This window comes from Tenrec ecaudatus, chromosome 11 (genome assembly GCF_050624435.1).
Source record: "Tenrec ecaudatus isolate mTenEca1 chromosome 11, mTenEca1.hap1, whole genome shotgun sequence".
Taxonomy (NCBI): Eukaryota; Metazoa; Chordata; class Mammalia; order Afrosoricida; family Tenrecidae; genus Tenrec; species Tenrec ecaudatus.
In genome coordinates, this window is record NC_134540.1 from 136,940,465 (window position 1) to 137,012,553 (window position 72,089).

The window sequence follows — 72,089 nt, forward strand, 5'->3', positions numbered from 1 at the left end:
CTGATCAACTGATCCCACCCGGGATGATAATGATCCCGATGACAGGCGAGCAGGGCAACATTTTCTGGTGTGCATCAAAAATGGATTAAAGTCAGAGCGGCCAAAGGCCATCAACTCCCCTAAAGTGACAGCCACTAACCAGGGGCCTAATGAAAGTCCCGTATATTTCTTAGAGCAGCGGAGCAAAGCCCTGGGGATCACACCACCGTAGACTTAGACTCACATGAAGGTCAAGTCCTACCCAGAGACACATTTCTCTCACTGGCGGCATCAGGCACCCAGAAAAAAGTAATAAATGCATGGGAATAAAAATGTATTATGTCCTCAAAGCTATAACAAGTTTCATGAACCATATAAATAAATATTCCAAGCATCATTCCCTCTACATTGTTATACCTATGGACAGAATGAACATTATTGTGGGTGCTTACAATATGCTGTTGGACAGATAAATGTTTAAAAAGAGTAAGGAAAGTAAATTTGTGATTTCCACATTGGGAGGCTGTCAAGCCCACCTTAGAAACTTAATTACAAGTGCTGGTTCTCTGAACTCAACAACAACAAGAAAATTGTTATCGGTTCTGCCAAACCAGTATGAACCGGCTGAATCCTATTACTGACTACATAGCTGAGGTAGGTCAGAATAGACTGGTTGCCACGTAGCAACAGACCGTCAATAGGTTATGGAAAGAGTTGCAATATGTGTGCATGAGTTTCTTTTTATGGCTTTATGCTGAATGTGGAAGCAGTGTAAATACAGAGGGTTACTATTAATTAAAATCAGAAAATGCTGCTTGCTCTAAACCATGCAACACCACGATGCCCCTTTGACATTATTAATACTTCCTGAAAATCCCAATAAGGTTCTAATTAAGTTTAATTGATTCAATTTTGGTATTTAACACTGTAATACAGAATTGGTGTCAAAGTGTTTGTCTTGAAAACTCATAGATTTTTATGCCTCAAATAATTCCAGATATTTTAAGGGTTGCTTTTGCCTTTTATATTGCACGAATTGGAAGCATCAGGCAATGATATATACTTTCTCTTATGCTTCCTTCGTCACACTGGTTATTTTACCAATTTTACTTTTTTTTTTTTGGTCTTTTGCACCAAAAATTACACCCCTTACCATTGATTGATTCCAGTCCATTGCAACCTAATATTAAGAATGTGATAAATTCATTGGCTTGCACTTTTAAAAAACAGTTTTATTGGCATATTTTTCACAAAGCACACAGTTCAATCATTTAATCACATTAGGAAGAGCTGGACAATCACACCCACAACCAAACCCTTTCTTCTTTCTTGTACTCATTGTTGTCAGCTGCTCATTTCCTTTCAACCTGCCACGCCCCCACATTGCATTTTAAACTCCCTCTTCAGGGGTTTGACAAGACTGTTTCTGTTAAAAGTGAAAATAATTGAATATAGTTTATTACAACATGCTTTTCCCCACTCATTATACCGATAGTTTTTTTTAAATAGACCCCACTCATAAGTCATAGGATAAAAGCACTTATGTTGTGATAACTTTTATAGAAATATTAAAAACATGAAAGAAATAAACATGCCATTCAATCATGTGCCAAAAATCCCTGCAATTTTCTTACAGAGAAACACTGCAGCCTTCTACTCACAGCTTATGCATGTAAAATGAGACATAATTTTGACAATTTTTCTTAGCTGTTCTCAAGTTTGCACTACAGTTAAAGTAGTAAATTAGAAGTCTGTGTGACTATGCGGCATGTGGGGGGCTGCACATATGTCAGAGGTGAGACGATATATTAAAGCATTTTTAAGGAAATTGTCATGAATACATACAGCTAGTGCAAAGGTACCAGAGTGTGAATGTAGCTCACGTGCTTTCGGAGAGTGTCGAGTGAGTGAGGTATGTGAGTCTGAGTCATGCCAGTTTGTGTGGGTGATTGGAAGAATCAATAAATTGAGTGCCATGGGAAGGTGTGGAGCTCAGCAGTGACATAATCGAACGTAAGCTTTAAAAGGATCCTTTTGGTTTCTGTAACAACAGACTGCAGAGGACATCGAAACAATTTGAGGGACAAGTTTACGCAAATTAAAGATAGTTGGAAGATAGCAGAATGATGTGGACCCGAGTGGTTATACCAAAGATTCCATAAAGAGCTGCCAGTGAACATTTTGTAAGTTAGAGCTGACTGATACGTCTCATAAAAGCCCTGAATCATTAAGGGAAAGTTAATTATGTTTAGTGTGTGCTGTTTAAAAGGCAAGGTAACATATAGGTCATTTTGGAAATCGTTCCATTAAAATGGTAAAAACAAGGTCAAGTTAGACATTCAATTGTACATAGTTGTCTTCTCTTCTGGGGAGAAATTACTGATATGGATCAGCACATTGTACAATAATTTTGGGAACAAGAGTATTAGGCAAATAATGGAACAATATGCTTAACCATGAGATCCTAGAACCCAGGCAATTCCCTTGCATTAAAGTCATGCTTCTTATTCTACAAATGCTTCAGTACCTCTGACAGCAGGATGCCTGGAAACTGCACTTCTGTGAACGAACCACAGGAAGAATGTCTCGGGGTAGGAATTTTTAAATGTATCCTGAAGCAGGGATAGAATTTATAGAGCAGAGAAGGAATGAATGTTGACTACAGTGTGAATAAAGAAAAATAGAATTAGACTAATTAAGGGGAGACCTAGATGGCAGCTAATATAATAACCAATGCAGATAATCATGAAGGCACACATGGACGCATTATTTCGAAGATTGATAATAACCAAATATTATTTGACTATATGGTCTTCTATGTTCTCCAGATAACTGGTTGGATGAAGTTTATTTTATCCACTGCTCCTTCTTCTAGGTCATAATTTGTGCCTCAGTTTGGTGCTTATTGAGATTAGAGTGTGTGAGAGTTCCGAGATTGAGACCCATGACTCCGGTTAGAATGATCATTCCGGTCTGACCACTGACTCGATCCTACTTCTGTTTATTTCCCTTGCAACTGTCATATCCTTAGGCAGATCCTCAAAGTACATAATGAAACAAAATAAAGAGCATTTTTCTTAGTTGTTAAAGTATAGAGAAAGAATGTTCTTAAGAGAGGGACTTGGAATAAGCCACTCATAGGAAATTTCCTTGGCATCCCTCAGGAAATGTTCTACATGATTTTCACACCAAAAGAAGCAGGCCGTGATGGCTACAGAGAAGCTAGGGTGAGAAGAGAGGGAAAGGAAGGGAGCAGGGCAGAAAACAAATATTTTTTGTTATTAAAATTTATTATTATTAAAATATTATTTAAAAGCTACATGGATAGGAATTGCTGATAGATACATAGCACCAAATGTAGATATACCATAGACAAACAAACAATAAGATTGATAGCAAAAATGTATACACATGCAAATGCAAATTGGTATACTGGCAGAGACATTTGGGAAATACACAACTGGATATTAGGGTTGTGGTATAGTAGTGTCAGAAACATAAATTTGGCTAGATCTAAATTTACTGATATATACTCACTGATAAATACCTACTACATAGTGTTATTTAATGTGATATTTTAGCTCCAGGGGCTAGAACAGAAGCATATACTAGGAGGGGCCGGAGGGCTAGTCCCAATACCAGCTACATGGACAACTGCCTCTCCCCTCAGAAGAATTTACTTGAGAGGACACCACTGAAGCTGCAGCGAGGGGGCATGTCTGATCTGAGTACATGGGAGCAAATGAAGGGGGAGGAAGAGAGTGTGGAGCACATCTTGGCCCATCAGAACTGGAGGAAGATATCCCTGCTCTGAACAGCCAATGGACAGAGTGGACCATATGGCTGATCCCACAATGAGACACGACGTCCCTTGCTGAGCATGGCAGGGACAATACTGGTGACTTGGTGTTGGAATGGCCTGGACTGCCCCCATGACACCGAGGCAAGACACTAAAGGTGAGGGCAGAGCTACGGGGGGAGCAGAGCAGGGAGCTCCCAAGGGAGTACAAGGGACAGACTCTGGGGTCAGAGCATGGCACCCCATTGGACTTGACTAGAGGACACGCCTTGAGGTCAAAACCAGACCTTGATCTATTTACATGCTTTTCTTTCTTTTAAAATATTTTAAATTTTTTCTTTTTCTTTTTTAAAAAATTTAATGTATTTTTCTTTGGGTCACTGGTTTTCTTTTTTGCTGCCATCGTTGTGTTCTCTTTTGTTGCTTTGTCTTGCTATGTTTTTTGGTACATATTTTTATCTCTGTAGGTCTATCTAGATAAGATAGGCTGGATGAAGAGTCAGTAGGAGAAAACAACGGGACCCATGGTTCCAGGGGGACATGGGAGAAGGGGAGGTGGGAGAAAGGAGGTGGTGTTGACCAACCCAGGGAAAAGGGAGCAACAAGTGATCCAAAATTAGTGGCAAGGAGGGTGTGAGAGGTCTGGTAGGGATTGAGCAAGAGCAATGTAACTGAGAGAAATTACTGAAACCCAAATGAAGGCTGAGCATGATAGTGGGACAAGAGGAAAATAAAAGGAAATAGAGGAAAAGAATTAGGAGGCAAAGGGTATTTATAGAGGTCTAAATACAGGCATGTACATATGTAAATATATTTATATAGGATGGTGGGGAAATAGATTTATGTGCATATGTTTATAGGTTTAGTATTAAGGCAGCAGATGGACATTGGGCCTCCACTGAAGTACTTCCTGAATGCAAGAACACTGTGTTCTATTAAATTGGCATTCCATGATGCACACCTTCCTGACAGGATTGCTGAAGACAAATGTGTGCATAAGCAAATGTGGTGAAGAAAGCTGATGATGCCCAGCTATTAAAAGATAGAGCATCTGGGGTCTTAAAGGCTTGCAGGTAAACAAGCAGCCATGGAGCTAAAAAGCAATAAAGCCCACATGGAAGAAGCACATCAGCCTGTGTGACCACGAGGTGTAGAAAGGACCAGATATCAGGCATCAAAGAAAAAAATATCATATCAGTATAAATGAGAGTGAGTGCAGAGTATAGACCCAAAGCCCATCTGTAGGCAACTGGATGCCCCCTTACAGAAGGGTTGTGGGGAGGAGATGAGCCAGTCAGGGTGCAGGGTAGAAACGATAAAACACATTCCAATTCTACCTTAAAAATCTGTCTAGACCAGAGGATGTACATTGATACAGATAGAAACTGGAAACACTGGGAATCTAGAACAGATGATCCCTTCAAGATCAGTGGTGAGAGAATGGCAATACCTGGAGGGTAGAGGGAAGGTGGGGTAGAAAGGGGCAACTGATTACAAGGATCTACATATAACCCCTTCCCTGGGGGATGGACAACCAAAAAGTGGGGAAGGTGAGATATCGGACAGTGTAAGATATGACAAAATAATAATGTCTAAATTATCAAGGGTTCATGAGGGAGGGGGCACGGGAATGGAGGGGGAAAATAAGCAGCTGATATAGGGCCTCAATTAGAAAGCAAATATTTTGAGAATGATGATGGCAAGAAATGTACAAATGTGCTTGACACAATGTATGTATGTATGGATTGTGATAAGAATTGTATGAGCCCCCAATAAAATTATTTTTAAAATAAATAAATAAACTGAGAGAGAGAGAGAAAAAGAAGTAGTCTACATTAAGTGAAGAGGAAACACCAAAACCGCCTTGATATACTATAAAAAAGATATAAAAATCATAGGAAAACTAGAATATTAGAGGTTTAACCCATGGACCCATATGGAGTGCCCAGACGACAGACTGTAACTAATGCATATTTGAAATGGAAACCCACCACAGTGGTAACTGGCCTCACTAAATTGGGACATCCAACTAAAAAGAGGATTATTGGATCCCAGGGTGATAAGGGCTACATCGGGCAATTGGCTACTAAAAACCAGGGTGCCTGTGGCTACCCTACTGGGCCACAAAGTCTAATCCATCATCAAAATAGTCTGATGGATTTTAAGAGCCGCCTACTTAGTTAGGTTGTATGTGACTCATCCAAGCCGTAGCCTAGAGTTGTAGTCCGCTTATCCTCGTTACTGTATAGTTCACTCACGCACTGAATTGAATATGCTACGATTTATCCATTCCAATAATCAATAATATTTGCATATTTCTTTTAGTTCTCTAAAAGTGCTGGAAAAATCTTTGGTGAATATTGTTGTATTTTTCTTGTGAATATACAAAAGAACAGAACAGATATGAATAGAGTTTATTGAATTTTAGTTGATTTGGTCAAAGGGTTCAACAAAGTGCATATTTTGAATTATTCTCGCTCAGTGAGTATTTATGAGTTTGTGCTATTACACAGTCATATCACTACCCTCTTTGTTGGTGAACATCATTTGTTGGGAGAACATAGTTGTCAATTTACTTTTATTTGATAAATAATACATTTGAACATCTTATCGATTGTACCTTGGCCTTTTAAATGTTCAATGTTACAAACTTCTTTTTCCAGTCATTTCCCCCACAGTGTTCCTTATTGATTTTTAAAAAACATTTTATTAGGGGCTCATACAACTCTTTTCACAATCCATACATATACATACATCAATTGTATAAAGCATATCTGTTCATGTCCTTATTGATTTTGAAGGGTTTTCTCAGATAATCCAAATGTAAATTTTTTGTCAGGTGTATGCTGCAGTTGTCTTTACCCGTGTGGTGATTTCTTTTCCGTGTTCTTAAAGTTGGAAGCAAAAGTATTCTTTACGATTAGTGGAAGTTTTTTTACTGACTGGTTTGCATTACTTTCAAAATTTTTACCTATTTTAAGAGCATAAAGATACATACCTCTGCTTTTTTCCAGAAGATTTTTTCCTAAAAGTTTTATTGTTATAATTTTCTGATGTATAGCTACAAGCTACTTGTAATTGATTTTTATGCCTGGAATGACTTAGAGAGCTGGATCCAAGCTTTAAAATATAAACAGGCAAATGAACAAAAATAAAACAAAACTGAGATCTCATTAACACAGTGGCATTGAATTAAAAAATGACTTTGCACAGTCGTATTCAGTTTTTCACAAATTATTTTATGACAAATATGTAGATAAATTTTGGAAATCTGTCTATAATTCCACTGGGGTTAAAGAATTCAAACCAAGCAGAAATTGGTAATTATGTTTAATATATTATGAGGTTCTAGGTAATTAGCTAGAATATAAGGGTTTCTTTTTCTTTAATGGTAAATAGGGTGCACCAAGTGAAGATTGAAGGAGCAAAAATTGATATACATTCAACAATTTAAAGAGGCAGTTTATGATCAAAAGCCAATGATCTGCAAGGAAGAATTCCAAGCAATTACAAAGACATTTTTTTTATAATATGAAACTAGATCTAATGTCCCCAATGTACAACTTTTCCACAATTCTATTCCATTTCATGATCATCTCTGTCAACCCCTACTCCTCATCAAATCCAACAATTCTGCAATTTGATACAACATCTCCCCGGACTCCTGGGTCATTAAGTAGAGGCTTAATGTGGCTGTGGGTACTGGTCAGAAGACCTGGTGGTCAGACAGAGGCGAGCGGGCTGTGCGACCCAGAGACAGAAACTAAAATTCCTGAAAGTGAAAGCAGGTTTCCGTGCTCTGGGCATGCTCAGTTGGAAAGAGAAGGTCACAAACAGGACTTTGATGGAGGTGTGCTTTTGAAGTTCTGCAAGCAATATCCCAGTGGAAACAGAGGGTGGTGGCTTCGGTCACTTTCTCTAGGTAAGTGAGGACTCAAAATACTGCCCACCTTTACTTAGTCTATTAACATAACAGAGAACTCTTTCCCAAATGGGATTACCTTATAACCACAGGTAAAGAGGCTAGAATTGCCAGTACATCACCAAAGGGGTTGTGGCTAAAGAGTCATATTATCTTTGACCTAATAGATATTTACAGAGCTTTTCATCCAAATACAAAAAATTTCACATTCTTTTCAAGTCCCCATGGCACATATTCGAAGATAGACCACATGCTGGGGCATAAGGCAAATCTACATAAATTTAAGCACATTGAAATAATACAGACCTCTCTCTCTGACCACTGTGCCATAAGACTGGAAATCAACAAAGGAAGACAAAGAAAATAAGAGCAAATAATTGGAGAATGAATAACTCTCTACTGCAAAAGGAGTGCATACTGGTGCAGATCCAAGACGAAATCAGGAAATTTCTCGAAACCAACGAAAATGAGCACACGACATACCAAAACTTATGGGACACAGCAAAGGCAGTCATCAGAGGAAGGTTCATAGCAATACAAGCACACCTGAGAAAGGAAGAGAGACTCATGATGGATACGCTGACACAAAATTTACAAAAACTAGAGCTGAGTCAGCAGGACAACCCTACAAATAGCAAAAGAAAAGAAATTATAAAAATCAGGGCTGAGATTCAGGAGAGGGAAAATAAAAAAACTATGGAAAAAATTAATATCGCTAAAAGTTGGTTCTTTGAAAAGATAAACAGGATCGATAGACCATTGGCAAACCTAACCAAAGAAAGGAGGGAACAAATCTCAATAGCAAGAATAAGGGATGAAAGAGGGGTCATTACAACAGACCCTAATGAAATCAAAAGGATAGTTACACAATACTATGAAGGATTGTACTCCAATGAATTCAACAATTTGGAAGACATGGACAAATTCCTGGAAAAACAATCCCTCCCTAGACTATCCTCGGTGGACATCAAGAATCTCAACAGACCCATCGCAATAGAAGAAATAGAAAAGGTTATCAAGGGATTAACAACAAAAAAATCCCCTGGACCAGATGGATACACTGGAGAATTCTACCAAGCATTCAGGGAAGAACTAATACCAATCCTACACAAACTTTTCCAGAACATAGAAAAAGATGGCAAACTCCCAAACTCCTTCTATGAAGCTAGTATAACTCTGATACCCAAACCGGGCAAGGATCCCACAAGAATCGAGAACTACAGACCGATATCCCTAATGAACATTGATGCAAAAATCCTTAACAAAATACTAGCCAACAGAATACAAAAGTATATAAAACAAATAATTCACCATGACCAAGTGGGATTCATACCAGGGATGCAGGGATGGTTCAACATACGAAAGACCATTAGTATTATTCGTCACATTGACATGAAAAAGTATAAGAATCACATGATAATATCAATAGACGCAGAAAAAGCATTCGACAACATCCAACACCAATTCTTGTTTAAGACACTAGCGAAGATAGGAATGGAAGGAAAGTTCCTCAAGACAATACAAGCTATATATGAAAAACCAACAGCCAAAGTGGTAGTCAATGGAGAAATGACTAACACAATCCCACTGAAAAAGGGGACCAGACAAGGATGCCCCTTGTCCCCACTCCTATTTAATATCGTGCTGGAGGTTTTAGCTAACAGCATAAGGCAAAGAAGTGACATCAAAGGTATTCGTCTGGGGAAGGAAGAGGTGAAACTATCGTTATTTGCAGATGATATGATTTTATATATGGAAAATCCCAAAAGTTCCACAAGGGGAGTACTGGAAGCAATAGAAGAGTTTGGCAGAATGGCAGGATACAAGATCAACAAACAGAAGTCCATTGGACTGTTATACACATCAGATAAGACCACAGAAGAAGAGATCAAAAAGGTGGTACCCTTCACAATAGCCAAACACAAACTGAAATATCTAGGGATACACTTGACTGAAAAAACAAAAGATCTATATAGGGAAAACTATAGAACACTATTACAAGAAACCAAGAGCGACCTCAACAAATGGAAGAATATTCCATGCTCTTGGATTGGGAGACTTAATATAGTTAAGATGTCAGTTCTGCCAAAGGCACTATATAAGTTTAATGCTATCCCGATACAATTACCATCATCTTTCTTCAAAGAAATGGAAAAACTGATTACCAACTTCATATGGAGAGGGAAGAAACCCAGAATTAGCAGAGAACTCCTCAAGAAGAAGGACACTGTGGGAGGGCTTGCTTTACCTGACTTTGGCACATACTATGCAGCCACAGTTCTCAAAACTGCATGGTATTGGTACAATGACAGATACTTAGACCAATGGAAAAGAACTGAAAACCCAGAAATAAAAGCATCAGCATACACACAGCTGATCTTTGACAAGGGCCCCCAAAAGATCAAATGGGAAGCAGATGCCCTCTTTAACAAGTGGTGCTGGAAAAAATGGATATCAACATGCAGAAAAATGAAGCAAGACCCTTATCTCACTCCATGCACAAGAATAAACTCAAGGTGGATCACAGACCTTGAAGTTAAACCCTAAACTATTAGGGCCATCAATGAGGGAATTGGGACCAACTTGAGAACTTTGACGCAGGGAATACACAGGCTATCAGAAATAGGGAAGGACACAAACACAGAAGAGGCACAAATCGACAAACGGGATATACTGAAGATAAAACACTTGTGTCCATCTAAAGAATTCACCAAGAGAGTAATAAGAGAGTCCACAGACTGGGAAAACATCTTTAGCAATGACACATCAGACAAAGGCCTTATTACTAAAATCTACAGTACTCTGCTAGCTTCCAAAAAGAAAAAAACCAATAGCCCACTTGAAAGGTGGGCAAAGGACTTGAACAGAAGTTTCACAGGGGCAGAAATACGAATGGCCAACAAACATATGAGAAAATGTTCCCGATCTTTAGCCATAAGAGAAATGCAAATTAAAACAACAATGAGGTACCACCTGACACCCTCAAAGGTAGCCCAATTCAAAAAATCAGAAAGCAACAAGTGTTGGAGGGGCTGTGGGGAGACAGGAACTCTCATCCACTGCTGGTGGGACTGTAAGTACGTACAACCACTATGGAAATCAATCTGGCGATACCTAAAACAGATGGAAATAGAGTTACCATATGACCCAGCAATCCCCCTACTGGGCATATACCCAGAAGAGGCAAGAAACAAACCAAGACCAGACATCTGTGCTCCAATGTTCATTGCGGCACAGTTCACAATTGCAAGGAGTTGGAAGCAACCCAAATTTCCATCAACTGACGATTGGATTAAAAAACTGTGGTATATACATACAATGGAATACTACGCATCACTAAAAAGCAGTGATGAACGTATGAGGCACATAGCGGCATGGGAAGAACTGGAGGAAATCATGCTAAGCGAAGTAAGTCAGGCACAAAAGGACAAGTACAACATGAGTCCGCTGAGGTAAGAATTAAAAAAAAAATTTTTTTTTAAATCAAAAGTGGCATAGGGAAAAAAGCTACTGTATACAAACATTTTAGGGGTGAAGACGGTGTAGTATGGAAGAGACCAGACCAAAACCAGGGATGTACATGGTAGACAATGGTGGAGGAGGTAGGGAAAGGAAAACAAAAGGATGAATACAAGGAAGAAAAGGGTAGTGGGGTCATGGGGCATTAATCCACTCAAGGGGAGGGTATTGTTTATATCTCCACAGGGAAAGTGGGACCAGACTTCAACCCAGTGTCGCAAGGTGTGAATGCAATATCCCGGCGTGGAGGAGGGAACCGGTGGAGAGGTCTGGGAGGCTGGCCCCAGCACCATAAATTAAGTGGATTCCTGCCCCTCCCCCGAAAAGAATTTGTTCCAAAGGACGACATTGACTCTGCAGCTATGAGAGATGGACATATTTGATCAGAGCACACGGGAGCAGCTGAAGGGGCAGGAGGAGAGAGTGGAGCACAGCCTGGCCCACCGAGCCGTGATGATGATGTTCCTGAGTAGAGCAGCTAGTCCACAGAGAGAACAACATGGCTGGCCCTACTATGAGACATGATGCCCCTCAGTGACTAAGGGCGATACAGGGGACAGCCCCGGAGACACAGTGTGGGAATTGCACCTGACCTGATCCCACCACACCGAGGCAAATCACTGGGGGAGTGCAGCGGAACAGCAAGGGAATGGAGTGGCAAGGTCCCCAGGGAATGCTGAAAGTGGACTGTGGGGCCAGGGCGTGGTGCCCCAACAGACTGGACTGGAAAACGCTCCTAAGGGCCAGCAAATGATCCCTGAACTAACTACAAGCTTTTCTCTTGTGAACTGTTTTGTTCTGTTCTTTGTCAGTGGTTTGTTTTGGTTGTTTTGTTGTCTGGTTGTATACTGTTGCTTTGTTTTCCTCTGTCTAGTTTTCGTGCATGTTAGTGACTCCACAGGTCTGTCTGAATAGGACAGGCTGGATGAACTATCTTGATGAAAAACAACGGGACCGACAGTTCCGGGGGGACTTGGGGTGGGGGGGTAGGGAGGGTAAGGAAGTGGTGTTAACAAACCCAGGGACAAGGGAAAAACATGGGACCCCAAATGGTAGAGAAGTGGGAGTGGCAGGCCTGGTGGGAAATGATCAAGGGTAAGGTTGCTTAGAGAAGAGGTATACTCTAGCCCAGGTGGCGATGAACCATGGTGGTAGGGCAGGAGGAAGGTCAAGGGAGATGGAGGAAAGAGCTAGGAGTCAAAGGGCATTCATGGAGGTCTAGACAAAGACATGTACATGCAAATATATATAGGAGGATGGGGAAATAGATCTATGTGTCTATATTTATAGGTCAAGTATTAAGGTGGCGGAAGGACCTTGGGCCTCTACTCAAACACTCCCTCAATGCATGAATACCTTCTTTTATTAAATTGGAACTCTATGATGCTCACTCTCCCGACACAACGGCTGGAGCCAAAGTGGGTGAACAAGTAAATGTGGTGAAGAAAGCTGATGGTGCCCGGCTATCAAAAGAGATAGTGACTGGGGTCTTAAAGGCTTGAAGATAAACAAGCAGCGGCCATCTAGCTCAGAAGCAACAAAGTCCACATGGAAGAACACACCAGCCTGTGTGATCGAGTGGTCCCAAAGGGATCAGTTACCAGGCATCAAAGAACAAAAAATCTTATCATTGACTGCACACCTCCATGATAGGATCGCTGAAGACAAATGGGTGCATAAGCAAATGTGGTGAAGAAAGCTGATGGTGCCCGGCTATCAAAAGAGATAGTGTCTGGGGTCTTAAAGGCTTGAAGGTGAACAAGCGGCCATCTAGCTCAGAAGCAAATAAGCCCACATGGAAGAAGCACACCGGACAGTGCGATCATGAGGTGCCCAAGGGACCAGGTATAAAGCATCATGCAAAAAAAAAAGGATATGTGTGTGTATGTATGTGTATATATGTATATATATATCATATTAAATGAAGGGGGAAGTGCAGAGTGGAGACCCAAGGCCCAAGTGTCGGCCAATGGAGATCCCCTCATAGAGGGGTTTAGGAGAGGAGATGGGTTAATTAGGGTGCGAGGTAGTATCGATGAAGAACACAGCTTTCCCCCAGATCCTGGATGCTTCCTCCTCCCAACTACCATGATCCAAATTCTACCTTGCAGGGCTGGATAGGACAGAGGCTGTACACTGGCACATATGAGGGTTGGAGGTACAGGGAATCCAGGGTGGATGATACCTTCAGGACCAAGGGTGTGAGGGACGATGCTGGGAGAGTGGGGGGTGAGTGGGTTGGAAAGGGGGAACTTATTACAAGGATCCACATGTGACCTCTTCCCTGGGAGAGGGACAGCAGAGAAGGGGGGAAGGGAGACTCCAGATAGGGCAAGATATGACAAAATAACGAGGTATAAATTACCAAGGGCATATGAGGGAGGGGGGAAAGGGGAGGGAGGGGAAAAAAGAAAGAGGACCTGATGCAAGGGGCTTAAGTGGAGAGCAAATGCCTTGAGAATGATTGGGGCAGGGAATATATGGATGTGCTTTATACAATTGATGTATGTATATGTATGGATTGTGGTAAGAGTTGTTTGAGTCCCTAATAAAATGTAAAAGAAGAAAAAAAAAGAGTCATATTATCTCAACAAGTACATCTCAGCTGGGCTGAAGCTATTAGTGAAAAGTAAGACATGCAAGAAATGATGAAATATCAAAATGCTTCCAAGAACAGATGGCGTACTGGAAGCACTTACGAATCTATGTCAAGAAATTTGAAAGACAACTATCTGGCCAATCAACCAGAAGATCATCATATTTGTGCCTATCCTGAACCATAATGACCCAACACAGTGGTGGAATTATAAAATAATATCTATCATTAATATTGCATACAAGTAAAATTTTGCTGAAGATACTGGCACATTGGGTGCCATCGTGTCCTGGCAGTAGAGCTGCCAGAGAGTCTCCCGGGGTTTTCAGAAAAGGGTGTGGAGTCCATGTAATCCTTGCTCCTGTCGGACAAATCTTGGCTGAACAGAGAGAATACCAGCAAGATACTTGTTTGGTATTCTCTACCAAGTCCAACACTTTTAGGGACTAGACAAAGACACTTAGCTGTGGACATCATAACACAAAATGACATTAAGCAGAGTGGAGAACATTGAGAAGAATGGTGATTTCAGAACATTTCATTGTCATCATGTGGAATGTGTAGCTCGACAGAGAGGCAGCTGTTGGAATAGAACAAGGGAATATTTATGGCGTGGTTTAAAATCAGGAAAGGTTTGTGCCGGGTTGTAGCCTTTGGCTATACTTAACGTGCATGCTGACCAAATAAACCGAGACACTGAACTATCTGAGGAAGAACAGAGCTTAAGAATTGGGGGAAAGCTTACAAACAACCTGCAATGTGTAGGTGACACCGCCTGGCTTGATGAAAGACAAGGGGATTTGAGCACTTGCTAATAAAGATCAAATACTGCAGCCTCCAGTATGGATTACAATTTACTAAAAACTAGAGCAAGATACTCACAATAAATGGACAAATATTTCATTTTACTTGGATCCCCAATCAATGTTCAGGAAAGCAACAGTCAAGAAATCCAAAGCCAAATAAATTATTAAACACAGAGATGTCATTTTGAAGACTAAACTTTGCCTTCCCCAAGCCAGTGTGGCTTCAGGTGCCTGATGACGCCCGTGTACGAGCTGGGCAATGAAAAAGGAAGAGCTGAGAGAATTGGTGCATTCGAATTGTGAGGCAGGGAAGAATATTGTAACATATTGTGAATGGACAGAAGACAAATCTCTCTGGGAAGACTGGGCTTGCTACACCCTTTAACACCTTCAGACACCCACAGGGGGCTTCTGTGGTTTAACAATGACTCCCTGGCAGTGAATTTGGATTGTTTGAGTCTTGGAAGAAGGAATGGGAATGTGCCTTAGAGGCAAGGATGGTGAGCCTCCTTTTACTTATTTTGGACACATTTTAAAGAGAGGCTAGTCCCTGGGGGGTGGAGGTGGGGAGTGGGGGGTGGCACATTATGCTTGGTCAAGTAGAGGTTTCGCAAGAAGAGGGAGACTTCAATTTTATGGATCACCACAAAGGCTACAACGGGGTCCAGGGTAAGAGTTGTGAGCATTTCTAAGGAACTAGCCAAGTGTTCATTTGTTGTACATGTGGTCACTATGAGTGGAAGCCCAGTGGGAGACATCTGCCAAGAATAGCAACCTCTTTCATGAGCCATCCCATCGAAAGGTGCACTGTTTTCTTGTTGCCCTATCTGGACTGTTATTTTACTGTTTTCAAGAAGCAAACGAAACTTATGTCTAGCCCTTTTTTCTATTAAGATTTTATCATGATGCCTGATCTCTAGTCCTTTTTCTTATCTCTCTTATGCTGCTCCCTGAAAAGCCAGGGGCTCAAACTCACAAGTCAATCCATTAGAGAACACTTGGCAATCTGCTTCTGAGAAATATGAGGACATTCTTCTCTGACTTGAAGGTCTGTGTGACCTTAACTCCATAGCAGTGGGTGTTTGGCTCACTCAAGGCTGTCCAATATTCTTTTCCACAGTGCACTTGCACAATTCTAATTTTTTTCTCTCTTTTTCAACTAATTCCCCCTAAACTGAAAGAGTGGTCATGTGTTGTTTTTTTCCTGGATACCAATTTACATCTATTTAATCTCATCATAGCTTAAAAACTTGACAAAATACCCTTTGGGCTTCTGCAGACAATTGTATCTGTGAGTGATATTTTGTTTACTATCTATGTAATTCAGTCATTATTTTACAGTATTTAAAACACCTATGTTCAACTTGCTCTCACATTTTGATGTAGAATAATTCTCTAACACCTAACCTTTCTTTCTCCATCTTTTATTATTATTACTATTAAATCATTCCTCTTAGCTCATTAATATTATGGGAAAATGTTTTGATTTTCCTGATATCCGTATTTAGAGATAGCTGCCTGAATATCGCAGGTGTTCTTTTGAACCTTGAAAAATCTTGGTTCTGCCCTGACATGCAGAGGAGCTTAGTAAGCAGCTCACAGGGAGTTCTTTGCCTTGGGCCCCGGTTTCTTTTGGAAAACCAGGTAGGTGAGGGTAGCTCTGAGAAGCAAGAACACCAAGATCTAACTGGACCGTGTAGGATGTATAACTTGTCCCCAGTGACTGTTTTAGTAATGTGCTGTGATGCTAACTCTTTATAAATTTACATAACAATGACCAGTAGAACTGACTATCATTGCTACCTCTTTAGACCATGTTCCAGACAGCAATTTTGGGTGTTTCTCTATTTGAAATGTAAAAAATCAAGAAATCTTTGACTTCTTAAAAAGAGTCACATCGTTTAATATACTCCTGATTTACTGTGGTGACACCATTTGTGATATTGAAGAAATATTTTTTAAATATTAGAATACACGTGGCTTTTAAGAAGAATGCTGTTAAAATAATTTCCCTGAGAACCTAAAATAAATGCCAGTGTATAATATTGCATATTTAAAATACTTTGTGTTTTTTTATTTTACACTGAACACTTCCCTTGATTTTTCTTCTTGTATTTTAAATTTTTATTTGTAGTATATAGCAGTACACTTCTCAAAAACACCTTCAAAGTTATAAAATGTTAAAACTTCTTATGGCAGAACATTATTCGTAATATGATTTTATTTCATGGATTGTAGGCATTACCTTTTGATACCTACTGACTATCATCAAACTTAGAAAATAGGGAAAATTTAATATATTTTACAATATATTATTGACAGATTCTGTTATTCAGTATAAAACCAATGAGCATCTTCAGTTTTATATCCGTTCCTACTAAAGAATTACCTTATTCACAGAGCAAGTTTGTTGACATTCAAATCAATCTTATTTCTGGATATTATTCTTGGCTCTCTGGTGAGAATCTAAATTTTAAGTGGCACATTTCAGACCTTGGAATTTTTAGAAGTATAGTTAGTATAAAGTGTCCTGGTGGCATAGTGGTTACATATTGGTCTATTAACCACAAAGCCAGCAGTTCAAAACCACTAGTTTCTTGGTGCTGGGCTTCCTGCTTCTAAAAAGAGTTAAAGTCTTGGAAATTCACAGGGGCAACTCTACTCTGCCCTTCAGAGTCGCTGTTTGTTGGCATGGACTCCATGGTAGTGAGTTAGTAATAGGATAATTATTTGAGTTTTATTTTTCTTTTAACATTTTATTTTTCTTTAGTGAAAGTTTACCTAGGATATTAGTTTTGCATTCAATAATTTAGACATACATTTTTCCAAGACGTTGGTAACAATTTCATCTCAAAATATACCAGCTCTCTCTGTCCATTACCACTCTCGATTCCCCAATTCCAATTGATCTAATTCCATGCCTCGTTCTTCCTTTTCAACTTTGTTTTTGGTCTCACATATTTGATTTTCCTAAGAAGCATCTACTCCATAAGTGCTATTGTTTATTTCATAAGCCAGTCTATCATTTAATTAAGAAGTGGCCTCCAGAAGAGGCCTAAATTCCAGGTTGGGAAGGTAACTTAGAGCAACAGTCTAATTTAATGCTTATTAATGAAATTCATTTGAACTTATTCATTTTAAATGCATATTATTTACATGGAGCAAAGAAATAGATTCAGCAAATAAATTGTCATAACTAGATTCATTTGCCCCAACTAAATTTATTTGTCACAATGAGAAAAGTATGCCAAATGATATTATTCAAATTAAAAATATTATATTTACAGGTACACATCAAACAATAACAGAGCTTGGAAGTTGTCCTCATTCTTACAATGAGAAGGAAGATAATACACACATAAATATGATTGGGGCTTTAAAAAGTTCATGGAAATTTTTTACTATCTTTTAGAGAGCTACTGTATTCACAGATCTATTTTGAAGTTTCCATGAACTTTCTGAAGGCCTCTGGCTCCCCTATAGATACCATGCCTGGCTGTCAACAAAAATATGAAAGCATGCTTAATAAGAATAAAATTTTATCTTAAAGAGAAAAGCAATGCTCAGAATCAGATTCCGACATGACATAGAATTGGAATTATCAGACAAAATATTTTAAATTAATTTTATAATAACTATGTCAATAACATTGGGAAAATAGGCAAAATAGACGTACAGGTGATTAATGTAGGGAGACATAGGAGCTAAAGAGAATATTAAAAACACTAAGAACAGAATGCCATATGGGATGACCTGGGAAAGAATCCATGAGGCTCATGACACATGAACGGAAACTTTCCAAACTGAAATGCAAAGTGGAAACAGACAAAGAGCACATCAAAGAGCTACGGGGCAGTTTCAAAAGACTCATAATTGAAATTCTAGACAAAAAGGGAAACAGACAGAAGAAAATTTGTACTGAAGCAAATGAAGCAGTTGTAGACATATCAGCTAATACAAACAATATCAAAAAGCATTTTAAATTTTTTATAGGCATTTCACAGTGAAACTGCAGGGGAAGAAAAGACAAAGAAAAAAATTTGAAATGAGCCAAACAACTTAAGACCATGAAATATGATATCCTACATGGGAGGTTTTCACAAGTTAAGGTGAATTTCAAGAGAATCAAAGAAAAATTATGCCTGAAATATTGAACATCTGTTCCAAAATTTAACATATTTTGTATATACACAATATATTGCGTTTTACAATATGGTTTAAGAGATATATAGATATACAGTTGAGTAAAAATTCTGAAACATATTTTTAGAGTATCTTTTTACAGACTTACAAAAAAAATTAGGTACTTATTTAAATGATTTGCTGTGAAGTGACAAACATTGTCCCAGTCTGAGCTCACAGTTAGATGTTCAAATTCTACTATTCTATAAAATTTTAATGAGGTCCGGTTTCTATATTGGTCACAGTAGGAAGCTGTTCAGCCCTCAGCCTTAGCAGAGAACCACAGTAGATTTGGAGCTCTAGAAGTCGGGGGTCACTCTGTGCCTACAAATTATTTTCACAAGAATTTGTATTTGTCCTTCTCAAGAGCAGAATAGAACAGATTATAGTATAAAATCTTTTATCACAATGAATACTTCACCCGTGAAATTAACTAACAGTATTCACATAAAATTTAGCAAAATTGTTTTTCTTATACTGGGGGAACATTTGACAACATTACTCATTCCGTTTTTGTGGGGAGGTAGGGTGGAAAGGAGGCCAATTCATGTAATTGGTCAGTATAATTCTAATAATATACACACATTTTCAGAATTATATTTGAATGTAATCACATGTCATTAAGAAAGATCTGATATTCTTAATTACAGTTAAATTTAAACATTCTATCATTTATGTGTTAAATATATTTAATCATATTGAAATATACTGATATATGTGTATATAAACAGATAAACATTTTTGAAAAATCAAGTAGCATTGCAAATTAATAAAGAATTGCATATTTCCAAGAACACTAATAACTGTTTTGTCAGTGTGTGCTAATGGGAACCATCATAAAAGGATATTTTTGTCTAAATTTATCTTTCAAAGACTTTTGACTGAAGTTTTCCTATAAAAGAAAGAAAAGATCTTCAGATCTATTTTCAAGGGTTCTCAATATGTTAATTACAGTCATTAAGGATGATAAATCTTGGCATTTCACACCTGTCACAGTTCACAGCTAGTGAATCAAATATCATTTGCTGATTTGGCTTTACAAGAGATTATATTCTTGAATTAAAATAACAGTTTAGTGTAGAGAACTTGGAAAAAATCCTTTAATGTTTATAGCTAATTAATTCTTTCAAACTCAATTTTATAGTAATAACAATTTACTTCTAGCTTTACTATAACCTTCATGTCATCTTAGTTTTTAAAGATTTTTTTCAACATATGAATTTTTTCAGATTAAAAAATTTACATAATACTTTTGCAAGTGGTATAAATTATGCCAACCTTCATTCAGGGAGTTTGCTTAATTTAAGCTTCTGTGTTAGGCAGGGTTCTCTAGAGAAATGAGACCAGGACACTTATGATTTTATAACAATGGGGCAAGAAAAGCAGTCTCCCCACAGGTAACAAGCAGCAGGTGGGTCATCAACAGTCAGTAACTCAGGAGCTTAGCGAAGCAGGCCTTGATAGGATGTCGAATGCAACCAATGCAAGGTGACAGGATCCACCAGCCTCAAGCTCAAGCAATATACGATGTGCCCACCCACAGCATGGCAAAGCAGGTCTCAAAGGAGCCTCAAGCTCTAGCGACACGATCCACAGGGTGGCCTGGCCCACATGTGGTGTAGTCCTCAGGTTGAGGCAGACAACTTAGCTACAGCAGCTGCACGAATACTCCAGTACACGCCAATCACCAGAAAACGAGAGAGTGGGGCGGGCCTTGCAGAGCCATTTATCTCTTTGCCCTCCAAACAAACGGGGGCCTGCTTCATCCCCCATGTTCCTATTGGCCAGGTTGGCACAATAAACCTCACTGTTACAGTCTTCTCCTTGCCAACTTGGCCCCTTTACACAATTCTTTAGCCATATATAACTTTCAGACATTAATGAAATCACACTTACACCTGAAATCAGAACATCATACATCTATCATAATTATAAATGAAAACACGCTGAATCTAATTGCACCTGGTATATTGTACATGAACAAAGGCAAAATATTCAATAAGCACAGATAAAGAAGAAATAATGAAAATCACAAACCTTCCTGTTGCAGTTGATCGTGTGGTCATAACTGATAGCTGGAACTACCTTCTTCTACTACCTATTCTGGTTTACCTTTGCCCTCAGCAAGCACCTCAGCCGACTGTGGTTGTTTGTCTGGTGGGGTGACCCAGAACGTTTTTCCTGAGGGGTCTGGATCATTCAATGTCCTGTCAGGTTTGGGTTGTTAGTTTACTATTTACTTTAGTCCCAGGGCATGGTAGGACTAAGATACGGTCTACAAGCTTTTCTGGACTCCAGACATATTTTTCTTTAGCTCCATTATGTAGCACCAGTCCAATTTCTCTTTGGTAATCAGGATTAATCACACCACTCAGTACAGTTACACCCTTCTTGACCTGTAGGCACAAAGGCAAGAGGATCCCATAGTGGCCAGGGGGCATTCTAAACTGCAAGTTCAGTGGGATCTGTGCTGTGTTTCCAGGAGAAGTATTAATTTGCTCAAGCAATGAAATTACATCTGGAAGGCAGCTGCTATTGGAGTTACCACCTGGTTAAGTTTATGATAATCGACTGTCATTCTCCAATATCTTTCTCTTTTCTTTACAGGCCAAGTAGGTGAGTTAAACTGGGATATGGTAGGAATCACCACCCCTGCATCTATCAAGTCTTTGATGGCGGCACTAATTTCTGCACTCCTTCCAAGTATGCAGTATTGCTGTTGGTTTACTATTTTCCTAGGCGATGTCAGTTCTAATGGTGTCCACCTAGATTTTCCTACCATAATAGCCTTTATTCCACATTCCAGGAATCCAGTACTGGTGTTCTGCCAGTTACTAAGTTTGTCTATTCCAACGATGCATTCTGGAACTGGGAAAATAATTTCAGAATGGATTTGGGGGCCCACTGGACCCACGGTGAGCCATTCTTGAGCTAAAACACCATTGATAACTTGACCTCTATATGCCCAACTATGACTGGTGGGCCTTAGCAACATTTTGGGTCTCCTGGAATCAGTGTCAGTTCTGAGCCAGTTTCCAGTAATCTCTGAAAAGTTTTATTATTTTCTTTCTCCCAAAGAACAGTCACTCTTGTGACAGACCACATGTCCCTTTGGGGAAGGCTAGAAGAAAGACTAAGAGTACAGACCTTCGGTGATGTAGCAGGGTCCTCCTTCCAAGAGACCCAGCCTTTCCCTCATTGAAGGGGTTGTGGGTCTGTAAACTGGCTCGGGTCTGGGAGTTAATTGAGCAGTCGTGACTCTCTAGTCTGCTCTTCACCTGATCTAGCGTTCTTCCGCCTGTAAATATTTAGCAGGTTTCCCATGTATTTCACTCCTAGGGACACCATGATTCAGTAGCCAATGTCATAAATCCACACGAGACAGGTTGTTTGAATTATTATGGAAATCTTGCTATCTGTTATGATAACCATGCCCACCCATTCTCTGTTGAGTCAGTGCTAATAACTGCCCCCTACCACTATGGGGCCCAACCAACCCCATTGGAGTCAGATGTCAGAGTTCACTTAGGTCAGTTTCCACTGTTAGTCCTGGTGCACATAAAAATACCAATCACAGGACCCTTCAGAAATGCTGGGTCCCAATTCCCAAACACGTTCCTGATGGTTGTGGTGAAAAGTATGTTCTCCGGGCTCTCCTCTTTGGGGTCTATGTGAATATCCTGATAGATCCTTTCCAACATGCCAATTTCCCTAAGCTTTTGGATGCCTTCTCCTATAGTGCACCAAGTGCGTCAGGTACCACAAATTGGTCTAATGTGGGTCATCTGTCAGTCCATGCATCACTAAACCAACCAAATATGCTATTAGGCCTTCTCTAGCCGAGACATTGAAAGAAGACTGTGCTTAGGTCCCATATCCAGAAACTCAGACCGGTCAAAATTACATTTCATGTACCAGTATCCCACACCCTTAGTAACCATTCCCAGGGATATTCCCCAGGCAACTGCTTATACGTCTTAGAAAATTCCAGCAGATCTTTATGAGTGTAGCGCACTTCTTCCTGAGCCATCATCTCAACCTCACCTTTAGGAGCTTTCTGAGACCTAATTTCAGTGACAGGTCTAGAGGCAATAATGGGTGGTGAGGCTGTTTCCCGGGTGCTCTCCGCAATATCTTGTAAGGTATCTCCCCCCGGCAAATCTCCAGATGCAGCCGCACCTATCATTTCAGCTTTAACAGTTTGGTTAATACGCTCAAGTGTGAGTTGTTTTACTGAAAGTGGATTACTTCCCTCAAGTGAGAGGGGTGGATCTATTGACTGGGGTGGCTCAGTTGACTCTAGGGGCTCAATATCCTCCTCTTCTGGATCGTCAACCCATATGTTCCCATCCTCTGTGTCAGGGTCCCATTTCTTTCAGATCAGTGCCCTTACTTTACTATTAGACACTGCTCCTGCTCTAGACCCACAATTCAGTTGACCTTGTAATTCAGCCACTCGTATGGTGAGACTCTGGATTTGGTCTTCGGCAATGTCAGCTCTGTTACTGGAGGAGAGAAGGCTCTCCTTGGTAGCACAGGCACAAGCTTTTAGGTCTGTTATTCGGCACTTGAGATGTGCTGCAGAGGTTCTGAGATGATCCCTTTCCTGAATCAAGTTTTCTACAGTAAGAAGGATCAGCCAACAAGCGGCCCTATATTTCTTGTCCTGACCAAACTGCTGGAAAATATCAAACACATGATCACCTAGAGCCTCCCATCTCACCACCACTTCATCTATTGGTGGTGATATCATAGACATTAGCTTTGGGACTTCACACCAAGGATTAACACCAGCCCCTCTAGTATTAGTGGGAGATTTAGCCATGTCTTTGGGGGTAGAGTCTTCCCTCAGGCAGCAGACAGCAGGTGTTAGCAATAGTCAGTAGCTTGGGAACGTAGTGAAGCAGGCCCAGCTGGGGTACCAAACTCAAGCAATTCAAGGTCACAGGATTCACCAACCTCAAGCTCAAGAGATGTATGCACCAGCAGCACGGCAAAGCATGTCTCAAAGGAGCCTCAAGCTCTAGCAACACAATTCATAACCCATAGGTTGGCTTGGCCCACAGGTGGTGTGGCCCACAGGTTGAAGCCGAGGACTAGCTAAAACACCTGCTCATGCAGCCATCTCAGTGCACCAGTTTTGAACAAAAACCAGCATGCCTGTCTTGCCCCACATACTTGACTCAGCTGACCTCTCTCCCTGCAACTTGGTTGTTTCTCTGAAGAGGGACATGAAAGGAAAGCAAGTTGGCAATGTAGAGGAGGCAAAGGAAAAATCAAGGGAGGTGCTGTCAGCCATCTAAACAGATGAGTGAAAAATCTTTCCAAGAATGGCATTGCAGATTTGACAGGTGTATTAAGTATAATGGAGAGTACTTTGAAGGTGATAAGATTGCTTTGTAAAAAAAATTAAATACATAGCTTTGGGAAAAAGTCCATCTTTATAGGGTAGTGGGTAGTACAATGTCATGGTGTATACAACTTCTTAGTTACAGACTCTTTGGAGCAGATCAGGCACCTCTGAGGACACAATCAGTAGGCATTTATTACTCACAGATTAAACAGGACAAGGATGAGTGGAACACAATGTTCTATCAACAGCCAAGCTAGGCTCTTGCACAGAGGATTAAATCCCATCCATGCACATCCAGTTGATGTTTTAATCGGTGTATGCCAAAATTTTCTTTCCCTCAGAATTAAATATTAATCAAATAACCATGTCTGCATGTCAGATAGCACGGACAGAGACCTGGTCCAGGGAAGGGCAATACAAATAATAATAAAAGTTAAAGTATGGTAATAAAAGTGGATAGGTCTCTGAGGGCAACGGACACATCATGTTTTCGACTTTGTTGCAAACAGACTAAATTTCTTGGTGTCTGAGAAAAGTCTTTTCTCCTTTATCCCAATAATACAGCTAATAGAGTGTTTTGGGTTTCTTTACATGATAAGAATTTACTGCAGAATATACCGTATCTGTTAATAGCTAGATTATCTCTTAACAGCTAGAGAAATTCTAGGCGCAATTACAGTGTAGCATACTTGTGCATCTAGCAAAGAGAAAATATTTCTAGTTCTAAGGATTGGATCATACACTCTCACAGTAATTCACTTTATGCAAACTATTTCTCGTGTATTACCCCTTAGCTTGTACCTGGGCTGTCTACCATTATCATAAACATCGCCAACTCAGGTGGAAAGGCTTTTGGTTAAGAGTACTCATTCACAAATATATTGAAGTTCTTAATGCTGTCGAATCTATTTAAAGATGGTGAGGATGCCTGGAATTGTGGTTCTAGCATCCTCAGTAATGGCACAAGAAGCATGTGAAAGTTATCAGGGTTTTGCAAAGGGTAAGGCTATCAGATGCCCTGTTCCCATTATTGTTCCCATCCATCACACCCTCCAACTGCCATCTCCCTTCTCTCACTCTTGAAAGTGTTATTCTGTCATGTTTGTCTGCCAAAGGACATCATACAATGCGAACAAAGAAAGTTTGCTTTTTTTACAGTACTATATCTGTATTGTTTCCAGAGTATCTTTTTAATTGAGCAAATCTGGTAATAGTGTTTCCATTTTCTACATCTCTAGTTGCTTATCATCAACTGAAGATAAAGCTTATGCTTAAGCATCTCCTTGTTTGAATCTGCCACTGCTTCAGTTATGTCTTTCTAGATTTATGGACTTGCTGTGTCCCTTTCATGAAAACTGTATTGCTAGCGTCACACACTGATGGCCTTGTTGGGAAGGCCTGGTGCCTTCTTTTGTCCAGTATAATGTAAGTGCCCCTACCTTGATCTCTTTCCCACTTCTGTAGTTTTCAACTCTAGTTGATGTATTGACCCGCCATCATTTGTGCTTTATTTTGCTCTTCCATGTCCTTTTTAAGTCTTTAACTCTCCACAAACCTCAGACACCATTAATACCTTGTGCTATGGTCTCGCTTATTCAGATGATTCTATCTTTGTCTTTTTCTTGTCTTTTCCTGCTTAAAATTTAATAAATGTTCTCCTCAAATTACATCTGAGATCTGTGACAGGTAGGTTTATTGTGCCAACCTGGCCAATGAACACATGTGGGATTAATTGAAGGGCAGTTTATTTGAAGGGCAGAGAGATAAATGGCTTGGCAAGCCTCACCTTTCTAGTCTCTTGCTCTTTGATGGTTGGACCAGTGTGCGGCTGCCTTAGCTGATTCTCTGCCTCAACTTGTGAGGTTACACTACCTGTGGGACACCCAAACCGTGGACTGCATCGCTGTAGTTTGAGGTTCCTTCAAGACCTACTTCGCCATGCTACTGATGTATACATCACTTGAGCTGGGGATTGTCGGATCCTGTCATCTGGCTGACTGTGCTGACCTGCCTTGCTGTTTGCTACCTGTGGCCAGATAACCTGGATTGCTCTACAGAGGACTCAGCTGTCTGCATCCTTGACTTGCCCCTGGTGGCTCTTGTGGTTTGAAAGACTGCCTGTGTATTAACTCTCTCATGGAAGTGAGTTGCACTGAGCCATTTGTACTGCTCTATAGATTAATTAGCTCTTTATTTCTATCTATCTAAAATCATAAGTGTCCTGGCCTTGTTTCTTTATAGAACCCTGTCTAACACAAGATCTGTAGTCTCGTTTGTACCCTAATTCAAATGGCATCGTCATGAGCAGGATTCAAGCTGCCTTTCCTGGCAGGATCTCTGGGGCTTGGAAGAAACTGACAGCAGAGAAAAGTGTGTTTTACTCCACCTAGTTAGCCGATCGTTCTTCTGATTGGTCTTCCCCTGTCCCCACAACATAAGAAACTGAACGCAGCTGAATTGAGGCCTCCTCAGTCAGAGAGGTTTTCAAGATGCACAAATGAGTTCATAGGTGGTTCATTGGGAGCCTGGTGGTGCAGTGGTTACGTGTTGAAAGAGACTGGGCTTTCTGCTCTTAAAGACACTAACAGTCTCAGTCACCTTCAGGGTGACATTGCGAATTAGCCTGGACTCAAGGGCAGTGAGTTTATTTGTTTGCTTGTTTTTTCTTGGAGTGGTTACTCCTTGGGCTACAATCTGAAAGGTCAGCTACTCCATGGGAGAAAGACCAGGCTTTCTACTCCCTTAAACAGGGACAGTCTCAGAAACTCACACTGATAGTTCCAGCCTGTCCTATAGGGTCGCCTGCATCGACTCCATGACAGTTCATTTGGTTTTGGTTTTTCACATGTATTTTCAGAGACCTTGCGAAGGTGAGTACTTTCAGAATTTATGAATCCGTGTTTGGGGACTTTTGGAAATGTTATTAATTCTTTTAAAGCTTTTTTTTCATTGGAAATTAGGTAGAGGTTTACCTTACAGATGATCAATTTTTTCCTCAATAGCTGTTACTACTAATCAAACCTCCCAATAGTCTGCCCTTCAATGGCTTACTAAGTCTGGGTGTGTTTTCTCCGATGTGCACTGTGAAAAGTGTGGTCATTCTCTCGGTCCTCTTTCTAAGTCCCCTAAGTCCCCTCGCTGCAGTTTGTTCCAGGTTTCCTATTTTCTGATTCTTATGCCTAGGTTTTGTGTGAAAATGAGTGTTCTGTGACAGCTTTTACGAGAGGAAATTCCCATTTTGAGGGAGCTGGTAGGGCTGCAAAGACATACATTAGGAGGTCTGATGGGTGTGGGATTACATGTTGAGCTGCTAGCCACATGTCCAGTGCTTCAAAAGCAGCCCTTTCACAGGGGAATGATGAGGGTCTCCAGTTCTGAAGATATTTTCAGCCTCAGAAACCCACAAGGGGCAGTTCTACCTTGTCCTGTGGGGAAAGGAATAAGTCAGAATCAACGTGATGGCAGTGAGGTAATGGAACATAGGGTGCACTGTGTTGTACTGTTGCTCTTCTCAGAATTTTGCGTGCACATGTACGCTTGTCTCACTCAGAGAAGTTGGGGAACAGGCTATAGTTCTATGAGGTAGCTAGCTTAGGGACAGGGGCTTGTCCCGCCCATGCCTGCAAAGGCCCCCATTAAGGAGGTTGGAAAGACCTCAGGCAGCCATTAGAGAGCTATGAAGGCCCCCAACTGAGCACGCTCAGACTCAACCCCCTGAGCCAGGTGGGCAGAACACCTGGGCACCCAAACTAGGCCCAGGCACATGACACCACCCAGGTGGACTTAACTCAGCCAATGTGGTCAACCAATACCATCAACCATGCCTCCCGAGCCAGAGGCTTGAAATATCCTGGCCGTGGGAAGGCCACTCTCTTTTACCCTGCTCCCGGTGCTCCTAGAGGCGGGGGACAAGGGGGTGGGGAGGGGAGCAGTTGAGGGTGTCTTTCTCCCCTGTGCGGGCACACATGTGCATGCTCCTGGCCTACTCAGGGCCCACAGTTTCTGGGCCCACATGGTCTTAGCCTCTAGGGATCCTGGGCTCTGACCTCCTGGGATCCTACTCCAGTTTCATATGTGTGGATGCACTTTTCCATGTGGTTAAAATTGTCCTGTCCTTCATAATAACCCACTTGAATTACAAAATGGGGTTCAGCATGAATCCTTTCAGTGTGCAAAGCAAGCAACGAGGTATTACCCACACCAGCAACCTACCACTGTGATTCGGTGACTCGTGGACAAACCTTTGGACAACTTCCTTTAAGGTAAGCCGATCTTAGGACACCCTCTGTCCCTGGAGTGGGCACGCATCTCTGCCCCCTCTGGCTCTTCAGGTGCACACCACCACCCTTGAGCCTGACCAGCTCTGGCAGCTGTCAAACTTTCTTAGTGTTGGACTTAAACTTCAAGACTTGCGGTCTGAAGCATTAGACTTTGTAAGAGTGAGACAGGACTTAGCTGCACACGTCTCCGGGACCATTCAACTTGACCCATGGGAGTTGCTGCTGGGGAAACTTGGCCTGGGGTCATGTGTAAAGTAGGGCGGCTGCTGGGGCCCCTTCCTCCTCCTCCTCCTCCTCCTTCCTGTGTCTGTTTCTCGGCTCCACCAGGTGTCTGTCTTTCTGCTCTCCTGTGCAATTCATGCCTCCGTGTCTCCCTCAGCCTCACTTCCTGTGATGCAGAATACTACTGCCTACAGTTTTGGGGTACTCCGGTCCCCAAAGCCCTTTGCTTTCCCGTTTTTTGCTCTGTATTTCTGCCAGCAAACTGCTGCTTGTGTAAATCCGTCGGTCTGTCTGCAGGATGCTGGTTCCTCAAGTTTTCTCCCCTCAGACCCCTGGTTGAGCGATTTCTTGCAGGTAGTCGAACACGTGACAACATGAACCTCACCACGACAGCGTCCAATTGGTGGGGGCTGGGGCCTAGTGGCCAGCCCCGCCCAGTTCCCATGGTTCTTGGCTTTGACTTTCCCACGGATGCCCCACTCTTGTTTTTGTGTTTCGCCTTGGTTTGCTGCTATTTTGTTGTTTGGGTTCTTCTACTTATTGGTTTTCCCTTTTGAAAAGTTTTGGCAAAAGACATTAGAAAGCAAAGCTACTGCTTACCTGCTAGCTCTGATCTTTTGAAAGACTTCACCCTATAACGCCTGAATTTTTAATTTCAGGAAAAAATATTTTTGTTATTATTCTTTACCTTCATAGTTATCAATATATATAACAATCAAAATATGTTTTAAAAACATAAAATTTGCAGTGTTTTTTAAAATGTAACCAAATTGTCACATTCATCCATAGTTTTATAATGAATGTTATAATTAATTGTCACGAAAACGACTGCTTCCCCGCCTTGGGGCCCTGGGCTCCAGCCCTTTGCCATCCCGGTACAGTTCTGCTGGGACAGTATGTATCCACCGAGGACGCCAATGTCCCTAGAGCAGTGGTTCTCATCCTTCCCAGTGCTGGGACCCTTTTATACAGTTCCTCATGTGTGGTCATCGCCCCAACCATAAAATTATTTTCATTGCTACTTCATTACTATAATGTTGCTACTGTTATGAATTGTGCTACCCATGTGGAAGCATCCTTCGACCCCCAAGGGGGTCCCGACCCACAGGTTGAGAACCGCTGCCCTCAAGTGACTAAATGTAAAAGGAGCCAATTGACAGGTCTCATCCCCTCTATCGGTTGTGGAAAGGCCACTCATAAGCCAGTGGTGGCCTTTGAAGGTAATTGTAAGGCCACTCCAAGCAGTAGTGCTGGCCTCGGAGGTTCTGGGAATTACTCATGCCAGCAATTCCCTCTGTAGACCCTGTGAGGTCACCCAAGCAGGTGCCCTACAATGGAGCCCAGTTCACCTGCAGAGACAGGCCCCCTGACCCACTCCCTCAGACACAGCCACCTGTTCTGGGGTCAAGATTCACGGTGCTTTAGGTGCAGCATGTGCTGGGACTTTAGATTACGACCCTGGGCACCGGGCTCTCTAACGTTTCTGTTGCTTCTTTTCTAGATGGGTGCTCAAGGGTCTGTTCCCAGTATGCTTTGTGCACTGTGTGCTCTGGTCCATATCTGACCCACAGATATTCGGTTAGCCCTGTAAGGTCACCCCAGGCGGGAGACCACAAATCCCTCTCATGCTGTCTAGAAAACAGTCAGGGCCCAGTTTGCAAGCAGAGACCGGGTCTCCCAACTCACCCCCACGAACAGTGGCATCTGTTTGGGGCTCAAGTTTCATGGCACCTTTGGTGAGGTGCATGCTGGGATTTCAGATTATGACCCCTGGGGACCAAGCTCTCTAAGCTTCCTGACTTTTCCATTTTCTAAATGGGCAATGAAGGATCTGGCCCCCAAAGGAAAGATGTTACACTGTATTCAGTCTAATTAGCATATACTTAATGCACAGATGCTAGAGAAACAGAAGCTAATATCTTTCTGAAAAATCATCTGGCCTCAGTACATTCTAGGTGATGGGGAATCCTGGTCAAAAACTGGCACTTTCTCTTCTGACTCTGATTCAGCTAGAACGTTTCCATAGAGGGATGGGAAGTGGGTGGAGTTCCCTTACATTAAAGCATCTTTCCTCTTGGAGGCAGTAAAGACCTTTATTCCAAGCATACCAAGGACCTTCTGTGTTAGTCTGGGTAGACTAGAGAAACAGAATCTATAGACACTCATATGTGTATAAGAAAGAGTTTTATATACTGTAGCACTTGACTATTGAGAAAACATCCCAGCCCAGTCTAGATCAAGTCCATATTAACCCATATGTCCAATACCAGTCTATAAATTCCTCTTCAGACTCATGAAACACATGCAATGATGCCAAAAGCTGGAAGATCACAGGCAAGTTGGTAGGAAGTCTTGTAGATCCAGTGGTGTTGTAAGCATTTCAGCGTTGGCAGGGGTCTCCACACCTCCTTGGCTTCTCCAGCTCCCAGGGCTCTGGCTGCATCAGGTTAGCTTCATGTGGCTTCTTGTTAGCTCTGTCTCATAAGGAGTGAGCCTGTGTTCCTCCTCCAGTGAGCTGTTTATTTCATTAGCACTTCCAAATAAGGTCATCAAGCTGCTACCTCACTGACAGGCTAAACTCCATCCCTTCACTCTGAATTCTCAAGTTGACAACAGGTTGTTAATACCATACTCTCAAAGGGGCCCTAAAGCTGAAGACCCTGGTACCCTCAGCCTAGCCACACCACTCTTGGTGCCTGCGCCTGTAGAAGCTGGGGGAAAGGGGACTGTCAAAGTTCTACCCTTAATAGGAGGCAGCTGGGGAGTTTGGTCCCCGAGCAATTCACAAGTCTTTTAACTTGAGTGAACTCAAGCAGAGTAAGAGTGACCTAGGCAATTATGCAGACAGTCCAGATCAGTACATAGAGACCTTCCAGCACCTCACCCTCGCCTATGACTTGGCTTGGAAGGATCACTCGGGGACAGACCTTGAGAAAGAATGAGCACTGAAGGGAGCTCAGAAGTTTGCATAAGGTTTACCCCTGATGGGTGATAAATACCCAATAGGAGAAGCAGCTGTGCCTCCAATAGATTCCCCCCTGGGATGATAATGATCCCAGTGACAGGTGGGCATGGCCACATTTCCTGGTGTGTATCCAAAATGGACTGAAGTCAGGGGGGCAAAAGGCCATCAATTCCCCTAAAGTGACAGCCATTAACCAGGAGCCTAATGAAAGTACTGTGAGTTTCTTGGAGCAGTGGAGCAAAACCCTGAGGAATCATCCCATGGTAGACACATGAAGGGCAAGCCCCACCAAGAGGCAAATTACTCACACAGGCCACACCAGACATTGTGAAAAAGCTCCAGAAGTTAGTGCAAAAGCCTGAATGAGTTAGCCCAGAAGAGTTGCCCATGCAAACTTTTACAATAGGGACAAAGATCAAACGCCTTGAGCTCAGGAGAAGGACACAGGTAAGATATTAGACATGCAGGTATTCACCTCCTGAGCTAACCAATGCCCATCGACTGGCTCCCAGGTGTCCAAGATTCCTTAACAAGACACCAGGTGTCATGTGTGCTGTAGCCCATTTGTGTTGTCACTGAGCAAGGAATTGCTCAAACCGGACATGGCCAACACGAGAGCCATGCTACCACTGCAAACAAAGTGCCCATTATGCTGCACTCAGTCCTATGGGAGACACCCAGGAAGAGAGCCACCCCCGACCAGTGTGCAGCTACTAACTGAGGATTGAAATGACCCCACCCAGTTAGCCCAGCAGCAGGAGATTATTGTTATTGATCTGGAGCCTCAGATGAGCATCGATGTGGCAGGTAGGTCATTAAGTTTCCTCCTAGATACTGGAGCCACCTACTCTGTCCTTCCTTTGTCCAGACACCTTGTACCATTCACTTGCACCATCTTGGAAGTGTCAGGAAAACCTGTAGTCAAACATTTATGCAACCTTTACGGTGCCTCTGGGGCAACTTTTCCTTCTCCCATAGCTTCTTAGTAGTCCCTGAATATCCAGCTGCTCTTCTAGGCTGAGATGGATTGTCTAGGATACCCACCTACACAGTCCTAAGGCCTCACCCTAGTCCCACTCCAGCTTTCCAAATGTTCCTTACCGCAGAGGAGCTGCACAGCCCCACACAGAACAGTGGGAAAGTTCCATAACCCCTGAAGTGTGGACACGGGAGTCCCTGGCAGAGTTAAATATGCAATCCCTGGAAAGATTTTCCTAAAAGCCTCCACCTAGTTTCTCTGCAAGCGGCAATAACGATTGAAACCTGACACCATCAAAAGATTACAACCCCTTATTAATAAATCTTCCAGCATGGACTTTTGATCCCTGTGAATTCCCCCTGTAACATCCCAATATTGCCAGTCAAAAAGAAAGACAGGTCTTTCCGGCTGGTTCAAGACCTCAGGTTAATAAATGAAGCAGTGGTCCCTCTGCACCCAGTAGTAGCTAACCGCTGTACACTGCTGAGGGAAATTCCTAGCTCCACACATTGGTACCACCTCCTGGACTTAAAAGATGCCTTTATCTGCTTCCCCCTGGACCCCCAAAGCCAGTTCCTTTTTGATTTTGAGTGGAAATTAGAACAACGGCAGTCACACCCACTTTGCTGGACTGTGTTGCCAATTAGCTCCTGAGACAGCCGCTATGTGATTGGACAGGCCCTAAGCCAGGACCTGGCTGGCCTTACTCTAGAGGGGGTCACGGTCCTACAATATGTAGATACCTCCTCATCTGCTACAGCACTCAGAAACAGTCAGTTGCTCATACAGTACAAGTTCTAAACTTGTTGACCAAAAAGAGGCTACAGATTCTCTAGGACCAAAGCCCAGCTAGTGCAACAGAGGCAACATAACTAGAACTAGTCTTATCACCTGGAAAGAAAGGGCTGTCCTTAGAACAAGCAAGGGCAATTGCGGTGCTGCCTGAGCTGGGAATGCAGAGACAGCTACGAGCCTTGCCAGACCTGACTGCATTTTGTAGAATCTGGTTTCCCAACTACAGACTTCTAGCAAAACCCCTATATGAGGGCCTGAAAGAGAGAAGTGACTCAGAACCACGACTGGGGGGCACTGAGCAAAGGGCTGCAGGGAACCAAATGAAGGCTTTTCTGCTCCAGGCTCTGTTAGCAGGTCTCTAAGCTCCTACGAAAAAGTTTTTCCTATATGCCTATCTAGAGAAAGGACATAGCCCTGGAAGGCTAATCCAGAAGCGAGGACCCCAGCCACGGCTGGTGGCATATTTATCAAAGAGGGCAGATCTTACCTCAGCCGGCTGACCAACTTGCCTACCACAATAGCTGCCGGGGTACTTTTAGTCCAAGAAGCAGTTTAGATCACCATAGGAGAAACTTTAGAGGTCCTGACTAACCACAGGATTTCCAAAGTGCTACAAACCAAAGGCTTTCTGACAGCTCCCTACTAAAGTACCAAATTCTTCTGAGAGAGAACTCTGATGTCACCATCCAGGCTTGTTGCATCCTCATCCAGCTCCGTTATTCCCTGACGCTGAGGAGGACTCAGAGCCCCTCCATTCTTGCTTTGCGCTGCTATCTACTAATAACCTGTCCTGGCCAGACCTTCAAGACCAACCTCTTGCTGTAGCAGACTGTGTGGTTGTTTTTGCCCAGGTGTGAACCCCTTTGAGACTGGAAAACCTGACACTTGTCCTGCGCCTCATAAAAACCCACTTGGATTACAAAACAGGCTTCACCGTGAATTCTTGCAGCATGCAAAGCAAAGAATCGAGGTAGTATCCACACCAGAAACCTACAAGTCTCTCTTCTGCTTTGAATATATATATATATATAAAGATGAAATATCTCCTCTCCACTTATGCAATAGAAATTGGCATTCTATTACAAGTAATCCTTTAGCATTTTCAGTAATGTTCTCTATGATGTCTTTTCCTGTTTGAGGCTTAATAAATATTCTCTTTTAATTATATTTGAGAGTTGGTGTCTCTTTCAAACCCCCAACACTCCCCAACATAAATACATTATGTTCTTATTAATGAACTCTCCTAAAAAATATCTTCCTTATTTCTTTCTGCATGTGCTAATGCTTCTCCTTTGAAATTGTTCTCTCCCATCTCCCATACAATAAACTCCCACTTAGCTTCAATGTGTGCTCAAGTTGGAGTCTTACTGGGCCATATGAGATTTCTATTTCCTGTTGTTTTAAGTAGCACCATATCACTTTCCATGATGGTGGCACATGCTTATGAGCCCACCAGCAGGGTATACAAGTTCTACACTCTCCATACCCTTTCTGGCATTTTTGGGTATGTGTGTGTGTGTGTGGGGGGGGGGAGATTATCATTGTATGTAGGAGGTGATAGCTCATTGTTGTTTTGATTTGAAGCTCCCGGATGGTTAATGCACACGTGTATTTTTCATGTCTTTGTTTATCACTTGAGAGTCATTTCTGATGAACTATGTGTTGATGTCTTTTGCCTATTTTATTTATTTAACTATGAGATCATTTTGTTGACATAGAATTCACATGTTATACAATTTAATCGTTCACTCGTTGGAGGGAGTTCTGTGCAATCCTCAGCACAGTTCCTTCCAGAACAATTTCTCCTCTCTCGTACTCATGGTTGCTAGTGGCCCATCTCTCCCCACCTCCCCTGACACACCACTAGGTAGTTATTAATCCAGTTACTCTGCCTTATGTTTACCTTTCCTGAATTTCACATACAGAAAATTATCACAAAACAAAAAACCAACAACAGTAACACAGTAAAACCCATGAACCTCAATTGTAAAGAAAGCAGAAAATAGTCAAAATTGAAACAACTTTTAAATTGGTCAAAAGTGAGATTAAAAAAAAAAGGAGTTACATTTTAACCTAACTGTTTCTGCCAGAGTGGACTGTATAATGCTGTCTGATAGCAACACTATCCACAACCCAAGATTATGGTAAAATTCACTGGAGCCTGATTCTATGTGAAGACTCTGAACATGGATTTGGGGCCATATTCAGTGATCCTTTCATGAGAGTTAGTATTGAGTAAGATTTGTCTTAAGACCTGGTTGTATATAGGTTTGGGCTATGACTTGGTGTGAGCCCCAAATGAATATATATATGGCATATATATGTGTCTCTGGTTCATCTTAGAGACATCATTATCGATTTGTTATAGAATGTTCTTCATGACATATTTCTATGGAACATAAGGTCATTCTATTGGTAATATAATTAATTTAGCCAATGGTATAGAATTTAAACATCTGTAGAAAAAAGGAAATTATACATATCTATGCCAGCTTTCAGACCACAATGTATAAATTGTTGACTTGCACAGATTAAAAACTTGAGCGACTGGACAATATTTACATGGACAATGAGGGTTGGGGATAGGACAAAACTTTACATAACGTTCACAAAGGCAGAACCATGCCTGTCAGACTAGCAAAGAGGGCATAAAAAGAGTAAATATATGGTAGTCCTGGGCCACCATTTATTGGGCACCATCAAGCAAAAGTTCAGAACCCAACCCCAATGAGAACCAAGTCCCTAACACAGGGATCGTGGGTATTGGCCTCTTCTCATACAGGCATGTCAGCCATAGTTCCAAGGGAGTGTGCCAGCTCCTCCAATCTATTACAGGGGAATTTAAAATAATGTCCAGTTCATTTAATGGGATTTCTAAATCAGATCCTTCTGGGGTGGGCCATGAAGGATGTAGTGTAGCTCAAAAGGACATAATCTAAAATCCCAGTTGTCTGTGGAATGGAGCCTATATCAATGTAGGCTGGATAGAAATTAGGTGAAAAGTGTCCAAGTAGAAATGAAATATACCTTTTTAATTGCATTACTTGTTTTTTTCTTACACAATTGTTGCGGAATTCTACATATTTTAGCAATTAGTCTCTTGTCCTTTGCGTCATTGCTAAATATTTTCTCCTGATCTATGCCTTCCATTTTATGCTTCTAATGTGTATAAGTGTCTTATTTTTAGTGGGTCCTGGTCATCTATTTTGTATTTCACTGTGTGTGCTTTGCTTCCTTTATTATATTTGTTAGTCTGTGTGTGCCCTGTAATAAAGCCATTAAGTTTGCCCCAATTTTCTTATTGATAGTACTTAAAGCACCAGGGATTGCATTTAGGTCTATAATATCTTGAGTTCATTTGGTGCATGGGGCAGGCATGAGTCATGTTTCCTTTTTCCACAAATGAAGATCCAAACTGGGCATACCCAAAAGAAGTAAGAGACAGAACACAAAGAGACATGTGTTTTTCCATTTTTATTGCAGCACAGCTTATAATAGCAAAACGCTTTAAACAGTCCAAACATCCATCCGTAGCAATGTGAGGAAACTCAGAACATGCACACAATGCAATACTATCCCTCACCCAAAACGGAGATGATTGAAATATGGAATGATATGTTATATGTATTAAATCCCAATTAAAAAGAAAAGTGAAAAAATATCCAGGGAAGTAAAATAGAGAATATTAATAAAGTCCATTATTGCAAAACAAACAAAAAACAGCGATGAAATCATGAACCCCTCTTGAGATGGATGGATGTTGTGTTAATCCAAGAAGACTAGAGAAACAAATCCAGAGACACTCACGCATGTGCAAGAGAGAGATTTATGTCGAAGAGTAATTGTATATTAAGAAAACATCCCATCCTAGTCCAGATCAAGTCCATATATACAACATCACCCCATACATCCGGTACCAGTCTATAAATTCCTCTTCAGACTCACGAAAGACGTGCACTGATGCTGAGCTGAATGCAGGAAGATCACAGGCCAGTGGGATTCAGTGGAGATGGAAGCATCTCAGCGCTGGCGTGGGTCTCCACATGCCACCTCCAGCTCCAGGGCCCTGGCTGCCATCAGGATAGTTCCATGTGGCTTCTCAACAGGAATGTGAAGCAGAAAGAGTGAGTATCCAGCTTCCAAGGGGGAAGACAGGAGTTCCCAAAATCCTAAGGAGGAGGCCATGCCCACACAGAGGAATCATTGGCTCTGACCTAAATGATAGGCTAGACTCCACTCCTTCGCTAAAGTTGACAGGAGATTGTATACCTGTCACAGAGCTGGAAACCATTATGCTCAGAGAAACTAGTCAATCACAAACGGATAAATATTGTACGAGACCACTACTGTAAGAATAAACATGAACACAAAGTTCGACTTCTGTTCTCAAGTCCTTGAATCCTCTCCCAAGTAATGAAGTCATTTGCCTTCTTGGAGCTCATGAGCCACACATCGTCCCTTGTTTATACATCTTAACAACCACGTTGATGCCAGGTTCTCATGATGAAAATAGAGCCACTTTGAGGGTTTTACGCTGTTCTGGGAGGAGCCCTGGGGTTCAGTGGTTACATGTTGAGTTGCGATAAACTCAGTGGCAGTTCAAAAGAGCCAGCAACTCAGTGAGAGAAAGACCGGGTTGCCAATCTCGTAAACAGTCTACGAAGCCCACAGGGTTCGCTCTGAGTCAGCATTGACTCGATGGCAGTGAGTTGTGTTCTGGTCACTCCACATCAACAGATACACCTACGCTAGTGATTGGAGAACCTTACTGGAAATCCAGGTCAACAAGGGGAAGGCGAACATGTCTGTCTCAGAGAAGGTGAATACATTTCTCTTGGTGGGCAAACTAGCGGGAGTGCCTGCCATTGGGAAAAAGGCTTAGTATTAAGTGTATAGACACCGCTACCCGACTCCCACCCCAATTTGAGAAAAGCCTAGTATTATATTCCTACCTGGGCATTGGGGTCCCTTTTCTACTCAGCCCTTGGTGTCCCAGGTGGCATGTTATAGACAATCAAGGCTGTCGACTGTCCTACCAAGGTCCACAACACCCTTCATAGGCCTCAACAGAGTGCTCTGGTTTGGAAACGCCACTAAATGAACGGAACTGTAACTTAAAGACACGTCGGTGGCAAGTTAAGGAAAAGGAAATACTCCTGTGGCTTGAGGCTGACGTGCCTTAACAGGATGAGATGCAAACGACTACTCTCTCAAGGTTATGAATTTAGAAGTCATTGTTTCCACTGTCTTGCATTGAGATGCCCACCACTTGTGTGTCAGTGTGTTGTGCTGTGGTGGCTTGTGTGCTGATGTGATGCTGGAAGCGATGTCACTGGTATTTCAAATGCCACGGAGGTCACCAAAAGTGAACAGGTATGAGCAGAGCTTCCTGACTTAGAACAGATAGCTAAGAAGTAATAGACTGTTGGCTTCTCGGGGATTCGCCACTGAAAACCTGTGGATAGCACCCAAACATTGTCAGATAATAAAAACCTGATGAATAGCACTAGAACCTTCTCAGAGATAGTACCTGAAAATGAGCACCTCAGGTTGGAAAGTATTCAAATGTGACAGAAGAAGAGCTGCCTTCTGCAAGCAGAGTTGACAAAGCCGAAAGTGGATAAGCCTGAGGGGCCTTCATTTGTGAATGCGCATGACTCCACATGAGAACAAGCAGCTGCAAAGGGAAATTGATAACTGGAACTTGGAATGCAAGAAGTATGAATGTAGGAAAATCAGACATGGCCCAAAGTGAAATGGAACACACAAAGATTGATATTCTAGGGGTAGTGAGCTGCAATCGACTGGCATTGACAATGGGCAATCAGAGAATCATCGGATTTACGATACCAGGAATTATAAATTCAAGAAGAATGGAATCACATTCATCATCAAAAATGACATTTCAAGGGGCATTTGAAGTATAATGCTATTTATGATAATATAATATGTATCTCATGGAGATAAATAAATACAACTATTATCCAACCACTAAAACTAATGATGTAGAAATGGAAGAATTCTACCAGTGTATTCAGTCAGAAGTTGATCAAAGATGCATTCAACATGTATTGGTAATTATTGGCATTTGAAATGAAAAAGTTGGAAACAGAGGAAAGGACAGTAGTTGAAAAATATGATCCTGGTAATAGAAAGGAAGCTGGAGATTGCATAACGTAATTTTGAAAAACCAACATCTTCACTTCAAATATCTATTTTAACAACACACACAGGAACTATACATGTAGATTTTTCCAGATGAAATACACAGAAATCAAATTGACCACATTTGTGAAAGAAACAATGAAGAAGCTCAATATCAGTGGCTATCACCAGGCCAGGGCCAACTGTAGAGTCTATAATAAATTTCTCATATATAAGGCCAGGTAGAAGCTGCAGAAAATTGAGACAAGTGCATCTGAGCCAAAATATTATTTTTAAGTCTATTCCATCTGAATTAGGAGAAAAACTTAAGAACAGAATTGACTTAAAGTTTAATCATTACTCATCAATAATCTATGAAATTTTATTTTAAAATCTGTCCTATATGTTCATCTTCTCAACAATGTTTTAAATTTTACATAATTGGCTAAATTAATGATAATATCAATAGAATCACTATATACCCTCCATGGGGATAATTTATAATGTTCTCTAATGAAATAGTAATGATGTCCCTAAAGTGAATCAGGGACAAATATAAAGCATAGATATATGAATGGAATTGATGCTTACACTTAATCATAGGCCAATCCAAAGAACACTTTTTAAAGACATGGCCCTCCTTGAAACTGGTCTTCTTGAAGATATCCCCAAAGATATGGGTACTCTAACCAAGTGTGGTTGGTTATGGTACTTGGCTTTCACAAAAACATAGCGTCTGGGGTTTTAAAGGTTTGTCCTCCAGTAAGTTGTCATCTAAGTGAGGAATCAACTAACATATGGCAGACGTGCACTAGCCTGTGTTATCCAAGGACTATACATAAGAAAACTCAAGACCAGAGGAAAGGATTTTAGAGCTGAAATTTTGAACACTCAGTTTTGCAGAAGACTAAGAATGGCACTGGTGGATTAAGTCTCTGGTTGGTACCCTCTCACCATGGACAGGGATGTGAATGGCCTTGCTATCAGACAGAGTGCATTCATTGTAAGTGAGATTGCTGCTCATGTAGTTAGGTTAACATGTCATACCTTAAAAAATTCTTTTAAAAGTAATAGAAATTTAAAAACTGTGATACCTTGTCATTTGATCTCCCTTTTCACCTACTTTATATTTATTCTAATTTTTAATATTTGATGCTTTTTTAATGAACATTTTGTTGGTTTTAGTTCATCATTTTGTTTTGTTTTACTTGATTTTTTTAGTATGCATTTCTGTAAATGAAATCTGAGGTAGATAAATGTATAGAGACAGCAACTGGATGAAGACCTTCCTAAGGGATGGCAGAGGAGGATGGGGGTAGGCAGGGGTGAGGAGTTCAGAACAGTGAGTACAAGAAAGAGGAAAATGGCTCAAAATTGATTGAGGAGATGATTGCACCACTTGTTTTATTATGAGTGGACCTTAAACTTGTATGATATGTGAGTAATATTTCAATTAAAAAGTATATTTAAAAATCATCTCTAACATCCACTAGTGACATTTCTATTAACATTCCACTTGGTATTATCTTGGTCCATTGTGTGCACCTCTGTTCAACATATTTTATTTACAACAATTTTTCACACCTGCCTCTTATTTTATAGTGGGCTTTCTAAAGAAGAAGTTCATATTCTATTCAGCATGAAGCATAAAATCGGATGTAGTATACATCCAACAAATACTGCCTGGTTGTATGGTCCGTGGAAAGACACTGCTTCCTTATAAAATGATGACGTTTTACTGTAGATGCTCTTCCAAATTAATTGTGTTTATTTTATAGCCTTGTTTGTCTTCTATTCTCCATTGTTTTAATCTTCTTGCATTTCCTAGCATTTCTTTAGTTTTTCCCCCCTTCTCATTCTTGTAGAGGCATCCCCCGGGCTGATATCACTCATTTCGGTAACCTTTGAGGTACCTTTAAACCCCCACCCATGGATATCCTCTCATACCAAACTACATGGAATTGTTAGTGTTATATACTATAAATTCTAATCATAGAATAATATTTAATACATGTGGTTATAAAATGGCTTACATATATATTACTTATATGAATAATAGAAAATTGTTTTTCTAAATATTTCTACATTGAATTACAATATTACAGGTTGCCTCCTTAGTATCTGACTGGAAGCTGATTGTTTTGTTTCTCCATTAAGTATGAGTTTATTCTCCTACTTGTGTGTCAATTTTTCATACCGTGGTGGCTTCTGTGGTGCTGTGATGATGGAAGCGATGCCATCAGTATTTCAGAGGTCAGGGTCACCCAACTTGAACAGTTTAAACTTCTGTTGAAATCTTCCACATTAGCAGGGCTTCCAGATTAACAACAGACTGTGGAAAAGGAATAGGTTATGTACTTCTGAAGAATGAATTATAGAATACCTGTCAGGTACTGAAAAACAGAAGCAGAACATTTTCATGAATGGGGTCAGAAGACAAAGTCACACAGAATATGACCGGGGAAGAGCCGCCTTGACCAAGAAGTGTCCATCATAATGACACTGGTGGAGTAAGGCTTGTGGACCTATAACCTTCAGGCCTACCTTGGCTGCAGGAGTACATCTCAAAATGAAAAAAAACAGCTGCAATCGTCAATAATCAGAACTTGGAGTGTATAAAATACGAATCTAGGAAAATGGAAGTTATAAAGGTCAATATCATAGGCATTCGTGAGCTGAAATGGACTGGCATTGGCCACTTTATATCAGAAGATCATGTGGCTTAGTGTGATGAGCATGACGCAATCAAGAGGAACGACACTGCAGTCATCACCAAAACAGACATTTCAGGATAGATTTCAAGTAAAATGCTGTCTGTAATTGGATCATTCCTTTCCATATTCAAGGAAATTCTATCAATATAATTATTATTTTAAAAATTTACTAACCACAAAAGCTAGTGACAGAACAATTTGAGAATTCTACCAGTCTTCAATCTGAAATTGATCAGATATGCAATCAAGATGTATTCATAAGTATTGATGATTGCAATGCGAAAATTGGAAACAAAGAGAAAACAACAGTATTTGGAAAATATGGTCTTGGTGACAGATATGAAGCTGTAGATTGCATGAGAGAATTCTGCAAGATCAATAACCTGCATTTTAAACACCTTTATTCAAGAACACAAAGGCCAACTCCACATGTGGATTCCCTTGATGGAATACACAAAAATAAAATTGACTACATCTGGGGAAAGGGAAAAGAGCTAAGCTTAATATTAACTAAAACCCGACCAGGGGCTTACTGTAGCGGAGACTATCTGGCTCATATAGAAGTTCAGATTGAGGCTGAAGAATGCTGATATGAGAGCACCAGAGACAAAATAGGATCTTGAGGATACCCTCCTGAGTTTCACGAATGTCTCAAGAACATATTTGATGCCTTGAACACATTGAAAGAAGAACTGATGAGCTGTGTATGACTTCACGAATCTCATACATGAAGAAAGAAAATGGTCATTGAAATGGCAAGAAAGGGAGAACAGATCAACATGGATATCAGAAGAGAACTTGAAACTTGCTCTTAATCATGGAAAAGCTAACACAAATGGAAGAAATGATAAGTCAAAGAGCCAAATAGAAATTTTCAAAGTGCTACTCCAGAAGACAAAGGAAAAAATATTATAATTAAGTAGGAAGGCTTAGAGTTAGAAAATGGGAAATGAAGAACATGCTCAGTATATTTTAATATGAAAGAATTGAAGAAAAAATTCAAGGCTCAACTTGTCATATTGAGAGATTCTATGGGAAATATTAAACAATTCAGAAAGCATCTAAAGAAGATGGAAAGAGTGCATTTTGAGAATGATGAGGGCAACGAATATGTAAGTGTGCTTTACGCAATTGATGTACGTATGGATTGTGATAAGAGTTGCATGAGCCCCAATAAGATGATTTTCTTTTTAAAAACAGAGAAGATGGAAAGAATACCCATAGTCACTCTACCAAAAAGAAGTAGTCAACATTCAACTATTTCAAGACATAGCATATAAGCAAGGACCACTGGTACTTAAGGAAAAAAGTTCAAGTGGCACTGAATACGTTAGTTAAAAACGACACACCAGCAATTTATGGAATAACAACGGAAGCATTCCTAAAAGTTGTTGAGGCACACTAATCTATGTCAGGAAATTTTGAAGAGAGCTACTTGGCCTACTAACCGGAAGAGGTCCATATTTGTAACCATTCCAAAGAAAGGTAACCCCACTGAGTGCTCAAATTATACAGGAATATCATTGATATCACATGCAAGTAAATTTTTCTTGAAAACTATTCAATAATAGTTGCAACATACACTGACATGACTCTTCCAATGATTCAGAACAGATTCAGAAGAGGACCTGGGATCAGAGACACCATTGCTGATGTCAGATTGATCTTGGCTGAAAACAGAGAACACAGAAGGATGTTGATTTCTGTTTTACTGACTATGTAAAGGCATTTGACTGTTTGGACCATAACAAACTACAAATATCCTTGAGAAGAATGGTAATCCTAGAACACTAGTTTGTGCTCGTGGGGAACCTGGACATAGCAGTAGTGTAATCAGAACAAGGGAATGCTACTTGCATTATAATCATGAAATGTGTGAGTCATGGTTGCATCTTCCCATTATACTTATTAACTCAGTATCATGAACAAATCATCAGAGAAACTGGAGTGTATGAAGAAAACTGGAGCATCAAGATTGTAGGAAGGCTTACTGACCACCTGTTATATTCAGATGAAACAGCCTTTCTTGCTGAAAGTATGGACTTGAAGCATTTGGTGATGAACATCAAGGGTGGTAGCCTTCAGTGTGGATTACAACTCAATGTAAAGAAGACCAGAATCCTCACGTCTGGACCAGTAGATAACATCTGTGGGATTATAAAGAGACTTTTCCCCAGCTTTGTCTCCCCCAAAGACAGGCCAAACATTAGGGGCTTTTTGTCAGAATATGGTGGGAGGTCAGATGCTTACACATCCTCCCTGAAGGCAGTCAGTTGCCAGACAGGTAGGGCAGCTCCCTGCTGTTAAGGACAATGGGCTACTTCTCCCTAAAGGCTTGCGACCATTAGCTTGACTCCTGTAGGTGGGGTTTACACCCTAATGATTATGGTTTCCATGGAGATCTAGAGAATGGGTCAAACCTGCTCTGAGTCATCCAAAGTTAGGCTGCCATCCTGAATCTAGGATCTGCCCATTTTGTCACATGTATACCCCAATTGCATGTATTTTCCTAAATTGTCCCCCGCTCATTGCTGTATAACCCCTTCTCATAGTGCGATCATTTCCTGTGACGGATGTCTTTACCTGTAATTAGTGGCCTTGCACTCCCCTCAAAGTTAAATAGGCTTGGGTTAGTAATAAAGGCTCCCCTCTTGGCCTCTCATTGCTTCCTCCTCTCCTCTCCCCCTCTCTCTACGAGGACAACCAAGTGGGGCTGAGGTGAGCATGCTACTATGAAATGTGTCTGACTCCATTATTTCAATCTCTCCTCTATCTCTCATGCTCTCGATGACTTTATTACAATATTTATATATATCTCAACTGTACAATTGCACCTGTAGAACCCGTGACTAGTGGTGGGGGACTGGCCCCTCCAGTCACAAATATCATGACAAGTAGAGAACTTATTGACATGATCAAAGACTGGGTCTGGCTTGGATTCGCCCTCAATGTTCATGGAGAAGCAATCAAAAGGGAGGCTCTGCACTGGATCAATCTGCTGTGTAAGACCTCTTCAAAGTTTTGAAAAGCAAGGATGTTACTTTGAGTACTAAGGTGTGCCTATCCCAAGGCATGGTATTTTCAGTCATCTCATATCATGTAAAAGTCGGACATGGAATAAGGAAGATGGATGGAGAATCCATGCATTTGGATTGTGATGCTGGGCAAAGAGTATGGAACGCACCCTGGACTGCCAAAAGAGCCAACAAACCTGTCTGGGCAGTACAGCCAGACTGTTTCTGAGCAGGAAGTATAGTGATTTGTCTCTCATCGTCTGCATGTGCAATGAGGAGAGGTCCGTTCTTGGAGAAGGCCGTCATGTGTGGTAGCCTAGTGGAGCAGTGAGTATTAGGAAGACCTTCGACAAGATGGGTTGACACCATGCTGCACTGCTGTGCTCAAACATAGGAACAATTGTGAGGCTGGCGCACAACCAGGCAGTGTTTCGTTCTGTTGAATGCAGGGTCATAGGGTCACTATGAGTTGGAACCCACTCAAAGGCACCTAACAATAGCAACAGCAACAATTACAATTACTTCATTCTCAAAAAAGTTACTCATATAAATTCACAAATACTTCTTACCATAAAATTGCAATGAAGACTAGGCAATTTGATAAAATCAGCAACTCTGAAAGCACTAGCAGCAATGAAAACAACCAAACATGCTTGCTCCATGTGATTAAAACCAGTACCTTTGGGTGACAATGTAAGCTCTGACTGGAATACATTCTCAGTCCCTGAAATGAGCTCATAATAAGCTCACAGGACAGGGTAGAGCTGTCCCCGTGGCTTGCTGAGACTGTGACTCTTCCAGGGATCCCTTTCTCCTGCGGAGCAGCTGGTGGTTTCTGAACTACAAGAAGTTCCCAAAGTAATTGCCATAGAATGTTAACTTTGTAGGTATACATGTAAGCTGGGTTCAAAAATGCTTTTGTAGCTAGAACGAACTACAGGCACATTTTTATTAATTATGCTTCTTAAACACTGCTCAAACGTTGTTGAAAACATTTTAGTGCTGTTCCCCTAATAGTGTCCATTGGTGCTTTCCATGCCCTTTGCGCCTGCTCGGTAGTGCCACTGGGGTTCTTTGCTTTTTTTCATTTAACCGCAGTATGCTAACAGCTTTTAAGGAAAAAATGACATATTTGAACTACATGCACATACTGATATGTACATATGCTAAGATGCACTTCGTCCTCTGTCTTTTTTTTTCTTTTATAATATAACGTATCTGATTTTAGGAAGTCATTTTATATGGATATGCTGTTATCAAGTTTTTGTTATTTTTCACTATTACGTTATGCCTAATGTAAACATCTGCTCAGAATGTTCTATACGTAATTATTGTCATGCATTGCAATGTAAAGGAAATAATTGCATATCATAAGGGCGTGATGAAGAAGAAAATCTAAATTTAAAAATGGTTTCATTTGGCTTGGCTTGTAACAACAAAATCATACTTTTTATTAATAAAAGATTATAGGGAAGTGAAACTTTAACTGAATATACTTTTCTCACTTTGTTTTCATTACCCCAAAATTTTTTGTACTTTTAGTGGAAACTTTAACCTAGAGTCATAATACAAGTTTTCTTATTTGTATTTTAATACCTATAAATATGGCTAAAATAACTTTAAGATTGTTACCATGAAACTGGGCAATTGGCTATCAAAAAACAGCCATCTGGGGTCTTAAAAGTTTGAAGGTAAGCAAGCGACCATCTAACTCAGAAGCAACAAAGCCCAGCCTGTGTGATCACAAGGTGTCAAAGGGATCAGGTATCGGGCATCATCAGAACAAAAATCATATCATTGTGAATGATGGGGGGTGGGTTAGTGTAGTGGAGACCCAACACCCATTTGTAAGCAATTGGACATCCTCTTTTTATTTTAATTTCTTTTTTTAAAATTAATTAATTTTTTCCCAACATTTTATTAGGGGCTCATACAACTCTTATCACAATACATATATATAGATACATCAATTGTATAAAGCACATCTGTACATTCCCTGCCCTAATCATTTTCGAAGCATTTACTCTCCACTTAAGTCCTTTGCATCAGGTCCTCTTTTTTCCCCTCCTTCCCCACACTCCCCTCCCTCATGAGCCCTTGATAATTTATAAATTATTATTTCATCATATCTTGCCCTATCCGGAGTCTCCCTTCACTCCCTTTTCTGTTGTCCGTCCCCCAGAGAGGAGGTCACATGTGGATCCTTGTTATCGGTTCCCTCTTTCCTACCCACTCACCCTCTACTCTACCAGTATCACCCCTCACACCCCTGGTCCTGAAGGTATCATTGCCCTGGATTCCCTGTGCCTCCAGCTCCTATCTGCACCAGTGTACAACCTCTTGTCTATCCAGACTTGCAAGGTAGAATTCAGATCATTGTAGTGGTGGGGGTGGGGAAGCATTTAGGAACTGGAAGAAAGCTGTATTCTTCATCGGTGCTACGTCGCACCCTGACTGATTCATCTCCTCCCCTAGAATTGGACATCCTCTTACAGAAAGCCGAGGGGAGAAGACGTGTCAGTCAGAGTGCAGAGTAGCAATGATTAACCATACAACTTTCCAGTAGTTCCTAAATGCTTCCTGCCCCACTATCGTGATCCCAATTCTACCTTACAAATCTAGCTACACCAGAGGATGTCCACTGGTACAGATAGGAAGTGGACACACAGGGAATCCAGGGCAGATGATCCTTTCAGGACCAGTGGTATGAGTGGTGATACGGGGAAGGTGTAGGGAGGCTGGGGTGGAAAGGGGTAACCGATTACAAGGATCTACAAATAACCTCCTCCCTGTGGGACAGCCGATAGAAAAGTAGGTGAAGGGAGACGTCGGACTGTGTAAGATAAGACAAAATAATAATTTATAAATTATCAAGGGTTCATGGGGGAGGGAGAAGCTGGGAGGGAGGGGTAAAAATGAGAACCTGATTCCAGGGGCTTACGTGGAGAGCAAATGTTTTGAGAATGATGAGGGCAATGAATGTACAAATATATTTACTTAATTGATGTGTGTGTGGATTGTGATGAGTTGTAAGTGCCCCAATAAAAAGATAAAAAGAAAAAGAAAATGGTGGCAATAATGAGTTGTAGTTAGAAGAATGACTTTTAGATTCTAATTCTAGGTTTTTACATATAAGGTGTATAATCTTTTACTTCTGAGAATTTCTCATTTTTTGAAAAACCAACTTTTTGAGTAAAACTTATGGGTTTTTTAAAAAACATCCTCATAAACATAAGCCAAGAAGGCAATAGAATTGGGTAATCTTAAATAAAATAGGGAGAGAGGAAGCCATTTTGATTTGAAGAAATTGTGATTTATTTAAAGTTCAATTTGTTCTTATTTTTATAGTTGCTATAATTATTATCATTCTACCACTTGATTTACAGAAACCAGTTTTGTGGTTCATATTTGTGATGGATAATGTTATCTATCAATTTGACAAGGCCATAATGCTGTCATTTGGTCAATCACTAATTTGTATGTTACTATGAAGGTATGTGTGGCTGATCAGTTGACTTTAATTGTTAAAATGGATAGAACTTATCCAATCATTTGAAGACATTAAGCTTGAGGTTTCTGAAGGATTCTGCCTTGAGAAAATGAGAGAAATTTCATGTAAGTTTTCAGATTACCAACCTGCTCTCTAGCTATCAAACTTACCAGCTTCTACAATTGAGCAGGTCAATCCCTTAAACTATTTCACATATTTGGTTTCATTATACTTTTTATTTTTGGTGACAGAATAAAAAAGTGCATATTGGATTAGAAATCCATACTTTCTCAGAACTCATTCAAATGTATGAAAGGAAATAAATTAATTCAATATGAATACTTACTCTGAGGAGCTGGGTTATCTAGAGAAGCAAAACCAGATACTAAGCTGACTCACATTACAGGGACTGGTGAACCAGGAAACAGAAAATGTACCGGAAGTCAGGAAGACCATAGATTGGGCATTGGTTTGGGTCTACTCACTGGCAGGTGGATTTGTGGTCAACAGGTCAACATTTGCTTGACAGTGCCACCAGGAATCCTGAATTGCAGGTTAGGAAAAGATAAAATAACTAAGAATGTAAATATTTTTCGATTCTATCTAAACAAATTATTGATGTTTAGAGAGACCATTCACATATTTAAAATAAAACCTGTATATAAATTACTAATAAAAGCAAATCAGATTCCTAACTTTTCATGACTTGTGTAAATGCCTGAGAAGAACCAGGAAGCACGCAAACCTAAGGTAGCAAGTTAGGATCCTGGATATGCAGAGTAGACTGAATCTAAGTTGGCATGCAATATCGCAGGGCACTGGTAACTCCCAGTGGCTGCAAGCAATATGGTAGGTCTATGAGTCAGATGTGGGAACCAGGCCAGAAAGAAGTTTTGTTTCCCCACAGCATCATCTTAAATAGGAAGAAATCCCCTTCCATTTGTCTCAGGGCTGTGACCTGATTAAAGAGATATCACTTTACCCTAGTCTTCCCCTAACTGCTTGGCTAATCCCAGAAGGGCCCATTATGGAGTTGATTACATGTTATATCCTATTGAGTAAGGGTAACAGTCAAATTGAATCCTCATGCAGCCAAGCTGACACAGAAGCTAACTATCTCAATGATGCAAATATTCAACTAACTAAAATAATATATCCACCTATCCTTAAATAATGTGCATTATTATTATCATTGTTGGATGATGCCATCATTTTGACTCTGGCTCATAATGACCTTCTGTACAACAGAACACTGCCCAGCACACACCCTCCACATAATGGTTGCTGTGCTTGAACCCATTGTTGCAACCACTGTACCAGTACATTGCAACTCATTGGTATTCTGAGATAAATGAATCAATTATGACCCATAGCATCCCCATTTAAGGTTTCAGGTATTTTTAAAAATCTTTATGTGAGCATGTAATATCTTCTTCCATTTGAAGGGAAAGCAGGTTTGAATTCGTGGTTAATGGGTCAACATTTGCCTGACAGTGCTATCAGCCATCCTCAATTGCAGGTTAGAAAAAGATAAAATAATTAAGAATGTAAATATTTTTGTTATGCTATCTAAACAAATTATTGATGTTTAGAGAGACCATCCACACGTGTAAAATAAACCTGTATTTAAATGATTAAGACCCCGCATCTTTGTAGAGAAAAATATGCATGAGTGATTGCATGCCTCAGTGTCACTAATAAGAAAGCATCAATAAAATGTGCAAACACACATATCTTGTAGAACTGACAACTGTCCTCCTTCAACCAGGAAAAATGAGAGTCAATAAAGAAACATTTAGAGCTGGCTTAAACTGCCTCTGGTACATGTTGTCAGTATTTTCTCCCACACTAAAAGCAGCATTCCCCCTGCGGAAACACTGTCAGGAGCTCATAAAGAGAGGCATTCCTTGGGGAGCCCTGATTGCTGTAAAAGACCATTGAACCTGAAGAAAGGAGTGCAGTTTTAAGGCTCTAATTTATAATACTGTCATTTTGTTCATGAAACTTTTGTTGGGTCCTGGTTTGATGCAGAAAAAGCCTTTGATAAAAACTGTGACAACCAATGTGATCAGATTGAAGATTCTGTTCCTCATGTACAAACCACCTATGATTTCTAACCTTCTAAGGTGGTGGGTCTCAACCTTCCTAATGCCGCGACCCTTAATGCAGTGCCTCATGTTGTGATGACCCCCAGGCATAAAATTATTTTTGTTGCTACTTGATAACTGTAATTTTGCTACTCTGATGAATCGGGTGACCCTGTGAAAGGGATCGCGACCCACAGGTTGAGAACTGCTGTTCTGAGAAGTAATATGGAATCAGGTTGTTCTATAATTAAGGGGAAAAGATAAATGTCATGGAGTTATTTGTAGTAAGTGAGACTAAAACTTGCTAGATAAAGCAATATAAATGTGCAGGCAGATTTTTAGTAAGCTAATAAGTAGGTCAGAGCAAGCCAATCTTTTTATTGATACATTTTATTTAATATTTTAATGAAATGTTGTCAATCTTAAATATTATATATACATTTTTCTGTATTCATGAAGAGAAGAAAGCAATGTCCATCCATACAAAAATCATCTTACGCCAGCCATAGAAAGATATCTTATTCACTACCTGAATATATTTAATAACTAGAAATCCTTATTTTAAATGTTTTCCCATCACTAAGTGCAACATAATTTGCTCTCCTTTGGTTCAGGTTATTTCAAATATATAGTATAAGATTTTCCCCAGAACACTGATTTTGTAAAAGTGAGTTATGTTTTCTTTTATAATATTACGCATTCCGTCCCATTGTTTCTACAAAAGAAATTAGCAAATAATTAAAGGCATAGTACATTTAAAAAAATGTTTCTACAGTAATCATGTGCTTTAGTTTAATCAGTTGAAAAAATAGAAAAATCAGCTCTTAGGCTTGTTTGTTAATCAATAACTAAATAATTAAGTGAATATTATTATTATTTATTAAAAGATCATTTTTACTAGGGACTATTACAGCTCTTGTTACAATCTATACATTGATTGCATCAGGCCTGTTTGTAAATGTGTTGCCTTCATTCATTTCTAGACATGTACTTTCTATTGCACCCTTGGTATCAGCTCCTCATTTTTTCCCTTCTCTCCCCCCCACCCTCATAATCCCTTGGTAGATTATAAATTATCATTATTTTCATATCTTACACTGACTGCTCTCTTCCTTTCGCTATGTTTTCTGTTGTTCTTCCCCCTGGAGAGTGGTATATATTTATGTGTTGATCATTATAATCGGTTCCCACTTTCTCCCTTCCTCTCTCCCCTCCACCAATCCCTACCATTCTGGTATCACTATTCCCACTCCTGTTCCTGAATTCCATGTGTCATGAGCCCCCATCTTTTTTCTATACCTGTGCACATGCTCCAGTCTCTTCTGAATTGAGAAGCAGTACTGTGGTCATGATAGTGGGGGTGAGGAAGCCTCAAGGACCCAGAGAAATATTGTGTGTTCCATTGATGCTTTACTGCACCCTGGTTGACTCATCCCTACCCTGAGGGCTCTCTGCAGGGGGATTGCTCCATCGTCTATAGATGGGCTTTGAGTCTCTGCTCCGTTGCCCCTCATTCTCAACAATATGTTTTTGTTTGTTTGTTATGTGTCTTCTGATGCCTATTACACTGTCCTGATGACTCCTCACTCTGACAGTGTGCTTCTTCCATGGGGACTTGTTGCTTCTCTGCTGAATGGCTGCTTGTTGAACTTCAAGCCTGTAAGACCCCAGATGCTCTATCTTTTAATAGCTGGGCACCATCTGCCTTTTTCACCACATTTGCTTATGTGCCCGTTGTGTCTTCAGTGAATGTGTCGGGAGGCTGAGCATCTCATAATGCTGATTTGTTAGAGCAAAGTGTTGTCATATTAAGGGGAGTGGGGGTGGGTGTGGGCAGCAGCCTGAAGTCTGCCCAGTACCACAATGTATTCCCATATAAATATATGTACATATAGGCCAATACTTCTGTTTTTGTGGATTAATATATTTATATATGTACATACCTATGCTTATACCTCTATCCATTGCTTTGCTTCCTAGGTCCTTCCTCTATTTCCCTTTACCTTCCACCTGCCCCACCATTACATTCCCCCTATTTACACCTCTTAAAACTTGCTCTTAGCTAGTTTGCTGTTGCTCTGATGCCCCCAGGATCTCTATCTCCTCCTTGGGGTTGACTATTTCTCTAGTTGTTCCCTAGTCTATGATGCTGCCTGTTCCCCTGCACCCTTCTCCTGCTGCCCTTACTCCCTCCCCACCCCATGCATTCCCAGGGACCATTGGTCCTGCTGTGTTCTCCTTGGGCTTGCTTCCCATGCCTATCTTACATAAGTAGACAGACCAATGATGACATAGACCAAACAAAAAGAAAACAAAATATTTAAGGAATAAAAGTTGAGTAAAGAGAAAAAAGAAAGATTTTTTTTTTAAAGCAGAAAATATATACCTAATTCCAGGTTTTTTTACTGACCTTCATGACTATTGCCCACTGATTATGGGGGATCTCCCCCACCCAGCCCATTTTGGGGGCTTTTCGGGGGCTTCTTAGCTTTGCTTTGCTTCAGTTGTTGATCTATTATGATCCGTTCCTGGTTCGCCCTGCTGTGGGGGCTCAGACTGCACTGCCTCCCTGCCATGTGACCCCAGATGTGTCCTCTGTCACAGTCTGCTCCAGTAAGGGGATAACAAGGCACGAGCTGTTGTCAGCCCCTCAGTCCTCTCTGTGTCCCAACTGCTGCCCACAGGGATGTTGTCCTCTGGGCCTGGTGTGCCAGCATGGGGTCCAGACCGGCTGTCCCTTTCTCTTCTTCCATCCAGGTTTGCTTCTGTGTGGTCATGGCATGCTGGCCCCTCTCCTCAACTTGTAAGTTTAGTGTTGTTCTCTGTCACCCATATTTCCAGGGATTGGATCACATTGGCTCTTTGGGGGAACAGCCCTGTAGCCTCTTTGCATGCATTCCTACATGCGGCCATGCTTCCCTCGTGGTTTGGTGCACCATGGTAGGGTCCGCATGCCCACTCCCAATTCTGTAGAGAGTTAGCACCCTGCTCCCCACCTGTCATCATCTCCCTTTTGGCTCCCCCCTCCTCTTATCCCTCCCCCTCTCCCCATTCCCCTTCTTTGCACCCCCTTGTGTTAAGTCTAACCTCCTCCCACTCCCTGTACCTCTATCTGAATATTGTGAAATAGGTGGCTGTTCTTCTATTGTGCTGATTACACTGATCTCAGGTGACTCATGCTGTACTTCTCTTTTTGTGATTGGTGGACCTTGCTTAGCATAATTTCCCACAACTCTTCCCATGAAATGACATGTTTCATGTGATCATCAGTGCTTTTTAGTGATGCATCCAACTCCATTGTGTGCATGTGCGAGAGTGTACTGATCCACTCGTCCACCAATGAGAATTTGGGTTGTTTCCAACTCTTTATGATTGTGAATTGTGCTGCAATAAATATTGGAGTGCAGATGACTAGTCGTGGTTTCTTTCTTACTTTTTCTTGGTATATGCCTAGAGAGGGCTAGCTTGGTCAAAAGGTAGTTCAATTTCCTGTTTCTTTAAATATTTCCAGATCACTTTTCATAGAAACTGTAAATATCTACAAGACCTCCTGTCTCGCCACATCCCCTCCAGCATTTGTTGCTCTCTGATTTTCTGATTTGGGCTCGCCTCAGGGTGCTAGATGGCATCTCATGGCTGTTTTGATTTGTATCTCTCTGATAGCTAGTGATCCTGGAGCATTTTCTCATATGTTTATTGGCCACACGGGTCTCCTCCTGAATGAAACTTCTTTTCAGTTCTTTTGCCCACTTCTTCAAGGGGTTAACTGTTTTCCTCTTTTTGCAGGCTGGTGTGGGGGGGGGGATATTGTAGATTTTAGTAATAAGCCCTTTGTCTGTTGTGTCATTGCTAAAAAACCTCTCCCAGTCTGTGAGTTACCATGTTACCCTCTAGTTGAAGTCTTTTGATGCACACGGGTGTTTTATCCTTAGAGAATCCCGCTTATTAAGTGATTATTAATAATAAAGGATTCTTCAGAATGCTCTCATGCAATAGCTGAATATTTAGTTACTTTATTGTTTAATGAAAAGTGCATAAACACTTATGAAATATTTGGGAAATTTTGGAAACTAATGTTTATTACTTTCATAACTGAATCAAATCCAGCAAAATCCAATCTATTTGAAGAGAATAATATAGATAATGATAAAAAGGTGGGAAGGAAAATACTAATATCAATTATTATTAAATTAAAGGAAATCATATGGTCCTATTACAAGAATGTTATGCAATAGCAGTTAACTGAGACTTCTGGTTGTCTATGGAAAATGGACATATTATGATACTTTCGGAATGTGGAAAAACAAGCAAGAATTCAGAACATCAGAGATTTTCTGATACCTCAATAATAGCTATTTTGTTCCCTTTCAAGCACCATTTAATATGAAAAGTGAAACAATGAAAATGTAAACACAGTTAAAAGAACAGGAAGCTAAAGCTGCATGCTACTCATATAGGATAAATTTCTGAGAATATAAAAAAAACTAAATGGGCCAAAATGTGCTATAAACTAAGGTGAAGCAAATGAATGAGATGGATACACTTATACCCACAGAGATGATCACTAAATCAGGAAATATAAGTGAATAAGTGAATAAGTAAGCAAAGGACATTTAAGTATTATGAGCTGGGAAATAGTGTTTATAGGTGCAATTAGGTAGATAATTTGCCATGCATTTCTGTCCAGATCCTATTAATTTCAAGGTTACTGCTGTTAAAACAAACATAAGTTCAGTACAAGAACAGTTTATGTCCTTCTGATGCCAGTTCATAGTTGATGAAGATGAGAGTAATGTATGGATTCTGATGAAGCAAAAGATCTGATCAGAACGTTTCAAAATGCAACCCCAGAAGTCAAAATAAACTGTTTCAGTAGAATGTGCAAAGACGTGGAATTCGAAAACCCCAAGAGAACATGCACACTCTATATCAAGATGAATGAACTGAAGAGAAGATTAAAATCTCAGATATAAAAGATTTCATGGGTAAAATATTGAACATTGTAAGAAGCATCGAAATCATATGCAAGGAATGCAGAGTCCTGTACCAACTGGTAAATATTCAACCCTTTCAGGAGAGCATAGAATTAAGAACTTATGGTACTGAAGGAAAAAAATTCAAACTGCTTTAAAGGTATGAGCAAATACACAAAGTTCCAGGAATTGGCGAAAGACAAACTGAAATGTGTCCACAAGCTGAGGAGGCACTGCAAGTCTTCATTCATCCATGTCAAGATATTTGCAAGACAACTAGCTAACCGACTGACTAGAAGAGACGCGTATTTGTACCCTTACCAAGGAAAGATGACATAACAGAACGTGCTCATTGTTGGACAATACCATTAATAGGATATGAAAGTAATATTCTTGTAAAAAGTAATTTATTTAACAATTCACTCACATGTATAATTCACATATCATACATTTCAATAGTTCATTCAAATTCTTACGAGTTGGGCAACCATCACTACAGTCAATCCTAGTATACTTTCCCTTCTTTGTATTCATTGCTGCTAGCTCCCCATTTCCTGCAAGTCTCTCCTGTCATGTCCCTTTGTGTCTATTGATCAGTGTTTGTCTCTATAGGTTTACTTAATCTGCATTTCATATACAGAACATCATACAAAATCAAGACAGAATACCAACAAATAGCTCTACAACAATGACACAATGAAACAAAGAGACAAACAAAAACCCTCAATGGATAACAAGAAAGAAAATATTAAAACTGGAGCACATTGGATCAAGAGGGAGATCACTGACAGGGTATCCCATTTTGAACTAACTTCAATTGCAGCAGTCCAGCCGTCAATGTAATTGATCTGGTAACAGACCTTTCTCATCACAGGTCCATAGTCAGAGGGGATAATCTGAACGGAAGACCCTGCAATTGGGTTTTGGGCATTCCCTGTCATCCACAACCTTCTGCAATTTGGGTTTTAGGAATTTAAGCTCAAATATCATTCCCTCCTCTTCATTTGGATTTTATTATTTACAATTTTTGGATCACACATGCTGGTGAGCTTCTTCTGTGAAGAGTTAGCTGATGCCTTATTTAGACCGCAGAAATGATGTACTTGTGTGATAGCCAGGGACCTGCATTCTTCAGCACACTTCGTTATAGCACCCCTATCTTCAGCGATCACTTGATGGGGGCAGGGCTCAGCACTTCCTGTTGAGCAGGGCCATGTCATAAAACTTACTGATTTTAGATTGGGACTATGACTAAGTGTGAGCTCAAAATCCATTCATATAAGTATGCCTTTATATACCTCAGTTCACTTTTAAATTACTGTTATTATTTTATTGAAGTATGTTGTAAATTATCCCAATAGGGCATATGGTATTTATATCAACATTGCCCTTAATTTAGCCACTGTTATAGAATTTAAAACACTGTCAAGAAATAGAGAGTACACATGTAGAGGAGAGGGTTTTAGATCAAAATACATGTATTGTTGACTTGTGCTGATTAGCAACCACCTAGGTGACTGACTAGACACTATTTACATGTACTTGAGGGTTGGAGACAGGGTAAACTTTCACTACTGCTCTTTCCCAAAGGTAAAGAGAGTCATTTCAGCGTTAGGTGCATGGAAGTTTTTCAGGATTTTGTTTTAGTCTGCTACCGATATGTTTAAAACCAAGTTCCACATTGAATGCTGGTGTGGTCTTTGAGGGATGTTGTATACTGCAAAAGGGCAGAGTCTAAAACCCTGGTTGTCTGTAGTACATGGCCTTGTCACCAAAAGTTGAATACAGACTATGTCAAAAGTGTCCAATTAGGTACATGTTACAACACTTATTCTCTCATTGATGTTCTATATATGTAATGTAGATTTTTTTCAATTTCCAAATGGCATGCTGCCCCTACCCTGTTTACCCATCTACCAAAGCCTCTTTCTTTTTTCTTTCTTTTTTTTGAATAAGAGGTTTACTTTATTTTTTTAAAAACATTTTATTAGGGGCTCATACAACTCTTACCACAATCCATGTATATACATACATCAATTGTATAAAGCACATCTGTACATCCTTTTCCCTAATCATTTTCTTTTTTTTCTTTTCTTTTTTTACATATTATTAGGGGCTCATACAACTCTAATCACAACCCACACATATACATACATCAATTGTATAAAGCACATCCATACATTCTTTGCCCTAATCACTCTCAAAGCATTTGCTGTCCACTTAAGCCCTCTGCATCAGGTCCTCTTTTTTTTCCTCCCTCCCTCCTCGCTCCCCCCTCTCTCATGAGCCCTTGATAATCCACAGATTGTTATTTTGTCATATCTTGCCCTATCCGGAGTCTCCCTTCCCACCCTTCTCTGCCATCCATCTCCCAGGGAGGAGGTCACTTGTGGATTCTTGTAATCAGTTCCCCCTTTCCAACCCACTCACCCTCCACTCTCCCAGCCTTGCCCCTCACACCTCTGGTCCTGAAGGTATCGTCCACCCTGGATTCCCTGTGCCTCCAGGTCCCATATGCACCAGTGTATAATCTCTGCCCTATCCAGTCCTGCAAGGTAGAATTCAGATCATGGTAGTTGGGGGGAGGAAGCATCCAGGATCTGGGGGAAAGCTGTGTTCTTCATTGGTACTACATCACACCCTGACTGACCCATCTCCTCTCCTAAACCCCTCTATGAGGTGATCTCCAATGGCCGACACTTGGGCCCTGGGTCCCCACTCTGCACTTCCCCCTTCATTCACTATGGTATATATACACACACACACACACACACACACACACACATACATACATATATACATGCACACACACATATATATATTCTTTTTTTTTTTTTTGCATGATGCCTTATACCTAGTCCCTTTGGCACCTTGTGATCGCACCGACTGGTGTGCTTCTTCCATGTATGCTTTATTGCTTCTGAGCTAGATGGCCACTTTTTCACCTTCAAGCCTTTAAGACCCCAGACACTATCTCTTTCGATAGGTGGGCACCATCAGCAAAGCCTCTTTCATCAGGACAAACGTGTCCTCCACACTACTGTCTTTATTAGGTTTCCAGAAAAGCTCACTTATCAATCTTGTAGGAGTGTCTTAGTTTTGGGTGACCATAGAATAATTGAAAACATTAGTAATTCCATAAAAAGTTGACTGTGCCCATGCAGAACCTATACATGATCAAGAGGTAATTACGTGAGCAGAGTTAGGGAATTCTGCATGGTTTAAAATCAAGAATGCTGTGTGTCTTGGTGTTATCCTGTTACCATAACTATTCTGTCTGTATTCTGAGCAAATAATCAGAAAAACTGATTTATATGAAGAAAAATGTGGAATTTGGGTTGGAGGAAAAGTTTCTTATGTGTGATATGCAGATGACACAACCTTGCTTGCTGAAAGTGAGGAGGTCTTGAAGAATTTGCTGATGAAGATCAAAGTTTACAGCCTTCAGTATGGATTATAACTCAATGTAAAGAAAAACAAAATCCTCATAATTGGGGCAATAAGGTAATATCATAATAAATAGAAGAAAAATGGAAGTGGCCAATGATTTGTCTTCCTTGGATCCACAAGCAGTGCTCATGGAAGCAGCAATAAATCTGCTGTGCAAGACCTTTTTAGAGACTTGAAAGGCAAGGATGTTACTTTGAGGATGAAGGTGCACCTGATCCGTGCCATGGCATTTTCAATTGCCACGCATACTTGTGAAAGTTGGACATTGAATAAAGGAGACCAAAAATGAAGCAATCCATTTGAATTGTGCTGCTGGAGAAGAATATTGACTTACCATGGGCTGCTCAAAAGATAAATGGGTCTGTCTTGGAAGAAGTAAGGACAGAGTGCTCCTTAGAAAAAAGGTGGAAAGACTTGATCTTGCATACTTGTGACATATTGTGGGGAGAGACTAGTCCCTGGAGAAGGACTTGATAAAGTGGAGGGACTGCAGGAAAGAGAAAGGCCCTTAAGGAAATGGATTGAAAGAGTAGTTGCAACAATGAGCTCAGGCATAGGAACAGTTGAGAGGATGGAGCAGGACTGTGCCGAGTTTCCTTCTGTTGGGCACATGAGTCCTATGAGTCAGAGCTGACATATCGGCACCCCAAAACAACAACAACACAGAGTAATGTTTTTAAAAAATCATTTTATTGCATTAAAACAATCACTTTATTAAGGCCTCATACGACCCTTATCACAATCCATACATACATCAATTGTGTAAAGCACATTTGTACATTCATTGCCCTCATCTTTCTCAAAATATTTGCTCTCTACTTAAACCCCTGGCATAAAGTCCTCATTCCCCCCCTCCCTACTCCCCCTCCCGCATGAACCCTTGATAATTTATAAATTATTATTTTGTCATATCTTACACTGTCCGATGTCTCCCTTCACTCACTTTTCTGTTGTCCATCCCCCAGGGAGGTGGTTATATGTAGATCCTTTTAATAGATTTGCCCTTTCCACCCCACTCTCCCTCCACCCTTCCCATATTGGCACTCTTACCACTGGTCCTAAAGGGATCATCTTTCCTGGATTCCCTGTGTTTCCAGTGCCTATCTGCACCAGTGTATGTCCTCTGGTCTAGCCAGATTTTCAAGGTAGAATTGAGATCATGATAATTGGGGGGGGGGCGGGTTGCATTTAGGAACTAGAGGAATGTTGTATATTTCATCGTTGCTACTCTGCATCCTGACTGGCTCATTTCCTCCCCATGACATTTCTGTACAGGGATGTCCAATGCCTACAGATGGACTTTGGGTCTCCACTCCACACTCCCCCTCATTCACAATGATATGACTTTTTTGTTCTGATGATGCCTGATACCCGATCCCTTCCACACCTCATGGTCATACAGGCTGGTGTGCTTCTTCCATGTGGGCTTTGTTGCTTCTGAGCAAGATGGCCACTTGTTTACCTGCAAGCCTTTAAGACCCCAGACGCTATATCTTTTGATAGTCGGGCACCGTCAGCTTTCTTCACTACATCTGCTTATGTACTCATTTGTCTTCAGTGATCATATCAGGGAGGTGAGCACGCAAAGATATGATTTTTTTGTTCTTTGATGCATGATAGCTGATCCCTTCACACCTCGTTATCACACAGGCTGGTGTGATTCTCCCATGTGGGCTTTGTTGTTTCTGAGTTAGATGGCTTAGCCTTTAAGACCCCAGACACTATATCTTTTGATAGCCGGGCACCATCACCTTTCTTCACCAATTTGCTTATGCACCTGTTTTGTCTTCAGTTATTGTGTCGGGAAGGTGAACATCATGGAATGCCATATTAATAGAACAAAATATCCTTGAAACACAGAGTAAACTTACTTAGCAGAAGCTGTTATATTATCTTCTCCCCCTCTCCACCACAGGGGAAACTGACTCAGTTGAAGTTAAGACTCCCCTCTCAGGGTGGTTTTGAAATGTAAAAATAAGAGAGTATAAAATGGCTCATGAACTCTAGGCAGGCAAATTCCTCATTGCCTGGGAAGCTTCAATATGAGAATAAATGATTTGACAGCTGGAGTGTGCTTTTGTCTAAGTGGTTATTTTTGTCCTTTTGTGATTGGCTGATTTTACTTAGCATAATAATCTAGTTCCATCCATATCATGCAATGTTTCATGGTTTTATGGCTACATGAAAGTATATTTTTGCTGAAGATCACTCAACAGCAGTTGTACCAGTAAATTGACAGGGAGTGGCCAGCAATTCAAGTGCACTGAGAGAAAGAGGCATAGGAATGAAGGATTATCATTGCTGATGTCAGATGGATCTTGACTGAAAGCAGAGAAAAGGAGAACGATGTTTACTTGTTTTTCATTGACAAATGCATTGGACTATATGGATCGTAACAAACTCTAGATAACCTGGAGGAGAATAAGAATTCCAGAATACTTCACTGTGGTCACGAGGAACCTAGAATCAACAAGCCATAGTTTAAACAGAACAAGGGGATACTTCCTGATTTAAAATCAGTAACCGTAAATATTGGGGTTATATCATTTCCCTATCCATAGTTAAGATGAGAATCTAGACCATTTGAAGGCGCATGTTGCACCATGATTGTTGGAAGGCTTATTTGCAAACTTATGTGAGTTTATATGTATATACTGCAACTCTGCTTACTGAAAATGAGGAGAACTTGAAGAATTTTATGATGTCGTCTTCATCCTATGCCTTCAGCATGGGTTGCAGCTCAATATAAAGTAATCCCAAATCCTCGAGGATAAACGTGATAAATAGAGCAAAGTTGGGACTTCTCAAGGGTTTATGCTGCTTGGCTCCACAATCAGTGCTCCTTGAAGCAGAGGTTACAAAGTCCAATGTTGTACTTAATCATCCCAATCTACTGCATAAAACCTCTGTAAAGTATTGAAAAGCAAGATCGTCACTTTGAGAACTGAGGTATGCCTTTCTCAAGACTGCTAATTCCAGTCATCTCATAAGCATGTGCAAGTTTGTTATTGACTAAGAAAAAACAAAGAATAGATGCACTTGAATGATGATGAATACTGAAAGTACCATGGACTGCTGGGTGAACAAACAAATGTGCCTTCAAAGAACTATGGCCAGAGCTCTCCTTAGAATTGAGGGTGGCACAATGAGCCTTATGAACTTTGGACATGTTAGCAGAAGACGGCATTCGTTGGAAAACCGTGTCATGAGTGGCAAAGCAGAAGGCCAGTGAAATAAGGAAACACTGTCAAGCAACTATATTGACATGGGGCTCACACGTAAGAAGGATTGTGGACGGTGCAGAACCATTTCCTAATGCCTGATTCTCCTGTGCACAGAGTTGCTAGATGTGGGAACCCACTCAACAGCACCCAACAACGATATCATCACGTCCTGGATCTAGAATACATAGAATTACAAGCACTGCCCCCATGGATTTCCTAGATTATGGCTCTTTACAGAAATAGAAAGCCTCATTTTTAATTTTTTTGCCCTTATACTGGCTCATGGTTTTGAACTGTTCATCATGTGGCCAGCATCCCAAAGTGTACCCACTTTATCACCAGGGCTCATATAAACCAATAAGAAAAAGACAAGCAACGAATTGTAGAAAAACTGGCAAAAATGTGATAGGATCGCTGAAGACAAATGGGTGCATAAGCAAATGTGGTGAAGAAAGCTGATGGTGCCCCGCTATCAAAAGAGATAGTGTCTGGGGTCTTAAAGGCTTGAAGGTGAACAAGCGGCCATCTAGCTCAGAAGCAAAAAAGCCCACATGGAAGAAGCACACCGGCCAGTGCGAACACGCGGTGCCAAGGGACCAGGTATAAGGCATCATGCAAAAAAAAAAAAACCGATATAAGTGTGTGTATGTATGTGTATATATGTGTATATGTATATGTATATATATACCATATTAAATGAAGGGGGAAGTGCAGAGTGGAGACCCAAGGCCCAAGTGTCGGCCAATGGACATCCCCTCATAGAGGGGTTTAGGAGAGGAGATGGGTTAATTAGGGTGCGAGGAAGTACCGATGAAGAACACAGCTTTCCCCCAGATCCTGGTTGCTTCCTCCCCCCAACTACGATGATCCGAATTCTACCTTGCAGGGCTGGATAGGACAGAGGCTGTACACTGGTACATATGAGGGCTGAAGGTACAGGGAATCCAGGGTGGATGATACCTTCAGGACCAAGGGTGTGAGGGACGATGCTGGGAGAGTGGAGGGTGAGTGGGTTGGAAAGGGGGAACTGATTACAAGGATCCACATGTGACCTCTTCCCTGGGAGAAGGACAGCAGAGAAGGGGGAAGGGAGACTCCGGATAGGGCAAGATATGACAAAATAACAATGTATCAATTACCAAGGGCACATGAGAGAGGGGGGAAAGGGGAGGGAGGGGAAAAAGAAAGAGGACCTGATGCAAGGGGCTTAAGTGGAGAGCAAATGCCTTGAGAATGATTGGGGCAGGGAATGTATGGATGTGCTTTATACAATTGATGTATATATATGTATGGATGTTGATAAGAGTTGTATGAGTCCCTAATAAAATGTAAAAAAAGAAAAGAAGAGAAAAAAATGATTAGGGCAAAGACTGTACAGATGTGCTTTATACAACTGATGTATGTATATGTATGAACTGTGATAAGAATTGTCTGAGCCCCAATAAATTGTTTAAAAAGAAATCTGAACAAGTCTTAGGGAAATAATAAAGAAGGTATTCAAAGGATTGGTAGTAAAAAGAAAGGTTCTAAATATGTTTATTTAATTGGGAAATGCATGTTGAAGCAAGATGGATATACCACTATAAACCCATTAGTATGGCTACTTTTTTTTTAATGGCTGAATATTGTCAGGGGAAGCCAGCCCCTAACACATCATTACCGGTCTGGTAGGCGCAATTGTACAGCGATAATAAGTAAAGATCATAGTAAATTAAAAAAAACACATTTTATTAGGGGATCATACAACTCTTATCACAATTCATACATATACATACATCAATTGTATAAAGCACATCTGTACATTCTTTTGCCCTAATCATTTTCTTTTCTTTTTTTACATTTTATTAGGGGCTCACACAACTCTTATCACAATCCACACATATACATACATCAATTGTATAAAGCACATCCGTACATTCTTTGTCCTAATCATTTTCAAAGCATTTGCTCTCCACCTAAGCCCTCTGCATCAGATCCTCTTTTTTTTCCCTCCCTCCCTGCTCCCTCATGAGCCCTTGATAATTTATAGATTGTTATTTTGTCATATCTTGTCCTATCCAGAGTCTCCCTTCTCCCCCTTCTCTGCCGTCCATCTCCCAGGGAGGAGGTCACATGTGGATCCTTGTAATCAGTTCCCCCTTTCCAACCCACTCACCCTCCACTCTCTCAGCATCACCCCTCACATCGCTCATCCTGAAGGTATCGTCCACCCTGCATTCCCTGTGCCTCCAGCTCCCATATGCACCAGTGTACAACATCTGCCCTATCCAGTCCTGCAAGGTAGAATTCGGATCATGGTAATTGGGGTGAGGAAGCATCCAGGATCTGGGGGAAAGCTGTGTTCTTCATTGGTACTACATCGCACCCTGACTGACCCATCTCCTCTCCTAAGATCATAGTAAATTTATAGAGAGCATGAGAGATAGAAGTGAAGTATTGAAATAAATAGAGTCAAACACAATTCATGGTAGCATGCTCACTTCAGCCCTGCTAGATGGTCCATGTGGAGGGAGAGATATTTAATGCTAGCCCAGGCTTTTATCTTCTCTGGGGACATGCAAGCCCCCTAATTACAGGTGAGGACATACATTACAGGAAGGGGCAGTACTATAGGTAATACAATAATCAGAAGGGGTGATCTAGGGACATACATGCAATAGGAAGAGGGATTGGGGGTATACATGTGACAAGATGGGCGGACCCTAGATTCAAGATGGAGACCTAACCTTGATCATCCTTGGGCGGGTTTGACCTCTCTGGGGTCTCCTACAAGGAAACAGACTACTACTATCCTTATCAGAAGGGAGTGGGCCCTATTTGTTGTGGGATAAACAGTGGTGACTACTTGCTCTAGATGGTTGATAGCTCTCAGGGAGAATATCCCCGACCTACTTCTGATGACCTCCAAGTATAGTCATTCCCAAGCAGCTGTCTGGCATATATTTGGGGGAGACAGCTTGGGAGAAATCCTTCCGTATCCCACAGAATATGTCAAGAGTTAGTAAAGATGTGGAATGAAAGAAACTCCATTACACTGTAGATGACAAGCAAACTTTACAAATACTAAACTCTAAAGAACTACTCTTGTAACGCTGTATAGAACACAGTCAAATATTTACTCGCCAAAGCACACCACACAGGAATAGATTTAGAGAATTTCTATAGTTTATTAATTTATTTTAATATGGGTAATCAATCAAATTGAATTATTTGAAGACCATAATGTGACAAGTTTCTAACGAGGAGAAACATATTTAGAAAATTTAAATCTGAATAAATAAGTGTTAGGAACATTTTTAAACAAAAATAATTTTATATATTTATTTTATCTTTCTTTTCATCCAAGTTAATATATGTAGCCCTTTTGTTAGTTAAAATGATAAGAATATCACCTAAGTCTATATAAGTGAAATTTAAATTGAAGATATAGCTTAGTCGTATTTGTATTTTGTTATAAACTTACAGAAAATAAGTCATGTATATACTTCACACTAGGTAGAAAACAAGAATGAATATTAAGAATAAAGTGTGAAAATTAAGCTCAACTGTAAGTATTGGATCTTATATCAGTAAGTGATTAAAGTTTTCTTCACTTTCAGTGAGCAAGGTTGTGATATGATCTGCATAGCACAAGTTATTAATGAGTCGTAACCCAATTCTGACATCATGTGCTTACTTATTGGAATATTTACTTAACCTACAAAATGAATAGTAGGCTGAAAGGATACTATTTTTACTGATTTCAATCAGCAATATGTTACCTCCTTGTTTCATTTGAAAAATTGTCACTTTTTCCATGTTCATGTTTCAGATGAGAAAAATCAAATGTTCTATAAACCCCATTATTTGCAGTTATCCAAAGGTTATTCAAAGTTACAATACAAGCATATGCCTCTGAAAAGTAAAAAAAAAAAGTTCCCTGAATATGATATGATATTGCTATGTAATCTTTGTATTCTCTTCGGCCACCTTCCTTTGAAATGGGCACAGATATGGATATATTCTGGTGGTTGCAATAAGTACCCGTCTTTAGAATTTCTTTGTGTAGAATTTCTTTGGGCAATTCGGTGCCCAATTTTTGTCACTTTGGTTTTTTTCTTTTGATTGTGCTTGTCTTTCCTGTGTCTTTGTATACCATGTAAGTTTTGTTTTTTTTCCTGAAGTGGAGACATTTGTCTATAATTGAACTATTTTTTTCCCTTGCTCCAAGGAAAAGATTTTTTGTAAAAGCCTGTAATATCCCATCTGTGCACTGATCTCCCCTAACAAGTTTTAGAAATATTATTCTTCATATACTGTATGGACATTAAGGATGTTTCAGAGTTCAGTTACAGTTAATGTTTCATCTGAGTTTCTTGTATGCCAAAGAAAAAACAAAAAGCAAGAAAGATAAAATAACAGATTATTTCTCTCTTTAGGGATTGCTGATTTTGCTTAAGGAAGACAGTTGTTGAGTATTTTGAAATTATTTTTGTGAAGGGAATAATCTATCTTTGAAGTCAGTCAGTAACCTGATAGATATTATACACACACACACAAAGTGCTGACCCTTAAAATGCTGCTGCAAGATGGCTGCAGTCACCTCTCATTTCGTGGGGCATCATCAGAACAATGTAACCCTCAAAACTGTGAAGTCCCACATATCTGAAGGTCAAGGACTCCAAAATCCGCTCTGACACAAGCTAGACACTCTAGGAATAATGGCTGTTATCCTCACCTACCTGGCAGGGCAGAGGAAGTGGGATGGTAGCAAGCTGATTGATTTGACTCATAAATACCCCCAAAACAAAAACAACACTCTCATTGCATTGACTGTGATGTATAGCAACTTATAGGACATAGTAGAACTGCCCTTTTTAGTTTCTAAGATTTAAGGTTTTCATGGTTGAAGACAGATTCATTTTCCTGACTTCACCACCACCACCCACACTCAACCATGGAGAGGCTGGTGGGTTCAAACCTTGTGGCCAGCAGCACTAGGCATAGGCAGGTACACCATGTAGGACTTATCTACAGAAATTCAGCTGCATTTCCCTTCATAGATTTGCTTCAGTTTGGAGAGACTGACTGACTGACTTCTAGGGCTGCATACACTGCTGTTCTTTGTGACGCCACTCTCCTTTCTTCTTTTAATTTAAATATCATTTTCCTGTTCATTTCCCTTTTTCTTATGAAATGATATCCATTGGGGTAATTCATTCTTGTATTCTGTCTTGTTTAATCTTAGTTTGTAGGTATTTATTTTTCATTTTGAATCCCTGTTGAATTATTTCACCTTTCTATTCAAAATTTAATTTTCTCTAATTATCTCTCTTCTCACACATTTAAGCCAGATTTATAGCCTTATTTTCCAGTTTATTGTTTCAACATATATTTTATCTCATTTTGAAACATTAAGAAATATTTTTTCTATTTTATATTCACTGTGTGATTTCATTGCCTGTAAGCATAAAGATCTAATTTTCATTTTGTCATCTTTTAAAATAGTTTTAATTAGTTTATGACAGTAATTATATTTGTTGCTCGTGTATATGTGATTTCCTTTGTACTTTCACAGAGGACAAGCGAGTCAGGGAAGCTTTTCAAGATTCGTGATTCTAGAGCTTAAATACATAATATTTATAATGAGTATATAATTATCACTTCAGTATCATATTTTTTCTTATGTTTTACATACAAGTATTTAAATAAAATTCGAATACAAATTTGTTAAATTTTTGTAGAATACATGTAATCAAAACAACTATTCATCAGTTTCCAAGTTATAAGAAGCTTTGTATGCTAGTCTGGTTTGACTAGAGGAAAAAATCCAGAGAGACACTCATATGTGTATGAGAAAGAGCTTTACCAAAAATTAAATAATAAATGAATAAATGAGAAAGCTTTACATATGAGAGCAATTGAATATTAAGAAAACAGCCCAGTCTAGATCAAGTCAATAAGTCCCATATTAGCCCATATGCCTGTTGCCCGTCTGCAGTTTCTTCTTCAGATTAATGCAACACATGAAAAGACATTGAATGCAGGAAGATCACAGGCCAGTGGGTGGAAAGCCTTGTTGGTCCTGTGGTGGTGGAAGCATCTCAGCACTGTGATGGGTCTCCACTTGACTCTTCAGCTCTAGGGCTCTACCATAGCTCCATATGTCTTCTCAATCTGAATCTTTCACAGGGAGTGTGCCCACACCCCACCACTAGTGAACTATTTATCTCCTTAGGGCCTCCAAATGAGGTCATCAAGCTGTGACCTGATTGACAGGCTTAACTCCACCTCTTCACTCTTAAGTCTCAAATTGACAACAGATTATGTAACTACCATAGACCACTGCTTGTCAATTTGACAGTTTCACACAACTTCTCAGCCATATATAATTTCAAACAAATAATAATAAAATTATATCTGCACCTTTCAGGATAAAATTAAAATGCATGTAATTCAATATGTGCTATCCTCATTTAAGTATAATATTCCACAAGTGAACAAACAAAAATATTCTATGACTAACAATTGCCGTTAAGTAACACCTACTACACCTTAATCCTATAAACATATTCCTATGAATATATTCTCCCACCTATGAAAGTTTGTAGGCCAGCCACTTCATGCTTTCATGCTCTCAATTTTGGGTATCCAATATTTATAATTCCCACTTACATCTATCCAGTACTCTGAGGAGACAATCGTATTCTTTGATTTGAAGAATCTCCATTAAAGTTGGAACCTTGTGAGTCCACATCCATAAGCAAAGTCAAATCAGGAAGTCATCCGTAAAGTCCACGGCAATATGAACTAGATCACAGGCTCAAATATCTTTTCTTAATCTGATCGGTTCTAGTCAATTCAATGTGGGCTGCCTCACTTTGCCTCGCCAGGTTGTCCAGTGGCTGCCTTGCCTTTAGCCATGGGTCTCATCACAAACTATCAACAACTCAAGCCTCCATCAGGCTAGGTCATGAACTTCAGACCAATCAACCCGCTCTTTCATCTACTCTTCTGCTTCCTATAAACCAGGTACATGGGGGTCAGTGGCCAGACTCAACTCGTCTCTTTATTGCTGCACGTCTCTCACTTCCAGTCAACAAGAGGATCCAGGTGGCCACCTATGAAGCATTTTGTGCTGCCCTAGGCTCCCTTTAACGTTCAGTCATAGAGAGGAGTTTTTGTCAAGTTTCTAGATATTTTACAGCTTCTGACAAAAACCACTACTTAGAAATTCAAATATCCAGAGTTACTTTTCTTCTTCAATCTGTCAACAATGACCCCTTAGGCAAGACTATTCGAACCAAACATCCTGAGTACTCCAAAGCACTGGTGAGGCTTATCTTTTCAGAGTCTTCTTTACAGGCATGTCCTCATTCATTTAAAGATTCAAATGTTAATGACTCAAGGAAAGTGGGATGGCAAGCTCTCTATTTTCATAGTTCCCAATAATAATTTCTATCAATCATCACATCAACAATAATAAGCAGAAGAAATCAGTATAAACAAAGTAGAATCAGATATTAACTCAAATCTTAAAAGTCAAGTTCAAAGCAAAGAGTCAAGTTCATTTCTGATTTAGCTTATTTTAATCTGTATCTAAACTATTCTATTGATACAAAATATGGGATTAGGCCTCTGACAGTATCAAACCAGAGAGCCTGGTTTTCTGTCAGCAATTTTCTCTAAGCAGCTCTGAGAAATACAAGGGGCAATTACATTAATTACATTCATTGTCACCATTTCACACAGGAATAACCAAACAACATAATCAAAACTTTAACTTTCCATATTCTTTCCAGAAAACAACCCAGTAAACTGCAAGGTCATATCTGACCTCTGGGTAGCCAAAGAAGAAACACTCCTATGAGGCAGAAGTCAAACAAACATCCACTCTCCATCTTTATGATTTGTTTTTCTAGTACTGCATTCCCAAGGTACCATAATTTGTTAGCCTAGGTTGACTAGAGAAACAAATGCAGAAACACTCGTATGTGTATAAGAAAGAGTTTTATACACAAGAGCAATTGAATATTGAGAAAACATACGAGGCCAGTCCAGGACAAATCAATAAATCCAATATTAGCCCATGTCTGTTACCAGCCTATACATTCTTCTTCAGACTCATGCAACACATGCAATGACTCCAAATGCAGAAAGATCACAGGCCAGTGGATGGAAAATCTTGTTGGACCAATGGTGGTGGAAGCATCTCAGTTCTGGCATGGGTCTCCATGTGACTCTTCAACTCCAGGGTTCTAGCATAGCTCCATGTGTGTTGTCCACAGGAATGCCTCACAGGGAGTGAGTGTGTGTCCTTAGTGCCTCCAAATGAAGTAATAAAGCTGCTGTGCAATTGACATGCTAAACTCCACCTCTTTACTTGACAGCAGATTATGTAACTACCACACGTGGCCCTACGGTGAACATACCAATCAGACCCATGTCTGTGGTTCCCTGCCACCCAGCACTGAACTGCAGGCCCCCTGCTGCCTTGGGCCAGACTTACACCTACACTGTCAACCCATCCTTGTCCTGCCCCATGATCTGCCTATTGCTGCCGGTGTCAAAAAACTTTCTGATGTCTCCCACCATCGCTGGCCACCAAGTCACTGTAAGCCATCACCTGATCGGGCCACTAAAGCCTGCCTGGTGAAAGGAAGAGAGGAAAACCCCAGTGAGATAGAGTAGTAGCCAACACACACACACACACACACACACACACACAGCCCAGCACCATTGCCTACAGGCAGTCCAAAGAAGCATTCCTATAAGTTTCCCAAAGTGAAATCCCATTGCTTTTCAAATGTCAAAATATTAGTGCCAAGCTCCTCAAAAACAGCATGCACACAGAAATCTTCCTCAACAACCTCAATGAATGAAGACAAGAAACAAAATAAAATGTCAGAGGAAGTCTTAAACCTAATAATCCTATAGAAGATCTTGATCTACCACAGAAAGGAATCTACACAATGGTGCTTGGAGTAATACAGGATCTGAGGGAAGCAATAGAGAAAAAGGATGAAACAATAGAGATAAAGGCCAAGATACAAAGAGAAATAAAAGAGTTAAGGAAAGAGGTAACAGAAGCAAATGAAAAGTTAACAGACTTTACCAACAGACTAGAAGTGAAGAACTGGAGCAGTGACCTCAAGGATAACCAAGCAGCCTTCAACAAATGGGAAAGACAGTCAAACAATATAATCAAAGACGCTGAAGAAAACTTAAGATCAATGTCTGATGCTATGAAGGGAAACAACATTTGAATAATTAGAAAACCAGAACAAAATACAATGAAGAAGTCAACTCCAATAAGAGTGAGAGCGTTCGGTCTTGCTTGGGTGGTCTGGTCGTCTTTGTGAGAGGGGAGAGATCCATGCGTGTCCGGGAGCAGTCTCTGCCAGGCCGCATGTTCAAAGGAATCCTATGGGTGCCACATAAAACCTGAAACTTCTTTTAACTCTCATTAAATTCACTTGGATCACGAGCCCGGCTTCAGTGTGAAATCTTTCTCACGCGGAGCCAAGGACCGAGGCTGAAATCTAGTCCCGGAGAGAGAGACCTTACAAGATCATGGCCATCCCAGAGGAGCAAGGCATTGACTCACCTCACACTCA